We start from the raw sequence: 72,089 nt of genomic DNA on the forward strand, positions 1-72,089 counted from the left end.
AACTAGACAATGTCGCTTAGAGGAAGAGCCTTCTCTGTGGGGGCCCTGGCCCTCTGGAATCAGCTCCCCCCAGAGATTCGCACTGCCCTCACCCTCTTCGCTTTCTGCAAGAATCTGCAAACCTATTTATGCCACCAGACTTGGGGTAACTAGACCCTAGTCTCTGGCCAATGAGTATGTGGTATCAGTGTTCCCTCTAATTTTTTTTGGGGGGGGGGCAGAAAAGTATAGTGTCTGAGCGGCAGTCCCTTTGGGACTGGGCGGCACAGAATAAATAAATAAATAAATAAATAAATAAATAAATAAATAAATAAATAAATAAATAAATAAATAAATAAATAAATAAATAAATAAATAAATAAATAAATAAATAAATAAATAAATAAATAAATAAATAAATAAATAAATAAATAAATAAATAAATAAATAAATAAATAAATAAATAAATAAATAAACAAACAAACAAACAAACAAACAAACAAAAAACCCACCCTGTTTTGCCTCAGAGAATTTCAAAATAAAATACTGTACTGTGTGTCTATAACAGTGAGCTCATAATAGGGCAACTCTATCAATATCAAAATGCCACTTAAATAATTGAGCTAGTTTCAAACTAGATTTTGATTTTCTTTCTCTCTTCCTTACTCCCATTCTTTTTCTTTCTCTTTTCCTTCCTCTCTTTTTTCTATCTGTTTCTCTCTCTTCCTCTCTTCCTCTCTCTCTCCTTCCCTCTCACTCTTTCCCTCTCGGCTTCTGGGCAGGTTTGGAAAACTCTGAGTTGATGATGATTTTTAAGTGAGCGATTGCTCACTGCTTAGCTTAGAGGGAACTATGTGTGGTATGTCTGTGGTCTGAAACTGAATGAATGGTTTTTAATGTTTTAGCTTTTTTAGAATGGTTTTAGATTAGTTATTTATATTAATTGGATTTCAGATGTTTTATTGTATATTGTTCTTTGATATGTTGTGAGCCGCCCCGAGTCCACAGAGAGGGGCGGCATACAAGTCCAACAAACAAACAAACAAACAAACAAACAAATAATCAGTGGGACACCTTGCTTCCAGAAGTTGTAAATGCTCCAACACTGCAAGTTTTAAAGAAGATGTTGGATAACCATTTGTCTGAAGTGGTGCAGGATTTTCCACCTAAGCAGGGAATTTATTTATTTATTTATTTATTCATTCATTCATTCATTCATTCACTCATTCATTTATTTATTTATTTATTTATTTATTTATTTATTTATTTATTTATTTATTTATTTATATTGTTGAAAGGGACCATTGGACTAGACGATCTCCAAGGTCCCTTCCAACTTTGTTGTTGTTGCATTAAATCTTTCTTTTTCAAACCCTCAAGCAACAAGCTGTGCCACAGAAATGATTATTTGAAGCCAGGAGCCCAATCCACATTTTTTCCTCTTCTCTTACATTTGGCTAACTGAAATGAAACATGACTCACAAAATCATTTCATAGTCCTTGCATTATTTCTACTTCATTATTCTGATTCCCCCCCCCCAGTTCACATTTATAATGATTGTGTTTAACATTTTGTAGGTTTCCAAATGTTGGATCCTTCTGCCAGTTTGTTGACCACTGCAGTTCTTCATTGCCCAAGATCTCCAGCTTCCATCCAGTTTTTGTATCTGCTCAGCTATTACACTTTATTTGCTCTGTAGATGTGTTTCTGGGTCAGGTATACACTGTTGCTGCAGCAGCTAATCATGTGGGAACCCTGGTGCTTTCATTAGCTACATGCAGTAGGACTCTAAAAGATCTACACATTGATTTTATATTTTTCAAACTTTTTGCTGCCTCAAGGCTCAGATGATGATGGTAATAATAATCATCAGATGATAATAATAATCATCCTCATCATCCTCATCCGCATCAGCCAGCATATAAATCTCATATATATCGTGACATATATAAATAAATATATATAAATATGTCACAATACCAGGTTACAGCCGAATTGATGAAAAACAATAAAAAGTTAGCCAATATCAGGATCCTAAAATCGAACAACAATGAATGACTCTGGCATAAACCAGTACAGGTGGTCCCAGTGGTTATCGGCACACTGGGTGCTGTGCCAAAAGACATTTGAAAACAATAAACATTGACGAAAATCACGATCTTTCAGTTACAAAAGGCCACCGTACTTGGATCTGCACACATCATACATAAATACATCACACAGTCCTAGATGCTTGGGAAGTGTTCGACTTGTGATATTGTGATACAAAATTCAGCATATAAATCTTGTTTGCTGTGTATTAACTGGTTTTTGTGAATAAAATAATAATAATCTATCATATAAATCTTGTTTGCTGTGTATTACTATTTTTGTGAATAAAATAATGATAACAACAGCAGCAGCAGCAACAACAACGACAACAGAGTTGGAAGGGACCTTGGAGGTCTGCTAGTCCAACCCCCTGCTTAGGCAGGAAACCGTACACTATTTCAGACAACTGGTTATCCAACATCTTCTTTAAAACTTTCAGCGTTGGAGCATTCATAACTTCTGGAGGCAGTCCACTTGCACAAATCTTAAAGAATCAAGATCTATAGAAGGGGATTCTGTGGGACCTCCCTGACTAACCTCCACCTTTTTAAAAAATCAAAAGCTAGTGCAGAAGTAAATAAGTTAAAGTGGGGAAGAGAAGAGAAAAAGAGATGTAACTTTCAAGGTAACCTTTCAGACCAAAGGATAACTGGTTATTGAACAAATGATGTAATGTTCTTCTTGCTGTACAAACAAATCAATATTGGTGTTATGATGAGCTATAGTTTTTATTTCTGAAGAAAAGTGCCTCATTTTGTCTTCAGAACTGTTGTAAATCTACAGTGACACACCACTGCTTTCTTCAAAGTACACCTTCGGATTGAACAAATACTTTATGAGAAGTATTACATGGAATGCAATCAGAAAGAGTTAAGTGAAGCTTCTTCACGGACAAATGAAGACATTTTTGAAAGCCTAAAGATGTTTCTTGGATAGAAAGAAATGTGTGATTAGAAGATTTGCATAACAGTAGTATGATAAACTGCTGCCAAGTTTCTGCAGGCAAAAAAATACTTTTTGACATTTAATTACCATGGTTTGTCTCCTTTTAGACAGACTGTAGTTGTGAAGATGATGCAAAGGTGTACTTTGAAGAAAGCAATGGTGCGTGGGAAAACCCCTGCATAAATATGTCCACATGTACTCATGAGATAATCCAACTCCACTTAAGGATATATTTACAATTATTGTGCATCTTCACAACTACAGCATCTACAGAGATGCCTTTGCAGCATCTTCACAACTACAGTCTGTCTACTGTTATGCAGTTCACAGTCTGATCCACTGCCTAATCTTCTTCCATGCAAATATTAACTTGAAACCTAAATCCATATTTATATCTATACAGTGAAGGGCCACAAGAAATTTTAATAAACAATATTTAAAAACAATCAATACTACACAATCATACCATTCTCAAGTGCTACAGTCAGCAGAGGGAGGAGGAATCAGTCCCCCCATGCCTGGCGACATATGTGGGTCTTTAACATCTTGCGGAAGATGGGGAGGGTAGGGGTAAGTTGAATCTCTGGGGGGAGCTGATTCCAGAGGGCTGGGCCGCCACAGAGAAGGCTCTTCCCCTGGGTCCCGCCAGATGACATTGTTTAGTCGATGGGACCTGGAGAAGGCCAACTCTGTGGGATCTAATCAGCCACTGGGATTAGTGCGGCAGAAGGTGGTCCCGTATGAACACCACTTCCTAGAATCAGACACAACCAGACTGGGGAACCTTTACCTCTACCTTTATATTGCATTATACTAAAATGACCATATTATAACCTCAGTAAAGCAGGACACCATTGCAGGGGGGGGGGCAGACGGATTGAAGGCGGCATGAGCCCAAACTCACCCAGGTTTCAACCAGGCCCTGTTGTAAAGCCCCTCAGAGCCTGGTGACCAAGCATGTTGCCCCCCTCCCCAGGTAGTAGAGGGGTGGTGGGGTGCAGAATACCACAAGCAGGCGGCAAGCGCTGGGCAGCTCCATCCTGGAGAGCGAACTTTTTTTTACTCAGCCAAGTCACGTGAAGATGCCTCATGGCTGTGTCCAGGAGCACAGCACGTTGGAGCGGCAGCGAAATAGCAAATGCAGCGCTCGCCTGCCAACAGATTGCAGCCTACTAGCCAGGGGAAAAGGAGGAAAGTCATAATGTCAGGCTGAGGCTTCTCCTCCTCCTCTTCCTCAGCTGCTACTGTTGGGGCTGCGGCTCCCAGGGTGAAAGTTGCACCCAGTCGAGTCCCGTCCAACCCCGCCGAGCTTGGGAGCTGAGGGGCTGCATCCTCCCATTCGACCCCGCCGAGCTTTTTAAACCAGTTCTACGTACCTGACCATAGCCTAGTTCCCCCCCCACTAGCTTATTAAGGTTGTATTATTATAGCAAAACTTGACCATGGTTATTATTAATAATTATATAAGGTTTCATCAATATGGATCTTCTACAAATACTATTTAACTAGTGGAAACCTATACCCACATGAACCTAGATTCTCAACCATTCTAATACCATGATGCCTTAGTACAGTTCCTTGTGTTGTGGTGACCCCCAGCCATAAATCTAGTGTCAATTCTCCCAACAGAGCTTTAAGCTGATTGGCAGGAAGGTCAGAGGGACACCCCCCCTGTAAACGCCTGATTGGTCGAATTGTAAAAATATGTTCCAAGGCGCCAGAATAAAATCTTTAGTTCATAACACCATGGGAAATTTATTTTTTCCCATGGTCTTAGGGGACCCCTGTGAAACGGTCCCAAGCCAAAGGAGTCCCGACCCCCCAGGTTGAGAACCACTGCAAAACCACCTGGATTCATTGAGGATATGAAAAAGGAAGAATGAAAGAACTAACTTGGAGGGAATGCAGTTGTTTTGATTATTTTATATAAACAAATTTACGAAATTCTTTACTTATTTTTCATAATTTATTAGCCTTTTTTCTAATCTTGAACAGATACAGTCGTTGGGCAGAGCACTGAAAAGCTCAGACTCCTGGTAGCAGATTGTTTCCCCAGACAATATTAATGCAATATGAAGTTCATCTCCATGGATATAAAGCCTAGAAGCAGTTTTTAATGGCTCATTTGTATGCTGGCTGATGAAGTTCATATTTGTAAACCGTAACTATAAATACAGAAGATGGGAATAGCTTTGATTAAACAAGGCATAACATGGGATGTCCATGAAGAGACAGGCTGTCTTTTAAAGCCTTCTATCACACTGCTTTTGGAGAAACCATCCCTTTCAAACTTCTTTCTAATAAAGTATGAGGGTTGCCCAGAAAGTAATGCACCACATTTTTTTCCTTCAACAATTATTTATTGAACACAATGAAACTTACACACAAGAAAGAATGATGTTTCTTCTACACTCCCTATTTTGCACCTAGTCTCCATCCCATTCTATGGCCTTCCTCCAGAGAGACACAAGGGCGTGAATGCCCTGTCGGTACCACTCCTTGTTCTGGTCACGAAGCCATTTCTGCACTCTGCAAATCACCTCTAATGGCCTCACCCTCTGTGCGCAGTGACTAACTATACTTCAGTTGACTGCAAATTCTCCATAAACTGTACACAATCATTTGTGAATGTTCCAGGGTTGGGCAGCAGGCAGGATGGGGTGGAACACAGTTCCACCGGCAGAAATGAAGATGCGTGCGCCAAGTTTCTGCAGGTGCTGATCGGCGGCTGTCACTTCCTGGATTACTGGTCTTGGCTCAGCTCTCCTTTTTTCCCTGCTGCTGCTTTTACGCTCCTTGCTTTTTCCCTCTTTCTTTCCTACTGGCTTCAGATGAGCTTCCCTCTCTCCTGCCCAGCTCCCCTCCAGCCTCACGTGTCCACCTCCCATCTGAGGTGCAAGCAGAAGGCATGGGTGGAAGCGGCGCCGGAAGCATTTATGCTTCTGGCAGCACCCATTCGCCTAGCTACTCAGCCTGATACCAGGGGGAGCGACCCAGGAAGCAGAGCGCGGTAAACACAAAGCAAAATTTTACCCAAGCGAGCAACATTGGTAAGGTTGTAAAGCGAGGACTTAATAGTTCACTTGAACGATTATGATCGTTCAAGCCACTCCCACCTGGTCACATATCCAGCAAACCACTCCTACACAGTCATGTGACCATTAAGCCACACCCACAAAATAAGCCACACTCACAGTGTGGCAGTAAAAATTTGGCTGCCCATTACTGGAATGTTCCCAACAGCTTCTTTCTCCGCAGTGAGAAATTGAATGACAACCCGCTGCTTGTAACATACATCACTTTCAAAACACTGTTGCAGCTACACTATCTGTCTGAAGAAATGCAAATTTTACACACACACTCCTGACAATCCAAATAATATATATCTAAAGCTTTGCATTTCTACCATTACTGTAGGCTGAGAAAAAAATGTGGTGCATTACTTTCTGGGAGACCCTCATATAAAATACCAGGGACAGCTTCCTTGAAGGGTATCCCAGCCATAGAAACTGAAACCAGACTCAGAACACACATTGCAAAACAACCAAGTAGCCTGCAAGCTCCAACTACTCAGGATATCACGCCTAATCCACAATCATTAACTAATCAGCATACCTCAGTTACATCAACGACCCCAGGTGTTACCTCACTGACTCACCAGGAAGTTTCTACACAGCAGGCAATTGCTGAGCCATCAAACCACACCCAGCCACCAGTATTTATAGAAGGAAGGCAGCTCAGGTCTCGCTGTGTTCGCCCTAGAACAAGGACAGAAGCACCAGCCTGAAGATGATGAGTGGGACCTCGTCGAAACATCGCCAGAAATTTCTAAATCCTACATGGGAAGAAACCCGAATATGCCAAGACCGTCATATAATATATATATATATACTATTTTATACTATATATATATAGTATAAAATAGTTAGCTATATAATAACACAGAGAGAGAGAGAGAGAGAGAGACAGACAGACAGACAGACAGACAGACAGACAGACAGACAGAAGATAGACAGATAGATAGATAGATAGATAGATAGATAGATAGATGGATGGATGGATGGATGGATGGATGGATGGATGGATGGATGGATGGATGGATGGATGGATGGAAGGAAGGATGGATGGATGGATGGATAGATAGATAGATAGATAGATAGATAGATAGATAGATAGATAGATAGATAGATAGATAGATAGATAGATAGATAAGTAGGTAGAGGGAGAGAGAGAGAGAGAGTGAGAGGTAATTGTATAGGTTTTTATATAACTTCATAGTCTCCTTGGATTTGCAGAAATGTATCTATGGATGATTAACATAATTAAAACATCCAAAGTAAACAACTGAATTGTCTATGGGGGTTTTTTGGGGGGGGAGTTATTTTTCTCCTATGTTAAGAAAAATAAAAATAAAGAATTAGAAGGCAAGTCACTCAAAGCAGCAACAATATGCAGACCAACTGATCGAAGAGCACCTAATCTTAATCTCTCACACAGTGCACCGGTAGAAAAAGGTAAGAGGAACCCACCCCTACCTGTCGGTGTGTGTGTGTGATTATGTGTGTGTGTGTGTGTGTGTGTCCTCAGTCCCTCTGCTTTAAGCAGAGGGCAAGTTGTCAGAGGAGGTGCCTGCTAATGAAGATAATCACCTCAAAGGCTATTATTCCCTGTAGAATTTTTCTCCACATTGTTGGATAAGATAATTATTTGACACTATAGATACACAAATAATTCATTCCTTTCACTGTCTAATATAGGATTGGGAGATACCCAGGTTATCAGCTTGTTTACAATAAGTATTATGTATTACATCAGTAAGTCTGGGAAATATAGCTTTCCCGAAGGCTGCTGACGTGTGATTTTGGGATTATAATACTCATGCCTCTTAGACTTTTATTTCTGAGCCAAGAAATAAATATTGTGGTGGCATTTCTTTGTACAAACAAACAAGAAGAGTCTTCAGAGGAAGAATCACATGTGATCTGAAATATGGGAATAAACCCTCCTCTGTTAGGTTCCAGACTGTAAGAGTATACATAAGGCAGGGCAAAATCAGCTAATATTAGCAAGAAAACAGGTTCATTGAGTTTTATTCTTAGATGAAGTATGTCAGAAGATTCATGCCAAAATTGTGCAAATCTTGGAGTTGTGCCATAATAAAGCTCAGGAAAAATTAGCATTCGGACATCATCGGCATCCTTCATTCCTGCCGCTTCTAGGAAAATATCTAATTTAGCCATGTCATATGTTCTGGGTCAAACAAGGCAGGAGGTTTTGCCGCGGAGGTGGCAGTCGGATTCTCCATGGTAGATAGGTTGAAACGGAGGTTCAACCACCTTCGTCGCCAATGAAAAATACTCGGAGAGTTAACTAGTGAAATTAGCAGTTGTTTATTCGGCTAGAGCTGACAGGGTTAACGCAAACGGGTTACAGTCAAAATCGCTCTAAAGAAAGTGCCGCGGCTTTTGTACTTATATGGTTCACAATGTAACAAACTCTATCTGACATGGTAACAAGTCTCCCGCCAAACGAAGCAACCAATCAGGAGGCTCCATGCAGATTTTGAACTCTGGAACCTTCTTCATGAATATTTAACACTTCTAGCGTTTGTCAAGATAGTTTATTAGAATAGAACCTGGTTAGCATTCCACACATTAGATAATAGCTTCTGGGTGACAGTTAAATATTTTAAGCCATATTTCTTGTGTTCAGATCTAATAGTAGTAGTAGTAGTAGTAGTAGTAGTAGTAGTAGTAGTAGTAACAACAACAACAACAACAACAACAACAAAGTTGGAAAGGACCTTGGATGTCTTCTAGTCCAATCCCCTGTTATCCTACATCTTCTTAATAACTTCCAGGGTTGGAGCATTCACAACTTCTGGAGTCAAGGTGTTCCACTGATTAATTGTTCTAACTGTCAGGAATTTTCTCCTTAGTTATAAGTTGCTGCTCTCCTTGATTAGTTTCCACCCATTGCTTCTTGTTCTACCCTCAGGTGTTTTGGAGAATTGTTTGACTCCCTCTTCTTTGTGGCAACCCCTGAAATATTGAAACACTGCTATTGTGTCTCCCCTAGTCCTTCTTTTCATTAAACTAGATATACCCAGTTCCTACAACTGTTCTTTATATGTTTTAGCCTCCAGTCCCCTAATCATCTTTGTTGCTCTTCTCTGCACTCTTTCTAGAGTCTCGGCATCCTTTTTACATCATGGTGATCAAATAACTATGTTATAAGTTAACTTGTCAAAAATTGTTTTGCTTCTGAATATAGTTTATCAGATGTTCAAGGAATAAAGAAACCATAGTATCGGATATCACTAATAGCTGCACTGGGAGTAGTATTTATTTTGTCAATAATAAGCCTGCTAACCCATACAACTAATTATTGCCAGGTTCAGAGCTACTCACTCACTTACTGTGTAATATTCAAAGACAGGTGATGATGCTGTATAAGTGGTAAGGAAGCTATCTCTGTTAACATGCAAATATAAGCCTCAAATTTGCATGTTAACAGAGATCGCCTCCTTACCACTTATACAGCATCACCACCTGTCTTTGAATATTACACAGTGAGTGAGTGGCTCTGAAGTTGACAATAATTAGCTGTATGGGTTAGCACCCAAATTTTAAGCCTCTTTTAGGGAGGAAAAAGGTGCATCTGATACACCGAAAAATATGGTAATTTAATTTAAACTTAATTAATTTAATATTTATTAAATCTATGTAGATGCTTATAAATTTGTAAAGGATATTTCTGTAGATTTCCACATGTTTTTGAAATAAAGGATTATGGATGCAGAAGTGTATATTTAAGCAAGGATATTATAAGGACACCCAGTCTCGTGCAAAGATTATTAAAGAGAATTATGTAAAATGCATAGGTAATTATTGTAAACATCACCTCATTTAATACTAGTATTAACATCGGCTTCAGATATATATGGAAATGGCACCTGTAATCCATATGTTATTAAAAGCTAATTAGCACATTTATACAATATAAAATAGGCCACAAAATTTGCAGGCTAATTATTGCAACAAGCAAACATAAGTTTATGCAAAATTTATTTCTGCCTTACACTGTGCAGTGATTTCTCATGACCTATGAGCGTCATAGCTGAGACCAGCTAATTGCCCACACTTTTGATAGGTGACCCACTTTTAGAACATTTCCTTCTCCAAGGTCTTCCTTCCTTGCTATCACTCATACCAAGAAGACATCCATCCCAATTTCAGTTAACAAGCGGTCACATCTGTTGCAAAGATATCTCAGAAAAAATAAATATACATACTTACAATATGTGAGAGACAACTTTCACTTACACAAGTCCACTTTTCTTTCAGACTCCCTCATCCAGTGAACCATTTTGAAATTCTGCAGCAAATGTATAATAGGAATCCGTTATACAGCAATTGCTGCCAACCTGCCTTCCATTGAGGACCTGTATACTGCACGAGTCAAAAAGAGGGCGGGGAAAATATTTACTGACCCCTCACATCCTGGACACAAATTGTTTCAACTCCTACCCTCAAAACGTCGCTACAGAGCACTGCACACCAAGACAATTAGACACAAGAACAGTTTTTTTCCGAACGCCATCACTCTACTAAACAAATAATTCCCTCAACACTGTCAGACTTTCTACTAAATCTGCACTTCTATTCTACTAGTTTTTCTCATCATTCCTATCACCCATTTCCTCCCATGTTGACTGTATGACTGTAACTTGTTGCGTATATCCTAAGATTTTTATTAATATTGTTTCTTCATTGCTTATTTGACCCCTATGACAATCATTAAGTGTTGTACCACATGATTCTTGACAAATGTATATTTTATTTTATGTACGCTGAGAGCATATGCACCAAGACAAATTCCTTGTGTGTCCAATCACACTTGGCCAATAAAAAATTCTATTCTATTCTATTCATTCTATTCACAATAGATGGGTACCAATGATTACAAATAGATGACTTCATTCTGTTGTGAATGCAATAAGAATCATTTCTTTCATGTTGTGATCAGTCATAACCACTTATCAGTGGTGGGTTGCTATCGGTATGCACCGGTTTGCACTGGTTTGGTAAATTGGTGGTGGTGTTGGCGGCGGGAGGCTCCGCCCACTCACTGGACGGCATCAAAAATGCTCTTTGCATGTGTGCCCACACACACATAAATCCCCATTCCCGAACCGGTAGCAAAGGTACCACATTTTTCGGAGTATAAGACACACTTTTTTCCTCTCTAAAAGAGGCTGATAATTTGGGTGCATCTTATACTCTGTATGTAGCTTTTTTCCCCAGCCCTAGCCATAGTTCCCTCTAAGCTGAGCAGTGAGCAATCGCTCACTTAAAAATTATCATCAACTCAGAGTTTTCCAAACCTGCCCAGAAGCCGAGAGGGAAAGAGTGAGAGGGAAGGAGAGAGAGAGGAAGAGAGGAAGAGAGAGAAACAGATAGAAAAAAGAGAGGAAGGAAAAGAGAAAGAAAAAGAATGGGAGTAAGGAAGAGAGAAAGAAAATCAAAATCTAGTTTGAAACTAGCTCAACTATTTAAGTGGCATTTTGATATTGATATTGATAGAGTTGCCCTATTATGAGCTCACTGTATTATGAGCTCACACAGTACAGTATTTTATTTTGAAATTCTCTGAGGCAAAACAGGGTGGGTTTTTTATTTGTTTGTTTGTTTGTTTGTTTACTTACTTACTTACTTACTTATTTATTATTTTTGTGCCGCCCAGTCCCGAAGGGACTGCCGCTCAGACACTATACTTTTCCGCCCACCGCCCCCAAAAATTAGAGGGAACACTGGCCCTAACTAGCTCCTAACGATCTTCCCAGCTCTTACCTTGCAGGCTCTTTCATTGTTTCTCTCTGCAAAGAATGTTTCCCAAGCCCTGAGTCTTTGCAGAGGATTTTCCATTGCTCTAACTTGTTCTGAATAAGTTTCTTTCCAGCCCTAACCAAGTGCTAACGATGTTCCCAGCTCTTACCAGCTTGCAAGCTCTTTCATTGTTATTCTCTGTGAAGAATGTTTGTTTTCCAAGCCCTAAGTCTTTGCAGGGTTTTTTCCATTGGTCTAACTTGCTCCAAATATGTTTTTTTTCCAGCCCTAACCAGGTGCTAACGATGTTCCGGATTGCAAGCTCTTTCATTGTTACTCTCTCTGAATATAGTTGTTTTTAAGCCCTAATTAGGGGATAAAATAATGTACTGAAACTGACCAGATTAAGGACACTAGGCAGATGAATATCTGGTAGGCAGATTCTTTTCTGTATTTTCCTCCCCCAAAACTAAGGTGTGTATTATTATTATTATTATTATTATTATTATTATTATTATTATTATTAATTAGATTTGTATGCCGCTCCTCTCTGCAGACTCGGAGCGGCTCACAACAACAAAACAGTACAAATCCAATTATTAAAACAATGTAAAACCCTTAATATAAAAAACAACTATACATCTCATACAAACCATACATAAAATGGAAACGGCCCAGGAGAATCAATTTCCCCATGCCTTACAACAGAGGTGGGTTTTAAGGAGTTTGCGAAAGGCAAGGAGGGTGGGGGCAATCCTAATCTCCAGGGGGAGTTGATTCCAGAGGGTGGGGGCCACCACAATGAAGGCTCTTCTCCTGGGTCCCACCAGACAACATTGTTTCATCGACGGGACCCAGAGAAGGCCAACTCTGTGGGACCTTACCGGTCGCTGGGATTCATGCGGCAGAAGGCGGTCCCGGAGATATTCTAGTCCGATGCCATGAAGGGCTTTATAGGTCATATAGATTATACTCTGGTGCACCTTATACTCCAAAAAATATGGTAAGTGAAAATCACTACTCTGTCTTATGTAAAAGTGTTTTCTCAAACGTGGTGCTCAACATAAGTCTTAAACATCAGTTCCCATAATACCAATCCAGTCAACCATGGATCAGAAGGCAAGGAAGAGCTGAAGGATGAGGAGCAAAACATCTTCAAAGAAAAACGAGAAAGACCTTTTGTCTTTTGAAAACGCACCGTTGGGACAACAACATCTTGAATATCCTTAAGCTTCCTAAAGTCGGATTATACGATGTTTTATATTCATTCCCATAATATGATTTGCAGGTTGCAGGAACCTAAATATATCACTTATCTGTGATACCATCAGGGCTGCCTCTGTCCATTTCCTAGGAAAGAAAAATCCTCAGCTCCATAAATTTAGAGAAAAGTACTTTTACTAGGAATGAACCAAAAGCAAGAAATTCCAGGCAAAGTCTGAGGCAAAGCACTCCAGAAACTGAACTTAAACTTAACTTTAAAATAGCAATCCTGGGGGGAAATGTAGCTGCTTTAAGATGCCATAGACAGAGGCTACTTTTACATCCCTTGGTGCTTCTTTGGATACTCAAATGTGAAGCACTGCACAGACATACCACTTATTGCTTGCCTAGTACCCACCTCATTTCTCCAAACCACTTCTAATATATTGCCAAAATGATCCAGAAGCTGAATGCAATTAGAAACTTTTTGCCTGTGTCTATTTTGGGACAGACAGATCAAATCCCAGAGAAAAACCCTACATTTCTCAATTGCCCTCATGCAATAAGGCATTCCCAACCTATTTATCGTTCTCTGCCCTTAAAGAAAGCTACAGTATAATCAAATAAAATAAAATAAAAAAAGCCGGGCTGGTTCAATGGTTAGAGTACAGCATTCCAGGCTACTTCAGCTAACTACTAGCTGTAGTCCAGCAGTTCAAATCTCACCACTGGTTCAAGGCCGACTCAGTCTTCTACCCTTCTGAGGTGGGTAAAATGAGGACCCAGATTGAGGGGGCAATGTGCTGATTTAATATGTTGGGGGAAATATGCTGATTTATGTCCAGCTTAAGGTCCACACTTCCCCCAAAGGGAACACAATAGAGAGAACTAGCGTACATTTGGTTGCCAAGCTGATGTCCTTGCTTTTCTACATTTGTCTCATGTTCAGAATATCTCTGGGACCGCCTTCTGCCGCACAAATCCCAGCGACCAATTAGGTCCCACAGAGTTGGCCTTCTCTGGGTCCCATTAACTAAACAATGCCGTTTGGCAGGACCCAGGGGAAGAGCCTTCTCTGTGGCGGCCCTGATCCTCTGGAACCAACTCCCCCCAGAGATTAGAACTGCCCCCACCCTCCTCACCTTTTGTAAACTCCTTAAAACCCACCTTTGCCGTCAGGCATGGGGGAATTGAAACATCTCCCCTAGGCCTATACAGTTTATGTATGGCATGTTTGTGTGTATGTTTGCTTTTAATAATGGGGTTTTTAGTGTTTCTCTTAAATTATTAGATTTGTTATATATTGTTTATTATTGCTATGAGCCGCCCCAAGTCTACGGAGAGCAGTGGCATACAAATCTAATAAATAAAATAAATAAATAAATAAATAAATCATTGTTGTGTGACCCAGTGCTATCCGACATTTTATTTCTGTGCTGTATTTGCCGCTTTGAGCTATCTGTGATCCCATGAAAATCACTTTTTCCACACATTCAGATGTTCCAGGCCTTCTTTGCTGATTTCAGTCTTTTAGTAAATCTAAATCAAAATGTTCAATGATAGAGAAAGTTGGAAACTTTTGTGCAACAACTTGTAGATGGTGGTATGGTCCCCAGAACTAGTACAGTGGTACCTCTACCTAAGAACACCTCTACTTAAGAACACCTCTACTTAAGAACTTTTCTAGATAAGAACCGGGTGTTCAAGATTTTTTTGCCTTTTCTCAATAACCATTTTCTACTTAAAAACCCAAGCCCAGAAAAATTTCCCAGGAAATTGGAGAGCGGCACAAAGGCCCGGCCAGTTTCCTGCCATTCCCCCTTTACTCCTGGCCATCTCAGGCTTTTCTGGGCTGCCAGAGGAGCCTTTTGGTGGCACTTAAGGAGGCTTTGGCAGTCGAGAGCGAACAGAGTGTTTTCCTTTCTCTGGGCGTTTGGAGAAGGAATAAACCACTTCGCTGTGGTGACTCCCTTGTGCTGCCTCCCATACATCTGGCGTGAGGTTACCTCCTGGAGCATCTGGTGTGAAAAGGTAAAAGGGGTGCTTCGCCCCGGTCAGATCAACTCAGCTTCCGCCAAACCGAGGAGTCACCACAGTGAAGGAAAGGTGCTGGCTACAAAGTGAGCGACCAAGAAGAGAGGGGAGCCCTTCAGCATGGGAAGGAAGAGGAAGCAGGAGGCGGTAACAGCAGCCATTTTTTGGTCAAAGGAGCAGGAGGCTCCCCCCTCTCGCCCACCTGTGTTCCTCTCTCTGGCGCAGTGTATGGGAGACAGCCTTGTGCCGGGTGTATGGGAGTTTCGGATTTTTTTGATTCTCCTTGCCTCACCTTCTTCCTTCTACAGCGACTCCTCTTCTTCCTCCTCCTCCTCCCACCCAAATTCCGAATTTTTATTTCTTTCCTAATGGTTTTGCACACATTATTTGCTTTTATGAGATCTTATTCTTTTCTTTCTGTGACCCTGTAATCTCTTATTGGGTGGAGCTGGTGTGACTGATTGGAGCTGAGCATTTGCTGACCAGATGCCATTCCTGATGCCTACATGGAGTTCGCAACCAATATTTTCTCTTTCTGATACAGAAACCTTTATCAATGCCTAGGATTAAACTCTCAACTTCCCAAATGTTTTATTTTATTTTTTATTTCTTTTGTCAAGTACGTATTGGTGGTATGCAAAGATATAACTATATACATGATACTAGTAAAAGAGAAACATTAGGACAGGGACGGAAGGCACTCTGGTGCTCTTATGCATGGCCCTTACTGACCTCTTAGGAATCGCGAGAGGTCAACAGTGGATAGTCTAAGGGTAAAGTTTGGGGGGTTATGTGATGATACTACAGAGTCAGCTAGTGAGTTTCATGCATCAACTACTCGGTTACTAAAATTGTATTTCCTGCAGTCGAGTTAAGAGCAATTCACTTTAAGTTTGTATCTGTTGTGTGCTCATCTGTTGTTGTGGTTGAAGTAGTCATTTACTGGAAGGATGTAGCAGATGATTTTATGGACTATGCTTAGGTCGTGTTTAGGGTGACGTAGTTCTATGCTTTCTAAACCTAGGAATACTGGAGCAGAAGTTACATAGGATTAGGTTAAGAACTCTTGAAGCCTTTTTGGCGGTGTTGTTGCATTGCGCTCTGGCATTTAGGTCATTTGATATGAGTATTCCAAGGTCTTCCAAATATGTATTCTAAAGTATTCCAATGTGTTAGCAAATGTGTTTACTTTAAGCCACTGTGCCACTCACTATGCTTTACTTTGCTTATTTTGTAAAATATGTTTATTTACAACAGTTACCTAGTCTGAATATATACCCTCTGTCATCCAGTGCCTTCCAAACCTGTGCAACAATTTAACAAATGTATTTTTTCCATCAAGGAGTTATAGAAGGGAAATACACATTTCTGGTGTTTATTGGCCCTTCAGAACTTTGAACAGATATCAGATCAAAGGTTGCAAATCAAAGTACAGTGATACCTTGTCTTACAAACTTAATTGGTTCCGGGACGAGGTTCTTAAGGTGAAAAGTTTGTAAGGTGAAACAATGTTTCCCATAGGAATCAATGGAAAAGCGATTAATGCGTGCAAGCCCAAAATTCACCCCTTTTGGCAGCCGAAGCGCCCATTTTTCCACTGCTGGGATTCCCCTGAGGCTCCCCTCCATGGGAAACCCCACCTCCGGACTTCTGTGTTTTTACGATGCTGCAGGGGAATCCCAGCAGGGGAATCCCAGCATCGCAAAAATGAGCACTTTGCTGGCAACGGAAGTCCGGAGGTGGGATTTCCCAGCGCAGGGAGCATCAGTGAAATCGCAGCATCACAAAAACACCGAAGTTCTCAAAACCCAACCCCCGGACCTCTGTGTTTTTGCGATGCTGCGATTTCACTGAGGCTCCTCTCTCTGGGAAACCCCACCTCCGTACTTCAGTTGCCAGCGAAGCACCTGTTTTTGTGCTACTGGGATTCCCCTGCTGGGATTCCCTTGCAGCATCACAAAAACATGGAAGTCCGGAGGTGGGGTTTCCCATGGAGGGGAGCCTCAGGGGAGTTCCAGCAGTGCAGAAATGGGCGCTTTGCTGGCAACGGAAGTCCGGAGGCGGGGCATTCCAGTGGTGGCGGTGGGTTTGTAAGATGAAAATAGTTTGTAAGAAGAGGCAAAGAAATCTTAAACCCCGGGTTTGTATCTCAAAAAGTTTGTATGATGAGGCATTTGTAAGATGAGGTATCACTGTACAAGCCATCCTAGGACTACATTCATCTCAGTCCATATTGCAGCCAAATAAACCAGCAGAAACAATTTACCTATTCATCAATTAGTGAGTTTCTCCCAATGTAGTTCTACCTCGCTTAATCTGAGCATCAATTTAAATCCTGAAAACAACAAAGAGTTATCTAGAGGTATTCATTCACAATAATCTGCTATGGCATCAAAGGCTATCAGCTAAGAAACTGATTAAAACAGGAACACGGGTTTTCAATCCAATCGATCTCTAAGAGAGGCAGCATTACAAGTGATTCAGCAGTTCACCATGAATAAAATATGAGGCTTGGCCATCTGCAGCAGCTTTGCCCTGAGCTACCTTGAGTTTCATGTTTGAGGCCTGGGCACCTGGTCGCCTTGGAACTAGACTCCAACTGCTGTGCTTTACACAAGACAGGAGGAACAGCTTAATTTCTCTCTCGGCACCTGCTTCTTTTTTTGGCAGAATTGCAGACTGCAGTGTATTTGAAAGGAATCTTATGTTAGATTTGATTTTGGTGACTCCACATCTACTCTTTTTCTCCTATGGTTGGCTTAAAAGATGAACCAAGGCACATTTCCAGGGGAACAGGGCAGCCATACTTCTGATTCAATGTGTATTAGAGTATATATACATATCTATTTCCATAAATTTATTTATTTACTTATTTACTTATTTACTTATTTACTTATTTACTTATTTACTTATTTACTTATTTACTTATTTACTTATTTACTTATTTACTTATTTACTTATTTACTTATTTACTTATTTACTTATTTACTTACTTACTTACTTACTTACTTACTTACTTACTTACTTACTTACTTACTTACTTATTGGATTTGTATGCTGCCCCTCTCCGCAGACTCGGGGCGGCTAACAACAACAATAAAAACAGCATGTAACAATCCAATACTAAAACAACTAAAAAACCCTTATTATAAAACAAAACATACATACAAACAAACATACCATGCATAAAATTGTAAAGGCCTAGGAGGAAAGAATATCTCAGTTTCCCCATGCCTGGCGGCAGAGGTGGGTTTTAAGAAGCTTACGAAAGGCAAGGAGGGTGGGGGCAATTCTAATCTCTGGGGGGAGTTGGTTCCAGAGGGCTGGGGCTGCCACAGAGAAGGCTCTTCCCCTGGGTCCCACCAAACGACATTGTTTAATTGACAGGACCCGGAGAAGACCCACTCTGTGGGACCTAACTGGTCGCTGGGATTCGTGCAGCAGAAGGCTGCACGAATCCCAGTTCGTGCAGCCTTCTAGTTCTGATTAAAACAATAAGACAAAGTCAATCAATGGTTAGAATAAAATACGAAAGGAAAGAATACAGTTTTCAATATTGGGAATTGAAAATACTAACTGTATTACACCCAAAATAGACAAGCTTCTACTTCGCAGATGTTTTCTACTTCAGCTTCATCGATCACTGCCAACAAGAATTTATGGAAATTATAGCTGAAAAACATAGAAGGCACCAGAATGCTAGTGTCTGCATTAGAAAACCCCAATTTCTTTCAAAATAACATAAGCTGGTTCAATAGTTTCAAGAAATATTGAAGGCTGATTTTCTATCAGAACATCTATGACTATGTACAGAATGATTGTAAAATAAAGTGACTATCAAGGAAAAAAGAGAAGCAACGGACAATTTGAGTCAGTGAATTTTCTTTTTCTCCACCCATTACACTTTCCACAGGTTGTTTACAAGTCCTAGAACAAGAAAATACCAAGTTTAGATCTTTGGGTTGTACCTCTCAAGCATCCGAGTATGTTTTTGATCTCTACGGGACTGAACAAGACTTGTGTCTGCAACTATGGAAAGCCACAGATAGCCATTATCAGATCAAAGCTGATCAAGATGGATCATTGGTTTGACTTGGCACTAAGCATCTCATGAATGGCATTTGTGAAAGAGAGTTACTACCACTAGATTTAGATGTGCCATTTTGCAGATTCGGGGTCTTTAAGAACTCCATCCAAGATAGAAGTCAAGTAAAAGTAACAATTCCCAGCATGCTTTCTGAGTACCCGTTTGTTTTTAGAGGTCCTGGGACTAATTGTTCAGGACAGAAAGAATCCTGGATTTTGGTGTTGGAGAAATTCTCGATGTTGAATATTAAGTTAATGTAAATGTTCTGTCGGGCTCTCTGGTAGACTCCTCCCAAAAATTCACAGGTACAAATTTCAGACACACACACGTTTGAAAATTCAAAACAATGTTCTTTATAATGAAAATTCACTTAAACTAAGCCCTCTTTTGGTATAGCAAAGGGCACTTGTCTCCAAACAAACTGGTAATTTGTACAAGTCCCTTATCAGTTCTGTGATACTTAGCTTGCAGCTATGAGGCAATTCACAGTCCTTCTTCTTTCACAAAGGGAAACACACTTTGCTCTGGTTTAGTTTCAAAGCGGGGGGAAATCAGCACACAAAAGGTCAAAGTCAGTAAAGCAGTCACGAAACACAACGATCAGATAATCCTCCACAATGGCCAAACTCACAGGCTCTCCGCATGCGTGGCTGTATCATTAACTCTTGTTCTGAATCCAAGGAGGAGCTAGATAATTGATCTTCTTCTGAGCTGTCTGCCACACTCTCCTCCTCCCTGTCACTCATGTCTTCTTGTTCAGAGGAGCCTTCATCATCAGATTCCACCGGGGGCAAAATAGGCCTGCAGCATGTGGATATCTCCCCCACATCCACAGTCCTTGGGGCAGGAGCTGGCTCAGAGCTAACCACAACAATGAAGAGACCTATTTCTCTGGAGAAAGTTGTACTTCTTGGGAAGGTAGAAGGAAACAAAAGAAGAGGATGACCAGCAGCAAAGGGGATAGACTCAGATTAAACACTGAAAGATGCCCTTGAAAGACCAGGTTAGGGACAGATTTAGTGGACAAAATCTACCGATGTGATCACTAAAAGTTGTCACTGGCTTGATAGCAAATAATCAACTAACCAAATAATCGATCAATGAAAATCAAGGAAAGTAGCAACCAGGAAGAGATGGAAACTCAAATGGTTGCGTTTCTTCTCCTGACATCTCCCAGACCACAGGTCCACATGGCCACCACTTTCTTGTCCTCTAAGATATCTGGAGGCAACGGGTTAGATGAATATACTTTAGAGAAATTCAAATAGAGAAATCTATATATGCTCAAAAATCTTCCATCATATATCTTCAGGGTTTCTACTTGCAGTGTATTTTTGGAACCATAAAAGCATTTTGATCTTCCTATCCTGTTACATATTGTATCCTCCTTTGATGCTTTCATCAGGCCAATCCTGTTTTCAGAGCTTCTGGATGCCATAAATAAAAACTGGCCCTCTGTGCAGTTTTCATCAATGCTCCCAACATAGCTGATAGATATCATAATTATGCAACTAATATCTATTATTTAGTACAGTGATATCTCTACTTACGAACCTAATTCGTTCTGTGACCAGGTTCTTAAGTAGAAAAGTTTGTAAGAAAAAAGCAATGTTTCCCATAGGAATCAATGTAAAAGCAAATAATGTGTGCGATTGGGGAAACCACAGGGAAACAGGGAGGGTTGAGGCCCTGTTTCCTCCCAGGAGATTCCTAGAGAGGCCCTACGGAGGCTTCTCCCTGTCTTTTCCACCCTTGTTTCCTCCCTCGAGATTCCTAGAGAGGCCCCATGGAGGCTTCTCCCTGCCTTTTCCAGTTATAGCTTCGGAGGCGCAGGTTTGTAAGTGGGAAATGGTTCTTGAGAAGAGGCAAAAAAATCTTGAACACCTGGTTCTTATCTAGAAAAGTTTGTATGTTGAGGTGTTCTTAGGTAGAGGTACCACTATACTGTGTTTCTCAGTCTCGGAAATTTTAAAATGTGGGGTTCTCAATTCCCAGAATTCCCCAGTCAGTATTTGCTGAGGAATTTTGGTAGGTGAAGCATTCATATCTTCAAGTTTCCGAGGTTGAGAAAAACTGACCCAATATTTATGTTGTTATGGTTATCATGTCTATACTCCCCTTTTAAGACATTTTAAAGTGTAAGGGTTTTCTTTTTAAAAAAGAAACCTCTTAATGGATTGATGATGTGCTATACAATTTCTCATGTGATTTTCAGTGCACCAGAGTGCCTTCCCCAAATTAATGCTTTGTTATTTGAAGAAACTGTAACTCATTTCGAAGAAAAGTACTCAGCACTAGAGGTTGCCTCTCTCTTCATTTATTTATTAGGATTTTAAAAAAAATTGAGTCTGTCTCAGTTTTGTGCTTTCTATTTTGCTACTCTTAACTGATCACCCACAGAATCATTAAGCATTCCTCTATTGCCTTTATCTATTAGACGTCCTCTGGGAAGGTCACTAGTGGTCATCATGTAACCCTGAATGTGTCAACTATCATAAATATGTGATAATTTTCCAAATACCTGGATTTTGATCATGTGACTATGGGAATGTTGTTAGGGTCATAAGTGTGAGTGGCAGTCCTAAGTCACTTTTTTTAAAGCACCATTGTAATTTCACTTTGTCAAAGAATGCAATAAGATTAGTCTATTTCCCCCCAAAAATAATTTATTTATTAAATTAATTAAAAAGGGGGGGGTATAAACAGGAAAAGAAGAGGGGAGAGGGGAAAAGATACAAATCCAATAGTTTAGGAAAATAGTAGAATTATTACATAATAATACATTAAAAAAATTTGTGTCAATAATCTATTTTTCAAACTATGTAGGTAAATGGTATCCTTATCATTACCATATATATCTTATGTTGTATTTATAATTCATACATTTAATTTCCAATGCGTATATATATATATATATTGGTTAGTGAAAATTGTTTTGTCTTATTGCATATTAGCTTTTGGTTTGCTTCTAAGTGTTTGCTGATTCGTTGCTTGATTATATTTTTCAGAATCTTCCCTGGTATTGAGGTCAGGCTGATAGCTCTGTAGTTTCCTAGATCTACTTTTTCTCCTTTTTTGCAGTTGAGAACTACATCAGCTCTTTTCCAGTCCTCTAGCAGTTCCCCGTGCTCCAGGATCTTTGGTCTCCAGTGGTCCTGAGATCTCATCTGCCAGTTCCTTCAAAACCTTGGGGTATAATTCATCTGATCCTAGTGATTTGAACTCATCTACAGTAAACAGATGTTCACTTATAATTTTCTTCCCTATTTTAACTTGTGTCCCTAACATGTTTTTTGTGAAGCAGTTTTCGATAGGTTGGATTGGGTTTTTTTACCCTTTGTGTAAAGACAGATGCAAAAAATAATAGCTCTGCTTTCTACCTGTTGCTTGTCACCTTCTTGCCACTTTCTCCCAGTAATGAACCAATTGTTTCCTTGACTTTTTTCCTTATTTTTAATATGTTGGAAGAAGCTTTTTTTTGGTTATTTTTAACTTTTGTTGCAAGTCTTTGTTCATTCTGATCCTTAGTTTTCCTCACTTCATCTTTATAGGCTCAGGCTATTTGCTGATATTCTGTCTTAGTTATTTCTCTTCGGAGAGGGTCGGCATACAAATCTAATCAATTCAATTCAATTCCCCCCCCCCCTTCTACTTTTTGTTATTTTTGTCTTTCAATTTGTCAGATTTCTTTATGCAGCCATGCTGGTTTCTTTTGTGACCTATTATTTTTCTTCTTCATTGGTATTGTCCTAGCCTGGGCTTTTATGATCTCACTTTTCAAAACTTCCCAATTTTGAATTAATTTATTATATTGGTCTCTATACAGGGTTGGAGATTTTCTTCCTAAGACCCCTACAGTGAATCCAACTAATGGTAAGCACAGTATTTTGTGGAAATGACTCATAACTATGGCTGGATATGTTTTGTAGCCTATCATCTTTCTCATCTCCCCAGCCATTTAGTTTAGAGACCAGCAAAGGAGGTTTGCATAATCATAGTATTAAGTGTCTAGCAAGTATTAGGTGCCTACTAAGAAAAGAGGGAGAAAATAATTATCTAATGAGGTTAATATGGAAAACATGTTACCTTCTCACAAGAGTAAATAGCTTGTCTAATCAGCCTCTTTTTCCGGTGTTACATAAAAAATGCCGGTCAATTACAGGATAAGTAGAAAGTTGAGCAAGAGATTGAAAAAAAGACTGTGGCATGATATTTTCATACTGTCACCAAGTAATCCACATGTATAGGGCCATAGAATCACCAGGGGAGGTGTGTGTCACGTATGATTTGAGTGATTAACTTTTTTCACTTATATGATCACATTTGTTTGATTATATCTCAGGTTTGCTCTAGAACCATGATGGTGAATTTATGGCACTGTCCTTCTGGTTTCAGGTGCACACATGCACGCCAGCCAGCTGATCTTTGTGCATTCTGGAACCGTCCGCAGGAACCCATAGACCATCTGGCTGGTGGGCATCCACACACTGGCCACCAAGTCTTTGGGTTTACGGCACTCTGGCACATGCAAAGACTAGCTGGTCTTTGAGTTTCTGGGGCTCTGCTGTGTGTGCATTCCAATTGGGCAATCGGTGCCGAAAAGGTTCACCATCAACTTAAACTTGGTTATTTTGTGCCAGGTTATTGTATGACTATTGGAGATATGACAGAGTTGTAGAGGTGGGCTATCTGTGAGATGTTTTAAGTTAAGGGTTTTTTTATGGTGATGTTTAATAGTGTTGTTTTATTTAATTTTGATTTCTTCCATTGCTATGTATTAATATATTGTAAGCCGCCCAGAGTCTCAGGAGAAGGGCGGCCTAGAAATCAAATAAATAAATCACTGCTCCAGAAGCTCAAAGTGGCATAAATAGTTCTCTCTCCTTCCCTATACAGTGATACCTCTACTTACGAACTTAATTCATTCCGTGACCAGGTTCTTAAGTCGAAAAGTTTGTAAAAAGAAGCAATTTTTCCCATAGGAATCAATGTAAAAGCAAATAATGCGTGCGATTGGGGAAACCACAGGGAGGGGGGAGGCCCTGTTTCCTCCCATGGAGGCTTCTCCCCACCTTTCCCGGCCCTGTTTCCTCCCAGGAGATTCCTAGAGAGGCCCCATAGAGGCTTCTCCCAGACTTTTCTGCTTACAGTTTTGGAGGCTCGGTGTTTGTAAGTGGAAATTGGTTCTTGAGAAGAGGTGAAAAAATCTAGCACACCTGGTTCTTATCTAGAAAAGTTTGTAAGTAGAGGCATTTGTAGGTAGAGGTACCACCGTATTCTAATACGTCTGAAAGTAGTCTGGGAAGAGGGATAAAACAATTGTTTGTGTGTGTGTTTATGTGTGTGTGAGCGCACACCAACACAGAGAGGAAGAGTCTTAGGTGCATAGGCACAAGCAATTCAATTCAATTCAATTCAATTTATTAGATTTGTATGCCACCCCTCTCCGAAGACTCGGGGCGGCTCACAACAATAAAGCAATAGATACAGTTCTTTATCAGAAGTCAAAATACTTTTATGATTAATTTGATTATTAATTTAAGTGGGAGATGGAGGGAATTTCACAAGGCATTTCATACTTTTTGCCTTGGTCACCAGGGTAACAGATGTTTTTAAGGCAATGGATCTTACTGAAAATTTTCAGGCTGTGCTTGCCTTGCTAATGCAACTTTTCCTGAATGCCATGTGATATATTCTTCAGGACGTACAGTCCTGAAGAAATAGCATTCTACAATGCTATTTAAGCAAGGAGGCATGTTTTATTTCTCAAATGAGCATGCAGAGCACTTCCTATTCAGCGGTGATGTTGACTCTTTCAATGCTAACATTAAGCAATAGCTTCTTTTTAGAAAATAGAAGACCAGTTTCTCAGGAATCCAAATTCTTTAGAATTTCCAGGTTTTTGTTTTTAAAAAAGGCTGGAACTACCAGCAATATTTTATTTAGATGCTTAAGTACCTCTCCTCTGAGGAAGCTCCTTATTAAAGTTTCAAAAGATGATTACAGTTCAGAGTAGCCTGGATCAGATCCAATCCTTCAGCCCTGCCTATGAAAAAGAGCAACCAGCCTTCTTCCGATTCTCACAAACTCCATATTGCCCCATTCTTTATCTGCCCTATGTTTGTACATGAATCATGCTGAAACAAAGATGACACCTCAACCCTCTAAGGCAGTGTTTCCCAACCTTGGCAACTTGAAGATATTTGGACTTCAACTCCCAGAATTAATTCTGAGAGTTGAAGTCCAAATATCTTCAAGTTGCCAAGGTTGGGAAACACTGCTCTAAGGCAGAGGTGTAACAGGACTTGTGTGTGCTCCTGTTCTTTTCTGAAGGAGTTAATGCTGCTCTGTACTGCAGCTGCCACTGCAGTCAGCAATGTTCAGGAATGTTCTTCCTTTTTGCTCTCAGCCACCTGCTTGGAATAAAATGCAAAGTCATGGACTCAGCAAGAGTTGTCCCATGGAAAAAAAAAGAAGAAGAGGTGCAGAGATAAGATTGTAGGATAACACCAGGACTATGACAAGATGCTTTCCACCCTTTGTTTGCACCGTGGACGTTTTTAAGATAATCTATACCATCGTGTGAACGAACGCAGTGCATATTTTACACACTCCACATTTCAAAAAGCTTTGAACACGTTGTCACTCCTTGTTCTTTCCAAGGAGCCTTGCCAATTAGTTGTTATTTATTTTTCCTCCCTTTTCCATCTATGCATTACATAAGAACATAAGAAGAACCATGCTGAATCAGGCCAAAGCCCATCGAATCCAGCATTCTGTGTCACACAGTGGCCCACCAATTGTCTATGGGGATCTTGAGCAGAAAGAGAAGGCAAGACCCTCCTTTTCCCTTGACCCCCAACAAATGGTACTCAAGGGAATCCTGCCTGCCTCAAGAAACATAGAGGCGGCACATGGACATCCATTTCATTGATTTAGGAGGAAGAAAAAGCTACATTTAAAGGAGGGGATTCTAAATGTTCTTGCAAGAATATTGCATTAGTTATTTTAATAACTAATTGTTCTGTCGAGCTCTCTGGTAGAATCCTCCCAAAAAATGCACAGATACAATTTCAGACACACACACGTTTGAAAATTCAAAACAATGTTCTTTATACCGAAAATGCAAATAAACAGAGCACTCTTTTTGTATAGCAAAGAGCACTTGTCTCTAAACAAATCCTCCACAATGGCCAAACCCACAGGCTGCTATTTATAGCAGCCTCACTAATTACCACAGCCCCACCCAACCACAGGTGGCCTCATTTTCTTTGATAATAATCTCTCAGTTGTTGTTGCCTATGCATCGCTCTCTGCATGTGTGGCTGTATCATTAACTCTTGTTCTGAATCCAAGGAGGAGCTAGATACGTGATCTCCTTCTGAGCTGTCTGCCACACTCTCCTCCTACCTGTCACTCATGTCTTCTTGGTCAGAGGAGCCTTCATCAGCAGACTCCACCAGGGGCAAAACAGGCCTGCAGCATGTGGATGTCTCCCCCACATCCACAGTCCTTGGGGCAGGAGCGGGGCCAGAGCTAACCACAACACTAATATGGTAATTTCTCCATATTGGTTATCTCATGGATTGTTGGAAATATTAAGAACACCCTGGAATGAAAAAGTCAGCTAAACTCTTTAAGATGTTATGTATTATTTTGTCTTTTGAGTCAGCTAACCTGAATGGAGACCTTGCTGAAAGCTATAATATAAATACGTACTAGTCAAGAAAGATTTACTGTTATGTAGGTTTATGTACCAAACAAGCAGGTTTTGCACGTCCAACAAAATTAGGAACAAAACCTCTTCTACGCTAGAGGTCATTCATGTGATTGCAAAGAATTTACCTTACATATACCTTACAATTCACCTTACCATGGCTTATAATTCATAATCTGTAGCTCCTTGTGACTAGCCTCTAGCAGAGATGTGACCGTTGCATTCACATCACCTGTTTAACAGATGTGATATGTGTTTGACTACAGATTTACAGATTATGTTGTGTGTTCTTGGAATTCATATACTTAGCACAACATTGTTGATATTTGGTGGTTTTCCATAGTTCTTATTCCTTATTAAAGTAGTAATATTGTATGCCCGGCCACTCTTCAGAAATTGCAAAAGAAATCACGGAGAATCATTATTGTGGTGATAAATTTGCCACTATTTGCCACTATTGCATAGGCAGTCATTCAACTAGGCAAGATACTTTCACAGCGGTCACCAAAGACCATTGGAAAACACCCTATTTCCGATGCTCTTAGAAACCGAGACATCACTCTTCTATTTGCCTCCAGGCAGGCCTACCCACATGTAAATAGACTACTGCAAAAAAAAAAAAAATCTGTACCATTGGAACTTCTAAACATGTGCAGCAGCCGAATTTCTGGTACTGTGCATGCATCACCATCTTGTTTTGGGCTCTTTTTTTTTGCAATAAAAACAATTGGCACTGCACAAGTGTCTGTGCACAAAGCCCACACCCACCCACGAGGTGTGGGTGCACGCAGCACAGGAGGAAGCAGACCGGCAGCGAGGTAAGTAAGAACCCACCCCTGAGTTTCTTAATTATTTTATTATTTTATGATTGGGAGTCACCGCAACATGAGGAACTGTATTAAAGGGTTGTGGCCAGTAATGGGCAGCAGCCAGTATGACTGGGATTGCCGATTAATTAGTAAAAATAGCAATGCATGATGCTCCTATTACCATCTTTGGTGGGAATGCAAAAAAGCAAAACTCTTCTGGGGTATAATAGCAAGTTGGCTGGAAGGAATCTTGGGTACTAAAATAGAAAAAAACCCAGAAAGCTTTTTGCTGGGAATATTCCACCAAAAGCTAGAAAAACATCAGGTATATTTGGTTATCCACATAACTATGGCGGCTAGGTTAATATATTCCCAACACTGGAAAAAAGAAATGATACCTCAGGAGGAAGAGATTATAGAAAAGATTACAACTTAACTGGATAAATTAACATTGGAAATTTAAAATAAAGAAGAATCTGATTTTTACAAATGTTGGGTTATTATTATATTATTTATTAGATTTGTATGCCGCCCCTGTCCATAGACTCGGGGTAGCTCACAACAGTAACAGTACAATATGTAACAAATCTAATAATTAAAAGTCACTAAAAACCCCTTATTAAAAAGAAACATACACACAAACATACCATGCATAAACTGTATAGGCCCGGGGGAGATGTCTCAGTTCCCCCATGCCTGGTGGCAGAGGTGGGTTTTAAGAAGTTTATGAAAGGCAAGGAGGGTGGGGGCAGTTCTAATCTCTGGGGGGACCTGATTCCAGAGGGTCGGGGCCGCCACAGAGAAGGCTCTTCCCCTGGGTCCCACCAGGCGACATTGTTTAGTCGACGGAACCTGGAGAAAGCCAACTTTGTGGGACCTAACCGGTCGCTGGGATTCATGCGGCAGAAGGCGGTCTCGGAGATATGTTTCCTACCGGTGGTTAGGAAAAGGGATAAAGAAATTAATGTACATTTGATTAATACATAATTGATAAAGTTATTGCTTGGTAATAGAATTTATAGTTAAACCTAAAGATATAAGATTACTTACATGATTTAAGATTTGTATTTTTTCAAAACTGGTGTACTGTATATGACTAATTGAACAAAGCTCTAATAGAATGTCAATATCGTTAGCAGCGTTTTCAGGGTATGCTACACTGTCGTTCAATGTTTTGTTTTGTTTTAAATGTCTTTGTGCTGTTTTGTGTATTGTATTTTCTTATGTATTTAAATAAAAGTTAATTTTTAATTTTAAAAAAGAAAAAGCAATGCATGATGCGTGTGCAGCTGCGTGTCCTCAAGGCACCCCACACCCCCCGTGTGAGATTTGGCTGCGGCGCATGCACAGCAAGTGAAATCTCACGCGAGGACACTCGCGTGCTTACATTTCAGCATTTTGGGGCCTTTTTTTGCTTCTGCGCATGCCCGGAAGAAAAGAAATCGGCAAGATTGCTGAAACCTCGTACATGCGATCGTCCTTGCATGAGATTATGCTTCGCCTCGCATGCGCCAAGGCTGAATCTCCCCCAACTTCTGGTGGGCCCAGTAGGCTTGTATTTCACCCTCCCCAGGCTCCAAAGGCTTCCCTGGAACCGGGGGGAGGGTAAAAACGCCCTCCCCCATTCCCCAAGAGGCTCTCTGCAAGTCAAAATTTTTATTTATTTTATTTTATTTATTTATTTATTGGATTTGTATGCCGCCCCTCTCCGCAGCTAACAACAATGATAAAAAACAACATGTAACAATCCAATTTAACAAAACAACTAAAACCCCTTATTATAAAAACCAAACATACACACAGACATACCATATATAACTTGTAATGGCCTAGGGGAAGGAATATCCTAACTCCCCTATGCCTGGCGACAAAGGTGGGTCTTGAGTAATTTGCGAAAGACAAGGAGGGTGGGGGCCGTTCTAATCTCTGGGGGGAGTTGATTCCAGAATACAGGAAATGCCCTCCCAGAGCCTCTGTGGGAGCCAAAAATCAGCTGGTCGGCATACACATGCATGTTGGAACTGAGCTAGGGCAACAGCTCGTGTGCCAGCAGATATGGTTCTGCGTGCCACCTGTGGCACCTGGGCCATAGGTTCGCCATCACTGCCCTAACCACTTTCTGCTTGGACTACTGTAATATATTCTTTATCGGGTTACCCTTGTGAATGTTTGCTAGCTATAGCTAATGCAGAAAATGGCAGCAAGGGCCGTGAAAGTTGGGTGCCCGTATACCCAGGTAATCTCATTGCTTAAAGAGGCCACATTGCTTGTTCATCAGCTCCCAGGTAGGATTCAAGGTGCTGGTTGTTATCTACAAAGGACTACATGCAGGGGTGGACTATTGCCCTGATGGGGGGGGGGCTGCCGCCGCAGTGGGGTAGCAAAAATGGAGCTCCACCCCAGAGCACCCAATTTGTATTGAAAGATGTTGAAAGAAAATGCAGGGCGTCCTGCATAAGCCATGCTCACAGTGTGGTAGTAAAAATTTTGGTAGACCTTCATTGTTGGTATCTAACAGTTTTCCATAAGAAAAATGTACATACAAATATGGCTCTGGAATTGGTTTCAAGGGCTGTTTTTCCTGTATTCATTTACCCTACAATCAGATTGAATAGGATCAGCTCTTTCCAGATCCAGTCCTTTCATAATGTTATCTAATGGGCTCAGCAATAGGCTTTTGGAATAGCTCTACTGCCCCACTGTCTCCCTTCCAATAGAGATTTGGTTGGTCTTTTCTATCCTGGATTTCAGGAAAGCTGTTCAGACCCACATATTCCATTCAGAATAAGAGGAGGGAATGCTTTGATTGATAATGGGGTCACAAGCATATATCTGATTGGTATTTTTTAATTGATGTCTTATTACATGATGAGATTGTTAGCTGCCTAGAGGCTTCTAGAACTGAGAATTTAGGGGTAGTGATTTCTGACAGTCTCAAAATGGGTGAGCAGTGCAGTCAGGCGGTAGGGAAAGCAAGTAGGATGCTTGGCTGCATAGCTAGAGGTATAACAAGCAGGAAGAGGGAGATTGTGATCCCCTTATATAGAGCGCTGGTGAGAGCACATTTGGAGTACTGTGTTCAGTTCTGGAGACCTCACCTACAAAAAGATATTGACAAAATTGAACGGGTCCAAACAAGGGCTACAAAAATGGTGGAAGGTCTTAAGCATAAAACGTATCAGGAAAGACTTAATGAACTCAATCTGTATAGTCTGGAGGACAGAAGGAAAAGCGGGGACATGATTGAAACATTTAAATATGTTAAAGGGTTAAATAAGGTCCAGAAGGGAAATGTTTTTAATAGGAAAGTGAACACAACAAGGGGACACAATCTGAGGATAGTTGGGGGAAAGATCAAAAGCAACATGAGAAAATATTATTTTACTGAAAGAGTAGTAGATCCTTGGAACAAACTTCCAGCAGACCTGGTTGGTAAATCCACAGTAACTGAATTTAAACATCCCTGGGATAAACATATACGTATCCATCCTAAGATAAAATACAGAAAATAGTATAAGGGCAGACTAGATGGATCATGAGGTCTTTTTCTGCTGTCAGTCTTCTATGTTTCTATGTTTCTAGAAATTAAGTAAGTAAATTATTGTAGAATGAGGGCAGATTTAAAAAGTCAAACATAGAAGTTTGATTTGCAGTTCAAATGACGGACATGTAGGAGCATATCAAATACTGCTTCAAACTTCAATGGCACTTTCTCCATATTTTTGATAGATCGTTATCTTGTTATTGATTGCTTTTATTTATTATTTATTTTTTATTGGTTTTTTAAAAGACAAAGACAAAACACAGTAACTACAGGAAACGAAAAAAGGTTTGCTTTTATTTTTATGGATTTATCACAATAATAGATTTTATATTCCCCAGGCGTTACCATTGGAACTCTCTCACCAGAAAAAAAACACATTAGAATTAGAACTTTCTCACCAGACCTTCTGATGGCTGCTATTTCAAAACTGCACAAAGCCTGGGAGGAAGAAGTGCTGGCCTCTGCTACATAAATTATTTCCTGGCAAGTATTGTAACTTTAAAATCAAGTCTCTGGAAGTTGATACTAAATCATTACCAAGAAAACAAAAACAAATGTGCAAATGTGCTCATTAAGAGCTGAGCTCAGTTCAAAAAAGACCTTATGTATAGACATTGAGGCAAATGGTTTTCTCTAAGGTGTAGAGTTATAATAGCAAGAGCACTGCTTCATGGTGCATTACAGCCAACTCTAAGGAGTTTATGTACACTTTTATGTACACTGAGAGCATGTGCACCAAGTCAATTGTGTGTCCAATCACATTTGGCCAATAAAATTCTATTCTATTCTATTCCATTCCATTCCATTCCACTCCACTCCACTCCACTCCACTCTACTCTATGCTATTCACAGAGTCAGCATATTGCCCCCAACAATCTTGGTCCTCATTAGTGTTGGGCAAACCCAACAAAGTTCGGGTTTGGGTTTAGCACCCGAATTTTTTTAAAAGTTCGGGTTTGGCACCCGAACGCGAAGCCGAACTTTTGCAAAATTCGGGTTCGGGTACAGTATACCGAACCGCGCAAAGTTCTGTATGAGCCCGAACTTTGCAGGTTCGGGTCGCCCAACAGTAGTCCTCATTCTACTGACTTCGGAAGGATGGATGGCTGAGTCAACCTTGAGCTGGTGAGACTTGAACTGCCAACCCAATTCAACCAAACCAAACCAAACTATAATGTATCTGTAGAGAAAAAGTATTATGTACAGGTAATCCTTGACTTATGATCACAGCTGAGCCCAAAATATCTATTGTGAAGTGAGACAGTTGTTAGGTTGATTTTACCCCATTTTACCACCTTTCTTGCCATAGTAGTTAAGTGAATCACTGCAATTGTTAAGTTAGTATCGCAGTTGTTAAATGACTGTGGCTTCCTCATAGACTTTGTTTGGCAAAAAGTTGGGGGAGAAAAGGATCACATTGCAATTGCCATGAACATGAGTCAGTTGCCACATGTCTGAATTTTGATCACATGGCCATGGGGGTGTTAAAAATGGTCATCAGTCTCTTTTTCACGCCATTGTAACTTCAAATGGTCATTAAACAAACTGTTATAAGTTGAGGAGTATCTATATAGAGGAATCATTGAGTCTGTCATCTGCTCCTCTATAACTGTCTGGTTTGGTGCTGCAACCCAACAGGACCGACACAGACTTCAGAGGATAATCAGAACTGCAGAAAAAGCAATTGCTGCCAACCTGCCTTCCGTTGAGGACCTGTATACTGCACGAGTCAAAAAGAGGGTGGGGAAAATATTTAATGACCCCTCACATCCTGGACACAAATTGTTTCAACTCCTACCCTCAAAACGTCGCTACAGAGCACTGCACACCAAGACAACTAGACACAAGAACAGTTTTTTTCTGAACGCCATCACTCTACTAAACAAATAATTCCCTCAACACTGTCAGACTTTCTACTAAATCTGCACTTCTATTCTACTAGTTTTTCTCATCATTCCTATCACCCATTTCCTCCCATGTTGACTGTATGACTGTAACTTGTTGCTTATATCCTATGATTTTTATTAATATTGCTTCTCCATTGCTTATTTTACACCTATGACAATCATTAAGTGTTGTACCACATGATTCTTGACAAAAGTATATTTTATTTTATGTACTCTGAGAGCATCTGCACCAAGACAAATTCCTTGTGTGTCCAATCACACTTGGCCAATAAAATTCTATTCTATTGTATTCTATTCTATATGTACAGTATCACAATATATGGTAATCATCACTATATAATTAGGTAATATTCAGAGGGAAGTCGTGGAACACTTTTCCAGCAATGCAAAAATGTGACTACTTTTTTTCCCCTGTCTCTCCCAGATCATAATCAGAAATACTTTGAAGCTAATAGAAACTGTAGACATTTGGCAGAAGAGCATAATTATCTAGCATAGGATTTTACTGCAATAGAGGTCATCTGAATCATTCATTATATTTCTACAGCTTATGTTAAATGCAGCAATAACTCACTCAATGTTCTTGGTGTTTGAAGGAGTCAGTGTTAGAGTACAGTTATGCAGAACATTTGCTTGTCATCTCTTGGATTTGGACTTGGGTAGTGTTGTGGTTAGCTCTGGCCCAGCTCCTGCCCCAAGGACTGTGGATGTGGGGGAGACATCCACATGCTGCAGGTATGTTTTGCCCCAGGTGGAATCTGATGATGAAGGCTCCTCTGACCAAGAAGACATGAGTGATAGGGAGGAGGAGAGTATGGCAGACAGCTCAGAAGGAGATCAATTATCTAGCTCCTCCTTGGATTCAGAACAAGAGTTAATGATACAGCCATGCATGCGGAGAGAGATGCATAGGCAACAACAGCTGAGAGATTATTATCAAAGAAAATGAGGCCACCTGTGGTTGGGTGAGGCTGTGGTAATTAGAGAGGCTGCTATAAATAGCAGCCTGTGGGTTTGGCCATTGTGGAGGATTATCTGATCGTTGTGTTTCATGCCTACTTTGCTGACTTTGACCTTTTGTGTGCTGATTTCCCCCCGCTTTGAAACTAAACCAGAGCAAAGTGTGTTTCACTTTGTGAAAGAAGGACTGTGAATTGCCTCACAGCTGCAAGCTAAGTATCACAGAACTGACAAGGGACTTGTACAAAGTACCAGTTTGTTTGGAGACGAGTGCTCTTTGCTATAACAAAAGAGGGCTTAGTTTAAGTGCATTTTCATTATAAAGAACATTGTTTTGAATTTTCAAACATGTGTGTGTCTGAAATTTGTACCTGTGAATTTTCGGGAGGAGTCTACCAGAGAGCTCGACAGAACAGGTAGTAGAGAGCAAGTAATATTTTAGAACATACCACTATGCTATTTGTGGAAATTGCATTGTGGGAGTAAGGAAATCTCTTTTATTATAGGGAACAAACCAATTCACAGTTTGATCAGCAAGATTCTTATTGTCCAATGACAGCTTCCAGACAGATAATTTCAGATCTCTGATATTTTCCCGAGGACTCCTTTATTACACCGTTCTGGCCACCAGTAAATAACATCTTTGACATTATGATATTTTTGGTTTGAAAAATTACATTTTAAAAACATTTCATTCAATAATGAAATGAAATCTAGTACATAATTAAACAATCAAACAAAATAAAATTTACATATTATATTTAAATGATTCAAGCAGAGCTCAAAAACCAGATCAGAAATAAGTGCAGTTTTTAATTTTAAGAGCAAAGTGCTTTTCTGATGCCAGTCATTCGGTTGTCCCATCCCAGTCCAATTCAGTGATGGTTATGAGCAAACCATTTTGTCTATGCCAAATTTATCCTTTGTAAGCTTTCTGCATTAATGCATAAACATAGGAAAATACTGATACACTGTAGGAGCCATTATAGTGCTCTAGAGTCCATTTCTCATTGATCCAAGAAACTGCAAATGATTTGTGATGTGTATTATTGTCCCAAAAATATTGCTCTTTTTCTTCCTCTCTCCTTCCCCCAACTGTTCAATTTAGGGCTAAAATAGATGTTCCACAAGCAAATAAAAATACCATAATAAATTCAGGCATCAGCAAGATATGTCTTTGTTTATGTCATTTCTTGTTTACAGGCAATAAGGTAACCAATCTGGAGGTCATTTATTGGAAAAGAAAGATGTGATTGCCTTTAATCAATTCTAATATAAGCCATAAGAGCATTGACTGATATATGACCCAGACTGCGAATGGCAACTTGTAATATACAGTATATTATGTAAGAAAATATGGTGCAAAATAGAACAGAACGGAACGGAACAGAACAGAACAGAACAGAAAGCCTGGCTCAATTAATAGAGCTTCTGCAATCCTCCATCTTGTATAAAATTGCATAGCAGATTAATAAAAATAGCTGAGGCCCAAGGGTTCAATTCAGCCCACCAAACCTGCCTATAAAATCTGAAAGTTTGCATCAAAGTATGATTTTTAAAAATATAACGAAAGAAAAAAATGATTAGCCAAGTAGATTTATAATGTATGCAACCAGAGGCCATTATGCAATGTATACACAGTGCAAGGTATAAAACTGCCAAATTAATCTTCATTGAATTGATATACTATATTCTTCATAGTAAGTCAGAAACTTTCCTCTACAATTAATTGCCATTCATTGAGAGTTCTGGCCAACATAGTGAAATCCATGAGAAGTTACCAGCCTATAAAATAAGGCTCATTAGTTTAAGGACAATATAAATTTAATCAAATGTAGATATTGCCCTGGCCCCTATGACTTTGGGAAAGAATAGTTGGAGCAAATAACTTTTAATCATTTCCATCTTCTCCTTGTGACTGGAAGATTCTTATTTCCCTATTTCCATATGGAGGAAGCTAGCACCTACCCCTCTCCTAGAAAAATGAAATATCCTAGGAAATATTAAAAAGGCAGAATATTACCATATATAGAATATCCCTAGCTGATATATGGAGAAACATGCTTTTAGGCAGGAAACAGACTCACATAGCCCCCACCTTTGTCAATGTGCCATCAAGGAATGGCCCAGCTCACTCATCCCACCCACCCCCTTTGTTAATAGACTAGACCAGTCTATTCTATATAACAAAGATCTGCCTCCTTCAGACAGAGCCATATTAGGAATTGCTCGAAACCCTTTCATTGCACCACATGGGACCTGGGAAAATTGCATCAGCCAGCAGAGTTCAAGCAAGCTTGAACTCAAGACAGTCTACAGAGTTTATTTATTTATTTTTATTTATTTATTTTGTCCAATACATAATACACATTGAAGAGAAAGATATGTAATAATATAAGTAAAGAAAAGAATAGAAGATAAGATATAAAAGTAGAGGTGAACATATTTGAAAGGAAAAAAAGATAAATGAGATAAGGAGAGACAATTGGACAGGGGACGGAAGGCACACTGGTGCACTTATGCACGCCCCTTACTGACCTCTAAGGAACCTGGAGAGGTCAATCGTGGATAGTCTAAGGGGAAAATGTTGGGGGTTAGGGGTTGACACTACTGAGTCAGGTAATGAGTTCCACGCTTCGACAACTCGGTTGCTGAAGTCATATTTTTTACAGTCAAGTTTGGAGCGGTTAATATTAAGTTTGAATCTGTTGCGTGCTCTTGTGTTGTTGCGATTGAAGCTGAAATAGTCATTGACAGGTACAACGTTGCAGCATATGATCTTGTGGGCAATACTTAGATCGTGTTTTAGGCGACGTAGTTCTAAGCTTTCTAGACCTAGGATTGATAGTCTGCTTTCGTAGGGTATTCTGTTTCGAGTGGAGGAGTGAAGTTGCCCCTGCATAACCCCATGGGAGTCTGACAACCAATTGGAATGCATTACATACAGAGGAACAGGAAACTAAAAGGTAGAGTCTAACAGAGGTCATAAAACCAAGGGACTCAGCATCTTTTATTTGCTTGTCTCTTCACCCAACATATGGATGCACGTGATCCACCTTTTCTGTTCAGAAATTCATACCATGTGCTCCTGTCCAACATTAAACCTTCTTTCCAAGCAACTTCCATGAATCCAGTGCATTTTTCCCCACTTGGAACTGAACTCAGAAGGATATTTCTTACAACAACCCCAAGAGAGGGGATTTAAAGAATTCACAAAACTGAACCATAACTTTCCTTCTTTCTTGATTTATTTTCTTTCTGTAATCTATCAGAGGCTTTTCTAATTTAGGCAAAGAACCACTAATGTAACCAATAAATGAAACAGAACATCTTTAAGTGCTCAGAGGAATTGCTCAAGGTAACAGTCCAAATTTCCATCCTTCATTTTATTTTCTGTGTCTGTTCATGTGCTTAAAACTAATCCAGTGGATCATCTAAAATATATCCTATATATAAGAGAGTGAACAGAAAATAGATCAAGGTCCATTTGTTTATCAATAGCAACAATAAAGTTAAAGGTAACTAGGTGAGTAATTTTGCTCAGATGTATGAAGATACCTGGGCTTTTTAATTCTAAGCATATGCTTTTCCAGTTAATATTTGCATCAACTGATACCTTACTATTAAAATATGATGTTTTCTTTTGCACTAATATTATTATTATTTATTATTATTTATTAGATTTGCATGCCGCCCCTCTCCGCAGACTCGATAAATAATTATCTGCAATATTAATATACGGTAGATATTAATATTAATATCTATCTACAATATTACTAACACTGTCGTTGTTATGATGCAGCTAAATGATGCATCTTAGGAGAACAGTTTTTGTAGTAAGACCTCTCAGCTGATGTTCAGAATGAGTCCAAAATCCATGTCTCTCAAGAGAATGAAATCTGGGGAAAAGTCAAGGTGTCACGATGTATATATGGAAGCAGTGAGAAAGGGAGGGAGGAAGGGAAGGGGTAAAAGAGAAGACAGGGAGGTAGGGATCAAGGCAGGCAGGCGGGCAGAAAAAAAGAGGGAGGGAGGGAGGGAGGGAGGATTTCCAATGTGTTCTGCCGGGCTCTCTGGTATGAGCCTTCCGAAAATTCAAGGGTACAAATTTCAGACACACACACGTTTGAAAATTCAAAACAACGTTCTTTATCACAAAATTCAAAAGAAACAAAGCACCCTTTTTGTATTGCAAAGAGCACTCATCCCAAAACAACTTTGTAGGCTGTACAATTCCCTTAATCAGTCTTTAAGTACTTAGCTAGCAGCTGTGAAGAAACGTCACAGCCCTCCTTTTTCCAACGAAGTGAGACACACACACACTTTGCTCTGCTTTGGTTTCAAATCAACAAAGTCTGGAAAACAGCAAAGTTTGAAGAACTGCAATCAGATAATCTTCCACAATAGCCAAACCAACGCGCTGCTATTTGTATCAGCAGCTCTAGTTACTAGAGCCCCACCCAAACACAGGTGGCCTCTCTTATCTCCTGTAATATGTCCTCAATTGGTCTCTTCTACGCATAAGTCTGCGCCTGTGTGGGTCCAAGACTTCCGCATCCGAATTGACCGAAGATAATGGAGATTGGCTTCCTGGGCTGTGTGCCAAGCCCCCCTCTTCCAAGTCACTCCCACCTTCTTCTTCATCCGAGGAAACTGCACTACCTGACTCTGTCGGCAATAAAACAGGACTATGACATGTTGATGTTTCCCCTGTATCCACCTCCACATTCCTTGGGGCAGGAGCTGGGCCAGAGCCAACCACAACACAATGTTGTTTGAAATTGTTATTTGAAAATTCAGTGGGGAAGCCTGCAGGAAGTCAAAAATCACATCTGTTTTCATTGCTTTTTTAAAATTAATGTAATAATTCTGTTTCTCTGTTTAGGTAAGGAAATATCTCTGAAACAATGGGCCAACAGAGTTCAGGTTGTCCACTAAATATTTGCATCTGCTACACGCAAAGCAAAAGGCTTACCTGGCAGTTTGTATATTTTTTTTAAAAACAACAGCCTTGAAATAATTAGATTTTAGGAGGGAGAAAAAAGCTAAAGCTATGGTATGTAGGTTATTACTGTATATTAATGAGTTTGTCATCTGCACTTCTATAACTGTCTGGTTTGGTCCTGCAACCCAACAAGACCAGCACAGACGTCAGAGGATAATCAGAATTGTAGAAAAAACAATTGCTGCCAACCTGCCTTCCATTGAGGACCTGTATACTGCACAGGTCAAAAAGAGGGCTGTGAAAATATTTACTGACCCCTCACATCCTGAACATAAACTGTTTCAACTCCTACCCTCAAAGCATTGCTACAGAGCACTGCACACCAAGACAACTAGACACAAGAACAGTTTTTTTCCCAAATGCCATCATTCTGCTAAACAAATAATTCCCTCAATACTGTCAAACTATTTGCTAAGTCTGCACTACTATTTCTACTAGTTTTTTTCTCATCATTCCTATCACCCATTTCCTCCCACTTATGACTGTATGACTGTAACTTGTTGCTTGTATTCTTAGTTTTTTATTAATATTGATTGTTTCCTGATTGCTTATTTGACCCCTACAGCAATCATTAAGTGTGGTACCACATGATTCTTGACAAATATATCTTTTTCTTTTATGTACACTGAGAGCATATGCACCAAGACAAATTCCTTGTGTGTCCAATCACACTTGGCCAATAAAAGAATTCTATTCATCTATTATAGAGCTGAAAAAAATGGACCAAATTGTTGTTTAAATTCTTGACAGAGGCAGATTGTTGGATAATCTTATGCAGTGGTGTGGTTGTTAAATATCTCAATGAAATAACATTAAAAAGTGATTTGAACCTTTTACAAATTAATTTATTCGGTTTGGGCTTCTGAGATGCTACCATGGGCATCACAGATATTCATGAATCCATTCTGACCCTAGGGATGTAATTTTCCAAATAACGTTTACATTAAAATCAGGAGACCACTACATTCAAGCAACAGCCTGGGTTCTTTTAAAATTATTTAAACATCGCTGCCACTTTGAATTCTTTCCATATGACCTGCCCCAGAGGCTAGCATGGAAAGGCATCTGCTGTGGCTTACATCACTGCAAGGGGCTCTTGGTGAACCCCCTGGACCATATTGCTCCTCTCGCAGCTGCTGCCACGGAGCCTCCAAATAGAGTCAAATGTTGGGAAAGAGAAGTCACATCCGTCACTTGCCTTGTTTTCTCCCACTGGGTAATTGCATAGTTTGCAGGAATAGATTTCATATTTTTAATGTAAGCATTATTACATTTTTCAAATTCTTTTTATCTCCGGTGATTAATACTTCAGCACATCATATTGAAGAGTCCAATGATAATATATGTTTATTTTTACAAGAGCAGTTTTGCCAAGGCATTGATGCTCTTTTTATCATCACACAGTTGATACCAGCGCCACTTACCAAGAAGGCTTCAAAAATACTGGTGCTTTAAGTATATCAGTTTTTGATGACCTAGATTTTGTTTGAGATATTTCCTCCTCGTCTTTGGTGAATGATGAAAGTCATCCTCCTGCTAAAGTTTCTCACTAGAAGAGACCTTTCAATACTTTCAATACTTCCAGTACTCTGTAGTATCATCACCTACCCCCACTGTTGACCTCTCCCGATTCCTAAGAGGTCAGTAAGGGCCGTGCATAAGTGCACCAGTGTGCCTTCCATCCCCTGTCCTAATGTTTCTCTTTTACTAGTATCATGTATAAAAATGTTGTGGTTAGCTCTGACCCAGCTCCTGCCCCAAGGACTGTGGATGTGGGGGAGACATCCACATGCTGCAGGCCTGTTTTGCCCCCGGTGGAATCTGCTGATGAAGGCTCCTCTGACCAAGAAGACATGAGTGACAGGGAGGAGGAGAGTGTGGCAGACAGCTCAGAAGGAGATCAATTATCTACCTCCTCCTTGGATTCAGAACAAGAGTTAATGATACAGCCACGCATGTGGAGAGCGATGCATAGGCAACAACAACAACTGAGAGATTATTATCAAAGAAAATGAGGCCACCTGTGGGGCTGTGGTAATTAGTGAGGCTGCTATAAATAGCAGCCTGTGGGTTTGGCCATTGTGGAAGATTATCTGATCGTTGTATTTTGTGCCTACTTTGCTGACCTTTTGTGTGCTGATTTTTCCCCGCTTTGAAACTAAACCAGAGCAAAGTGTGTTTCACTTTGTGAAAGAAGAAGGACTGTGAATTGCCTCACAGCTGCAAGCTAAGTATCACAGAACTGATGAGGGACTTGTACAAATTACCAGTTTGTTTGGAGACGAGTGCTCTTTGCTATACCAAAAGAGGGCTTAGTTTAAGTGAATTTTCATTATAAAGAACATTGTTTTGAATTTTCAAACGTGTGTCTGAAATTTGTACCTGTGAATTTTGGGGAGGAGTCTACCAGAGAGCCTGACAGAACAATAAACATTGTTATATCTTTGTATACTACCAATATGTGCTTAAATAAATAAATAAATAATAAATAAATAAATAAATAAATAAATAGTCAAATTTCATGGAATTTATCTGCTTTCCCAGCTGTAATCCTGACCACTTCTCTTTTTCCATGATTCAATTGCTCAACAAGCCTAATGGTGCTTCTGTTTTCTCATGGTACATGTGTCAATGTAGTCTCTTATGGGCACATCTAATCAAAGAAAGGGTCAAAGAATGTCACTCAAAGTGCCCATCTGCTGTGAATGTAAAAGTGTCCTTGTGCCTGTAAAAGTTCATGGGAAGCCATAGCAGTAGGAAAACTTGCTAAAAACTTAAGGGAAGATGATGAGGAAGATGGTGAAATAAAAAGCAACACTCTAATGCAAAAAACAAGTCACTGAAATAAATTGTAACCATTTTGCACAAGCCAACCATTCCTTAATCTTCTTTGAAATTATTATTATGTGCCATCCAGGAATGGGTTCCACTTACCTTTGCCATTGATTTGCATGATGTCGCCTTACGCAATTTCACTTCCACGCATGCTCAGTGTCAGGATTTAGCCCGAAACACAGCTGAGGAGGTGATCAGCTGTGCTTCGGGTGAAGAAATAAGTATTAATAATTAGTATTAACCCGGGGGAAAGCAGGAGGGCTCTTTTTCAAGCAGCAGAAGAGGAAAATCCATCCAAACAAAGAGAAATTCAGCAAAAATTCACCCAAAACAGATGGCGGCACCCACAGACCAGCACCGCCTGAACTGGATCTATGACGCCATCATCGCATCACCGGTGGATCACTAACAGTTTGGGTGATCTGATCGAACTGGGAGGAACCCATCCCTGGTGCCATCCCATCCAGTGGTGTGTTGCTGCCAGTTCAGACCAGTTTACCCATACCAGTGGTAGAAATATGCACCCATTCACCAAATTGGTAGCAATGGCCAGTTGTCCACACCCCCAACCGGTTCTCTGGTCACTGCAGCTGGCAAAGAACTCACTGCGCATGCGCAGAGGGTCATTTGCATGACGTGATGAGAACATGTAGGGAATGTAAGTGGAACCCACCCTTGATCCCATTTGTATGACACATGTACCATTTTTGTGATGCTCATATCATCTTATATGGCATTGCATTCATTCTTGCAGATGGTCTAAACTTCATCTAAACTTCATCATTCCTACCTATAAAGGCAGCACAACCTAGTTATTCTAAACCAGTGAATTCAGTTAGTAATTCTGCTGAGCAAGATTAGCCAGGATTCTAGTGTAGGAATCCACCCTGCTAAAATAAAATTGCCAATGTCGAGATAAAAGGAAAGGTATGAATAATTCAACTCCCAGTCTTTTTTACTCAGCCCTGCTCTAAATATTTTAATAGTTCTGTGCTAGGGGATATCTAGTTATTTGCTCAGGCACAGATACACAATCTATAAGTAAATGATGAGAAAGGAGTCTTCTAATGCGAATTGATGGAAACAACAATCTTTTCCATTAAATTATGCCACAGATCTAATTTGGGAGACTTTTGAAAATAATGGATTCTAGATTTTAAAAAATCACCAACTCTAACGCGTTGCTTTCATAATGATCTATTGCTTGGTCTCCCCATTTATTTTATGTTTAAGAAGGCTTAAAAAAAGGCACACTCAAAAACATTAATTGGATGATATCATGATCAATGCTCATGTAGCAGTTTTCCTCTTCATGGTACCTCCTTGTTAAGCTGCACTTTAATTCTTATAATTTCTCCCCAGAAGTTCAAAGGGCCAGAGTAATGGGATGAAATCCCATGTTGTGACCTCATAGTATTGTTTTTATCCTTATTCCCCTGGTTTCCGTAGGAGAGTTAATCATGGCAGCTTCAGACTAGAATAATTGAAGAGTTTCATACTTAATTCTTTAAGATCTTTCCTTGTGTGTCCTGAATTTCCTGGTTGTACCTATTGCTACCCAAGCAGAGGATCCGTTCACCAGAGAATGGAGCACTGTCATCTTTTCCAGCTTTATTCTAAGAATTGTGACTCTAGATTGCTCTATTTTTTCACCATAATGATAATGTAGTGAGAGAGGTAAAGTGTGTATACATACGTATACCAGTGTAGAAACTATATATTTTTTCTCTCTCATGTGCATCAATTGGAACTATTTTGATTGCACTGTCACAAAAGTGCAATAAGAATTGAATTGCAAATTCAATAAGAAATTTCTTCCCGTGTAGGATTCAGAAATTTCTGGCAACGTTTCGACGAGGTCCCACTCGTCATCTTCAGGCTGGTGCTTCTGTCCTTGTTCTAGGGCAAACAGTTTTTCATACAAAGTCCAAAAGTAGTTTTTATGTAGAAATAAAATTGTTTAAAGTATTTTTTTAAATCAATGCTGTCAATTTTGTCATCTCCACTAGAGCCATTAACTTTACCATCCATTCTTCCATTGTACTTATTAGTAAATCCTTACACCTTTGTGCAAATAGAAATTTCCATGCTGGTATCATGTATAAAAACAATTTGTCCATTAACCTCAAAAGAAGCGAGTTGTACACAGTACTGTTTCTGTACTTTTAAAATCCCTTGAGTCAAAATATATATTTGATACCAATATTTTCTAGCTTTTAGATACAGTTGGATCAATGGGAGAATAGGTAGAAGACATGGTTGAGATTTACAATGAATTGTAACCTTAAAAAGAACTTTTATGAAATGATGTGTCTTTGCTATTTGCTGGAAATGTAATCAGATTGAAGGTACTTTTTTCATCCTTGTGGCCATGTAAGAAAGCTGAAATCACATATTTTTGTAAGCTCCTATTTTGTCTATTCTGCCTGGGAATATTGGGTGCTGAAATCCAAGCCATGGAACATTTCCAAACTAGCCTTGATTTTTGTCTCTGACATTGAAATACCTTTCAATAGGCTCCTATCTATTGAAAACAAAGGAAGATCAAATTTTGATCAACTTATTTTACACTGCAACTTGTCAATGAGATCACAGGATGAAAGAGTGAAACCAAATGAATCAAATACCACAAAGGCAATTTGGGTTGGGGTCTCTTGTCATCATTAGTCATGCTGCCAGGTAACAAACCAGAAGATCACCATCTGATCAGAATGCAAAGGGCCATAGTAGTGATTAAACACAGTAAGCAGAAATGGAAAAGAACAGAAATTATCTTGGACACTAACAGAGAGGAAGAAATATTATTTAACACAAGTCTTTAAAATTGAGATTCTCAGTCATCCAGGTGATGGTTGCCTTTAAAATGTTTCCACATGAGAACTGACTGAGATGATTGTCAAAGATAATATGTTATCTATTTAATATGGTGTTGTGGTTAGCTCTGGTCCAGCTCCTGCCCCAAGGACTGTGGATGTGGGGGAGACATCCACATGCTGCAGGCCTGTTTTGCCCCTGGTGGAATCTGCTGATGAAGGCTCCTCTGACCAAGAAGACATGAGTGACAGGGAGGAGGAGAGTGTGGCAGACAGCTCAGAAGGAGATCAAATATCTAGCTCCTCCTTGGATTCAGAACAAGAGTTAATGATACAGCCACGCATGCGGAGAGCGATGCATAGGCAGCAACAACTGAGAGATTATTATCAAAGAAAATGAGGCCACCTGTGGTTGGGTGGGGCTTTGGTAATTAGTGAGGCTGCTATAAATAGCAGCCTGTGGGTTTTGCCATTGTGGAGGATTATCTGATCGTTGTGTTTCGTGACTACTTTGCTGACTTTGACTTTTTGTGTGCTGATTTTTCCCCGCTTTGAAACTAAACCAGAGCAAAGTGTGTTTCCCTTTGTGAAAGAAGAAGGACTGTGAATTGCCTCACAGCTGCAAGCTAAGTATCACAGAACTGATAAGGGACTTGTACAAATTACCAGTTTGTTTGGAGACCAGTGCTCTTTGCTATACCAAAAGAGGGCTTAGTTTAAGTGAATTTTCATTATAAAGAACATTGTTTTGAATTTTCAAACGTGTGTGTGTCTGAAATTTGTACCTGTGAATTTTTGGGAGGAGTCTACCAGAGAGCCCAACAGAACATATGGTGACAGGTTTCATTGGCAAATGAAGTTAAATTTACATGCCATGATGCTCATTGGACTGTGACAATGACTGTTCTTCAGGTTTAGATTATGAATCACTTAATGGCATCGTTTTCTTTCTTGTGTGTCAACATTGGTTGGGAGTTTGGCTTTAAGAGGCATAAGAGGGAGGGAAGGAGGGAGGAAGGAAAGAATTGGAAATTATAGATTCTAATTATCTGCTTCCCAACACACCTGTCTTTGAGGGGTCCTTGGCACTCTGCTGAGTTAGCAAGTTGTTTTCCTGCAAATGTTTCATTACCCAAACTAGGTAGCATCATCTGCGCTACTGATAACCCTGTCATTGGTGATGTTATCTAGCTTCGATAATGAAATGTCTGCAAGCAGACAGCCAAGCTCAGAACACCAAGGACCCTTCATTTCAACCCAGAGCTACAAATATCCTCCTTTATTGGTTCAATTGCCTTTGTTTTTCAAATGTTTTGGGGTTTTAACGTCATAGTTGAATTCATAGTTCATATCACTTAGTCCCAGCCAAAGGACAGGGTTTCCTTTTGACTGCAATGCACTGGCCCTTATTTTGTGCTCTTGCCATTAATATTCTCAGTTCAGCTTTTGACTGATTATATATCATCACTTGTGTCGACACACATAGAGAGATACTTTCTTGTTACAGTGTGACTGGTGGTACTTTTGGGGTTGAGGGTGAGTGGATGACTTTAGTAGAACAATTCCTTCAAAGAGACCTGGCGAAAGCTTTTTTGCTTCTTTAATACGTACAGGTATTAGGAGGGGGAGAAAAACAGAACAATATCCACCAGTGTGTCCAAACTCCCTAGTACAGTGATGGTGAACCTTTTTTTCCTCAGGTGCCGAAAGAGTGTGGGCGCATGCTATTGTGGATGCACAAATGCCCTTACCCATAATTCAATGCCTAGGGAAGGCGTAAACAGCTTCCCCCGGCCCCTGGAGGCTCTCTGCTGGCTGAAAATGGCCTGTTTCCCAACTTCTGGTGGGACCAGTAGGCTCATATTTTGCTCTCCCTAGGCTCCAGCAAGGGTTCCCAGGAGCTGGAGGAGGGTAAAAACGCATTTCCCCATCTCCACGGGGGATCTCTGGAAGCAAAAATGCCCTCCCAGAGCCAAAAATCAGCTGGCCGGCACACACAAGCACATTGGAGCTGAGCTATGGCAATGGCTTGAGTGCCAGCAGATATGGCTCCGTGTGCCACCTGTGCCATAGGTTTCCCATCACTGCCCTAGTAGAAAGTTTCATCTTCCATCCTGCTATGCCCAAGATACTAACTCTTTTTTTGTCAAAATGTGTACTAGATAACAGGTATGGTATAAACATAAACAAAAGCAAATTAGGCATGGTATAAACATACAGGTATGATATAAACATAAACAAAAGCAAATTTTCTCAATCTCTCTCCCAGAACTACTAACTACTAGATAGCAACCATCAACTCTTTTTAAACTACCATTTCTGCCCACCCTATACTTTCTCCTTCCTCCCTGCTGTTTTTGATTAATGGCATTTAGACTTAGACTTATGTACCACTTCACAGTGCTTTGCAGCTGTCTCTAAGCAGTTTACAGAGAGTGAGCACATTGCCCCCAACAATCTGGGTCCCCATTTTACTGATCTTGGAAGGGCGGAAGGCTGAGTCAACCTTGAGCCTGCTGAGATTTGATCTGTCAAACTGCTGGCAGCCGGTGATCAGCAGAAGTAGCTGGTAGTACTGCACTTTAACCACTGCACCACTGAATTAGTTTGGAGAATGTGCATCCTTTTTTTGACCTTGTCACTCTTCTCTCTGCACAGACATTGTGAGACATTGCACCTCCCTCTGGGGTTTCAGTCCAGCCCATCCAGGTCAGTGGCTTCCTCAAGGTTTCGAGGTGTCCCTCTGCAGGTACGCAGCTCTCCATCTGCTATGGGTTTGCTATGGGTTTGGGGTGAACCAGGTCCCACAGAGTGGGTCTTCTCCGGGTCCCGTCAACTAAACAATGCCGCTTGGCAGGACCCAGGAGAAGAGCCTTCTCTGTGGCGGCCCCGGCCCTCTGGAACCAACTCCCCCCAGAGATTAGAATTGCCCCCACCCTCCTTGCCTTTCGTAAGCTACTTAAAACCCACCTCTGCTGCCAGGCATGGGGGAATTAAGACTTTTTTCTCCCCCTAGGCCATTACAACTGTATACATGGTATGTTTGTATGTATGTTTGGTTTTTATATATTAAGGGGTTTTAATTTGCTTTTAGTATTGGATTTTATTGTATATTTTCATGATTGTTGTTAGCCGCCCCGAGTTTTCGGAGAGGGGCAGCATATAAATCCAATAAAACTAAACTAAACTAAAACTCCGCTTGGTGTTTGCTTCTATTCACTTGGGAAGCCTCCAGGCAAAGCCTTCAGACCTCTTCTCCCTCTAGAGCCAGGAAACAGCAATTGTATCTCCAGTGACCCAGTAATTCACAGCAAGTCTCTCTCCAGCCACCAATTTCCTGTGCAGTCATTCCAAAACACTTTCTGCCTTGATGCCTCAGAGCATCTTTTTTCTTTCTTCTCCTTCCATCTGGTTCAAATCCCCAGAATTTTCCCACGGGAACTGAAGAGGTGGGTTTCCCCTCTCCCAGGGCTGTAAAACCCCAAGGGTTATATATTACATTTGGCCAATGAGAATCTTGCTTCCATCTGCCCTACAACAGTCCTGGCAAAAAGACAGGGCAGCTCATCTGTTCTCCTGACAGCACAGCTGCTCTCCAAGGTCACACCTGAGCGGCTTCTCCTTCTTTCATTTCACGTCCCCCCCCCCCAATCTCCTGGCTCCCACCAGCAAAGCAACAGCCAGTCTAGTCACAAAGCTTCTCCGGGATATCTGTCTCTACTGTGGCCTGTCAGGTCTCCCAAATTGTACCCCTCGCCATTGCAATCAAGTCCAGTCACTTTGTTGCTGATTAATTTCATCTTTTCCATCCTTCCCAGCCTTATGAACTTCTCCAAAGTTACCCAAAGGGCAGACTTTGCATAACAAACCCAAAATAAGCCTGTTTGTTTGTATCTTGGTGAGGAATCTAGATTTTATTTTATTTTATTTTTTTATTTTGATTGATTGATTGATTGGATTTCTAGGCCACTCTTCTGCAGACTCAGGGCGGCCAACATGATAACGTCAATACAATACAAAATCCGAGAAACCCAATATAAAACCTAAAAAAACCTGTCGAAAACCTAATCTAAAACCCCACATAATTAATAAAAACATTTAACTAACATTCATTCATGATCATTCATTCATACCATCGGCCAGAGCATGAAGACAATGCTCAACGGCCCCAAGCTTGCCAGCAAAGATATGTTTTTAGAGCCTCATGAAAGGCCAGGAGGGTGGAGGCAGCACAAATCTCATTCCAAATGGACAAAGCTGCCATAGACAATGCCCTTCCCCTGGGCCCTGCCATTGCTTGGCTGACAGGCTCCAGAGAAGGCCAACTCTGTGGTCTCTAACCAGTTGCTGGGATATGTGAGGCAGTATCTATCTATCTATCTATCTATCTATCTATCTATCTATCTATCTATCTATCTATCTATCTACCCCCAGATATCAGAGTTGCCCCCACCCTCCTTGCCTTTCGCAAGCTCCTTAAAACCCACCTCTGTCGTCAGGCATGGGGGAATTGAGATATCCCCTTCCCCCTAGGTTTATAAAATTTATGCATGGTATGTCTGTATGTATGATTGGTTCTTTAAATTGGGGTTTTTAAGATTATTTTTAATATTAGATTTGTTTACATTGTCTTTTTTATTGTTGTTAGCCGCCCCAAGTCTTCGGAGAGGGGCGGCATACAAATCTAATAAATAAATGAATAAATAAATGAATAAATGAATGAATGAATAAATAAATAAATACCTATCTATCTATTAGATTTGTATGCCACCCTTGTATACTCACAGCATATAATATATCAATACAGTACAACGGCAATTCTAACTAAATTTAAAATTACAATCTAAAAAATCCAATATTTAAAAACAATCATACCAGCTCAATCATACAACGTATATGTCATTTTGTTGGCCAGGGGGCTGAGACCTAACTGCCCCAAGCCTGGCAACATAGGTGACTCTTAAGACTCTTACGGAAGGGAAAGAAGGTGGGGGCACTGCGAATCTCCAGGGGGAGCTGATTCCAGAGGGCTGGGGAGAGAAGGCTCTTCCCCTAGGCCCTGCCAAGCGACATTGTCTGGTTGATGGGACCTGGAGAAGGCCGACTCTGTGGGACCTAATTGGTCGCTGGGACTCATACAGCAGAAGGCGGTCCCACAAGTAATCTGGCCCGATGCCATGTTGGGCTTTCTAGGTCATTACCAACACTTTGAATTATGTCCGGATATAAATCGGCAACCAATGCAGTCTGCGGAGTGTTGGAAAAATATGGGCATTATTATTATTATTATTATTATTATTATTATTATTATTATTATTATTATTATTATTATTATTATTATTAATTTATTAGAATTGTATGCCGCAGCTTTCCGCAGACTCGGGAATGCCTAGGGGGGCCTATGACCACTCTCGTGGCTGCATTTTGCATGATTACGAGTATGCGGGCCTGTAAGTAATTTCGTTCTATATCTTGGCAATCTATGTATTTTCTCAAGGGTATTCTCCAACACCCTAACATTCAAAAGTGTGAATGCGCTTTCTATCCTGCTTCTTCAAAGACGTACGTTTTGCTTCCATATAGCGTCATGGGGAAAAACCACTACTTACGTGATTCTGATCTTGTAGTTTTCAATATTTCACTGCATCTCAATATCTTTTTCAAGGCCTTCATGGTTACTCTGTCAAGTTCCAGTATGCAGCATATTGATTGATTGTTGCTTCCTTTATTGTTAACTTTGATCTTGAAAGGCAAAAGGTCTTCACCACTTCAGAGTCTTTATTATTAGTCCATAGAGAGGGGCGGCATACAAATCCAATAAATAAATAAATAAACAAACAAACAAACAAATAAATAATCACTTCTAAGGCTTTTTGTTCAATCTGTGGTCATCAATTTGGCTCTCTTTATATTTAACCATAGGGGACATGATCGAAACATTTAAATATGTTAAAGGGTTAAATAAGGTCCAGGAGGGAAGTGTTTTTAATAGGAAAGTGAACACAAGAACTAGGGGACACAATCTGAAGTTAGTTGGGGGAAAGATCAAAAGCAACATGAGAAAATATTATTTTACTGAAAGAGTAGTAGATGTTTGGAACAAACTTCCAGCAGACGTGGTAGATAAATCCACAGTAACTGAATTTAAACATGCCTGGGATAAACATATATCCATCCTAAGATAAAATACAGAAAATAGTATAAGGGCAGACTAGATGGACCATGAGGTCTTTTTCTGCCATCAGACTTCTATGTCTCTATGTCCCTTTATTTTACTGTGCCTTTCAAGCAAGTGATCCATGTTTTTTTCCATATTCATTTTCCTTCAACCCAGACTCTGTCAATATATATTTATCTTGCACGTAAAAAGTGAGAAAGTATGCAGCCTTATTTCTGCTCTTTATTGGAGGATATATAATAACACAGATTCACAACAAGCAGGTCCCAAATTTTTATTTTATTTTATTTTACAATGACTTAAAAGAAACAGCTCTTGACAGAAAAGAAACAGCTCTTGTATGCGTAAAGGGCATCTTGTCTTCTGTTCAACAGATCTGCCACTAGAGGTCACCATACATTCATCTAACTCAGATTTCTCTATCTCAGGAATTTTAAGATGTATGGACTTCAAGTCCCAGAATTCCTCAGCCAGCATAAAATCTTCGCATTTTAAAGTTCCTGAGGCTGAGAAACATTGACTTAAGCATTAGCATAAAATAATTTGAGAGGATTCAAAGCCCATAGGAACTTCCTATACTTCTGAAACTGATTGACTTTTTAAATATAAATATGTACCTTTAAAAAGCGTCCGAATTATTCTGAATGATGCTTTTGCTAGAAGTCTTCAGATATCAATTCCTGAAGTAATGTCCTAAAGGGGTTTTTTTTTCAAGAGGCAACTGGACTTTCTTGCTTTTCTTTGAAGATGTTTCACTTCTCATCCAAGAAGCTTCTTCAGCTCTTGGATGAGCTTCTTGGATGAGATAACTATGAGCTGGATGACTGAAAATCTCCATAGATATCCTGAGGTATTTATTTGTTGGTTGGTTGGTTGGTTGGTTCATTCGTTCATTTAATCAAATAAATCCATTCATTCATTCATTCATTTGATTTTTTTCAAATAAATTCATTCATTCATTTGATTTTTTATGCCGCCCTTCTCCTTAGACTCAGGGCAGCTTACAGCATGTTAGCCGGGGATGAGATTTGAACCGCTGACCTACAGATCTACAGTCAGTTTTAGTGGCCTACAGTACTGCACTCTACCTGCTGCGCCACCTCGGCTCAACATGCTTGTGAAAAGGGCATAAAAGAGGCTGTACTTCCTGAGAATGCTCAGGAAGATACATCTATCTCAGTACCTACTGCTGTCCTACAAATTAAGTTATTCAGCGACAACATAACATCCATTTCTTTTATCTCCTTAATAAAGGTGCTTCCTTAGTCTAGTTCCTTAAAAGCTCTAAATTGTAGCTTTAAAATGTGATGTATTTGTTTTCCAATCAAATATATTACTAAAGAGGTTCGTACTCTCTGTGAACTTTAAGCAGAGCAGGGCTGGCCTAAATAAACCATGATCGTTTAACAAAGTACTTAAACAACTGGTCTTAGACATCCCTTCAACTGAATTGATTGTATTAGAATGGCAGTTACTTTTCTAAATTGCTACACTGTAGCTTGGTTGACTTCATTTATGACACCAACTAAACAAACACAAAATGTTAACGTTATATGCTCACTCTTTATGAATTAGGGTGAAGTTCAGATAAAGTTCATTGCCAGAGAACTGCAAAAGTTAGGAGGTTGGACACATCTATTTTCGCAGAATCACTTCTGCAAATCTATATAAAGAGAATCTGAATTGAAGTTGGAGTGCATTTTACAACATAGAGGATTGCCTTAGGTTAAGCTAAGTTAAGTTAGGGTAGCTATACTGCAGTGCAGTAGTGGGCAAGGGTGGGTTCCTCCCGGTTCCTCCTGGTTCGGCTGAACTGGTAGCAACCCGCTGGCGACATCACAATGATGTCACCAAACTGTATTGATCAGTAAGAACATAAGAAAAGCTTTGCAGAATTGGGCCAAAGCCCATTGAGTCCAGCATTCTGTGTCACACAGTGGTCCACCAATTGTCCATGGGGATCTTGAGCAGAAAGAGAAGGCAAAACCCTCCCTTTCCCTTGACCTCCAACAAATGGTACCCAAGAGAATCTTGCTTGCCTCAACCAACATACGTGCCTTTCTGTGGGAACCACCATCTTTAAAAAAATAAATAAATAAAATTTCCCTACTGAGCATGCACAGAAGCCAAGTCTTTTGCCGAGTTTTTGGAGAAGGGGCGGCATATAAATCCAATTAATAAAATAATAAAATACATAAATAAGTTCTGGCAATGTGCATGCGGTCGCCATCTTTTTTTCAGCTTTGTTTTTTAAAAAATCCCTGGATTTTTCATGAAGGCGCATGCACACGTGAATGCAAAGTGTGAGTGTGCCTACAAGGCACACCCACATGGCACAGGAGGGGAGCGAACTGGCAGCGAGGTAAGTTAGAACCAACTCTTGGTAGTGAGTTTCAATTATCTTTGATACCAGTTCACTATTGGGAGCTCGCACATGCAGGGCGGTTCTTCACTTGCGCATAAGCATCTGCACATGTGCAGAGATGTCAGGGTGGGTGGGTGGGCGGAGCCTCCTGATGCTGCCGATCTGAAGCAAACTGGTGTCAACCCACCACTGCTGCAGCGGGTATTACTGCTATGCCAACCAGGGGACCGGTCTCCTCTGCCTGCTATTGCCTGGCTCCAGTAGTGGGTTGCAGGCGATACAGCTGGGATCGGGGTTACGGTAGCAGAAATTGAGGTGTGCACACATCTCCGTGCTCCCAATGTGGGCACACATGTGCACATGCAAGATTTTGTTTTACATTGATTCCTGTGGGGAAAATTTCTTCATCTTACTAACTTTTCTACTTACGAACCTGGTCATGGAACGAATTAACTTCGTAAGAAGAAGTATCACTGTATTTTCCTTTATAGGAAAAAAATATTTTGAAATGCAGCATGAATCTAGATATTTGAGAAAATAATATTACTCGTCCTCCAATTTGGAAAAGATTATGGCTGACAGTAACATTTAAACATCTGGATGACCGTACCAACAGCCATAACAATAAAAACCCTTAAAATAAAATAAGACTTTCTCATTACTAAGAAACTCTATTACTAATTACTAAGAAACTCTAAACTTGACTTCAGGAAATACAACTTTAGTAACCAAGATCTAAGTATTGTCCACAAGATCATAGGCTGCAACGTCCTGCCTGTCGGTGACTACTTCAGCTTCAACCACAACAACACAAGAGCACACAACAGATTTAAACTGAATATTAACCGCTCCAAACGTGACTGTAAAAAATATGACTTCTGTAACCGAGTTGTCGAAGCGTGGAACTCATTACCAGACTCCATAGTGTCATCCCCAAACCCCCAACACTTTACCCTTAGATTATCTACGGTTGACCTATCCAGATTCCTAAGAGGTCAGTAAGGGGTGAGTACAAGTGCACTAGAGTGCCTTCCGTCCCCTGTCCTATTGCTCTCCTATATCTCCTATACCTTTCTTCTATTCCTATATCTCTTCTTCTATTCTTTCATTGATATGTTCTATTACTATATCTTCTTTTCTATTATTTCTTAGATATATTTTACTATGAGTATCTCCTCTATAACCTTCATTGGGTATTTTACTATGTGTATATAGATATATACCCACTAAAACCCTCATTGTGTATTGGACAAAATAAATAAACAAATAAAACAAAATAAATAAAACCGAGTAGTTGATGCATGGAACTCACTACCAGACTCTGTAGTATCATCACCTAACCCCAAAAACTTTACCCTTAGACTATCCACTGTTGACCTCACCTGATTCCTAAGAGGTCACTAAGGGTCGTACATAAGTGCACCAGAGTGCCTTCCGTCGCCTGTTCTAATGTTTCTCTCTTACTAGTATCGTGTATATCCACATCGTTATATCTTTGTATACCACCAATACGTACTTGACAAAACAAATAAATAAAAATAAATAAATAATACCCCAAATCTTAACATCATCCAGGCAACTCTATACCACAATCTTACTGTGTTGGAAACTGGAATGATATAATAAGGTTATTATGGCCCTTCAGGAAGAGCAGTGTAATTATTAATGGCACCGTATCAATTTGAGGAGAGATGGTGTCCCTTCAGGGTCACCACTGAGTTCGGTATTAATTACTATATTTTGAAATGAAGAGGAGAAGGAGAAGAGGAGAGAAGGTTTTGTTTCCCTGGTGATATTAAGCTGGGAGGATAGCATGGCAGATCTTGTTGACTGAGAATGAAGAATGAAATGAAGCTTCTAAGAGATTGTCTCTCCTATCAAGATGAGGCTTACTAAGCAGGGCTGGCTCTAGACTCTCTAGGCATGTTCTCTTCTTTTCTCACACAAAAATGTGATTTAGAACAGTGTTTCCCAACCTTGGCAACTTGAAGATATCTGGACTTCAACTCCCAGAATTCCCCAGCCAGCGAATGCTGGCTGGGGAATTCTGGGAGTTGAAGTCCAAATATTTTCAAGTTGCCACAGTTGGGAAACACTGGTTTAGAACATAGAATCATAGAACATACAGGGTGTGTTCCAAAAGTAATGCAATTTTTAAAAAAGTAATTTATTGAACAGATTTGCACAAACACTTAAAATTCTTCAAAGTACTGTCCTTGGGCCTCTACAGAATTTTTCCAGTGACTCTGCTGGAGTCTCTGCGGTATGCGCCCTGGAAGGCATCTTCGGGGACCTCTCACAAGGTCTTCGTCACGGCTGATTGGATCTCTTCTATGGACGAAAAATGGGTTCCTTTCAGGGCTGCCTTAATCCAAGGGAACAAAAAGAAGTCTGCTGGGCCGACGTCAGGACTATAGGGGGGAGGCAGCGTTGGCACCTGGTGTTTGGCCAGGAACTTGTGGACTCGTAGCGCGTTGTGGCAAGGCGTGTTGTCATGATGGAGTTGCCAGGTAACAGAGATGTCTTTTCTCATCCTGATGACCCTTTTTTGGAGTCTTTCCAGCACATCCACGTAGTAGGCAGCCTTAACTATCTGTCCTTGAGGAACAAACTCCTTATGGACCACTCCTTTACTGTCAAAAAAGACAATGAGCATTGTTTTCATTTTTGATTTGCTCATTCTTGCCTTTTTGGGCTTGGGGGACTGGTCGGTGTGCCACTCAGAGCTTTGGCGTTTTGTTTCTGGGTCGTATTCAAAAACCCAGGTTTCATCACCAGTGATGACATTGTCCAAATAATGAGGTTCAATTTCTATATGTTGCAAAAGTTCACTTGGAATTTACATTCCATTTTTTTTGTGACACGGTTGGCGCACAGAGGTTTACAATAACTGACGTCTTGCAGCTTCCACAGCTTGGAGAGCACTGAGACCGGTTTCGCTTCAGTCCCACTCTGACCAATAGGAGTGGTGCCAGAAATTCAACTGCATTACTTTTGGAACGCACCCTGGTCTTCTAATCCAACCCCCTGCTTAAGGCCAATTTCCCCCAAAGAGTCACAGTTCTCTAATTTTCTGTTATTTTTAATTCTGATTTTTCTGCAGCTGACTATCTTTCTAAAAATTGGATTAACTCTAACCATCCAGTTAATTGACCTAAAACCAATGAAGCTTTTAAATTTAAAATATTAATGTCTTCCTTAATAGTGGGGAGCCTGCTAGCCAATCTGCTGGTACTTCTGAAGCTTAAAGGGGAAGGAAGCAAGAATAACAAAACAACCGGAAATTAGAAGCCTTTTCTTCATAAATTCTATCAAAATGTGAAAAAACAGAGAGAAAAGGAGTAAGAGGTTAATGCTGTTGTTATGTTGAAAAAGGGAAAAAAGTTATCAGCCTATGCAAGTCAGGCAAGTCATATTCTGGTTCCCACTATGTATATGGCAACAATACAGTTCGTGGATAGTATGTTTGTGTGTATGTCTGCTTTAATAACAGAGGTTTTTTTAATGTTTTTAAATTATTAGATTTGTCTTGAATTGTTTTATTGTTGTGGTGAGCTGCCCCGAGTCTACGGAGAGGGGTGGCATACAAATCTAATAAATAAAAAATAAATAAATAAAATAAGCAATTATATTTATTTATTAATTTAGTTATAATTTATAAATATAACTATAGTTATAATTATAGTTACAATATTTATAGTTATGTTTATTCTCAAGCCAGTGAGCTGGCCCCCACAGGGTTTTCTTGATCAGGCTGTTTAGCTTCGAGCCGGAACACTAAATTGAGCTCACCACCGCGGCTCGTACATTCTTGCAGGGCCAGCGCGATTTTGCTGCTGCACCTATGGAGGTAGCAAAATCGTGCATGGAGCCGCATGTGCGCCCATGTTTCGGCATGCACGGAAGCAAAAAAACCTTCACTGAAACATGGGCGCACCTGCAGCTTCATGCACGATTTTGCTACCTCCATAGGTGCCGCACCAAAATCGCGCTGGCCCTGCAAAAACTTACGAGCCGCGGTGGTGAGCGCAATTTAGCGTTCCGGCTCGTAGCCCACCGCTAAATGTGTCTTTCTTTTCCAGTAATTCTTTGGCTTTCTGTATATATTGTAATCTGTCCATGATAATGATAGTTTGGCCTTGGTCTGCTGGGAAGATGGTGATGATTTGTCTGCAATATATACTTTTATATCATTATAAATAAATATAATTGCTGCTGTATGCATAGTAAGAACCAGAATATAACTTACCCCCGTTGCCAAAATGTTTAGAATTATTTTTTCCTGTCTGACCAATTCTTTCTTCCTCCATCTGACAAGGCAGAGAGATTGAAGAGAAAGGAATTTCAAGGGAGTAAGCAGACACATAATGCAAAATACACATTGAGAGAAGCATATTTGGGGCTGCTGATAGCTACCACGTTTATTTTAATATGTATTCCGCCTGTGTGTCTGTTTCCTCTGGTATAATGTCTTCTTCTTCAATGAATATAGATATAAATTCCCTTTTTGCTAATCTGGAGTGAACACTTCAAAATGTGGGGTAGTTAAAGTATGAAAGCAGCCACAGGTATGTGATTTCCTATTTAGCAACTGCTTCATCTAACAACCAATCCCTATTGTGATTGATAAATGAGGGGTACTTATATACTCGGTGGAAAAGAATTTAATCACCATCTCATGTATTCAGAACCATGTTTATACATTTTATGTATTCACAATCATGTTTATACTTTTTCTATAACCTTATATATGTTTGACTAAACAAACAAACAAGCAAGCAAGCAAATAAATAAATATTAAAATTCTTCCCTTTCTTTGGCATCAGCTGCAGACATAAACTGGAAGACACATATTGATTTTATGATAAAACAGTCTTGAATGTCAGGGCATTTCAGCTATAATCTTATTGTGCCATGCTTCATTTTAGAAAATAAATTTAACCCTTGCTCTTTTTTATTTTCAAAGCAGCTGAACCAATGTAATGCAAAACAATAGTCAAACCTGATCAAGTTATGTGTGCAGAGTGTTTTCTGATCTTTCTGACTTTCTTGATTTTTTTGCATTTTTCAGAAGTTCAAGGATTTCGAAATTGGTTCTGAGACAAGTCCAGGTTCCAATTAACTCTTCTTCCTGGAGAGAAGGAAACACTTAGCTAAATGAAGACTGAAAACCTATCCGCTTGCCAATGAAGGGGGTTGACCTCTCCTGACCATCCTTCAGCCATGATCAGTTTGCATTGTTGACCTCAACCTACAGTCAAACAGATACTTGTTTCTGGTGCTGATAGGATGATGAGCAGTGATACCAGTGAGAGGAAAATGCAGTTTGATGGATGTGACCTGCACTTTTTGCATGCAAAAGGCAACGCCAAGTTTCTTTTTCAAGTAATATTTACCTCAGACCATCTCTCTCTCTCCTTTCCCCCATTTCTCTCCCCCCTCTATCCATGAATTTAGAATGAATGTATTTAATTTGCATTAAGATTAAAATAACTGTTTTATGATCTGAAGAGATTTCTATGATACCCCATTTATTTGGTAGCCCCATTTATTTGGTAGCCTGAGAAGTTAAATCTTTAGCATTTTGGGGAAGGGAAAAAAAGATGTCTCCTTAAGAAAAATAAATAAAATGCAGGTTTAAGATATCAGGCAAGGACCAGGGAGAGCATTTCCCTCAGCCATAGAAGTTCATTAAAATAATTTAGGGCCAAAATATTTTTATCTCTTTCCCTCACAAGGTAGAGAGGGGGTGGGAGATTATTATTAATGTCATAAACCAAACCAACAGCGCATTTGGTTAGCCTGGTTTTTCTGTACCACTATCCTTCCACTGTACAGATAAAACTTTGAAGAATGCCATATTAATTTATAAACTCACTTCATCATTTGTGGTTACTCCAGTAAAAAAAATCTCTCCTGATTTCTCCATTTTAATTTTTGAAAGCAAGAAGCTAGGCAAGTACATTCCCTCTCTTCTTTTATGAGATTATTCAAATGAGACTGTTTTTGGGAGTCAGGAACATCAGAGTACGGTGTTTAGCAAACCTTTTTGGCACTGAGTGTCAAAATGGGAGTGTGCGTGCAAGCGTCTGAAACCAGAGGAGCAGTTCCCTGGTGCACACATGTGGGAGTGCCAGAAACCAAGAGAGCAGTTCACCGGTGTGCCTGCATGTGCCAGAAAGCTGAGCTTCCAGGTTCTGGTGCTCCCTAACCCTAACTCTTACACTGTAAAAACATATGGACTACCCAACTTGATCAGGGTAGATCAATAGATGCAATCTATATAGACTTTTGCAAAGCCTTTGACTCAGTAGTTCATGACAAACTTCTTCTGAAACTAAAATCCTATGGCACCTCTGGACCTCTGCATGATTGAATTTCAGCGTTCCTATCCAACAGACAACAAGTGGTCAAAATAGGTAATGCCATATCTAATCCTGCTCCAGTTAACAGTGGTGTCCCACAAGGCAGTGTTTTAGGACCTACTCTCTTTATACTCTACATAAACGATCTCTGTGACAATATCACAAGCAATTGTGTTCTCTTTTCTGATGATGTTAAACTATTTAATACCATTGACAATACTTCTACCCTTCAAAAGGACCTTGACCATGTAGCTGAATGGTCTAACAACTGGCAACTTCAAATCTCGACCAACAAATGCTCCGTCCTACACATTGGTAAAAAGAATCTGAATACTAAATACATACTTGGTAAAACTGAACTAACAGAGGACCCTCACTCAGTCAAAGACCTTGGAGTACTCATTTCCAATGATCTACCGTATTTTTCGCTCTATAAGACGCACCTGCTGATAAGACGCACCTAGATTTTAGAGGAGGAAAATAGAAAAAAAATATTTTGAGCCAAAAAGGGGAGAGGAAGAGAGGAAGGAGTGAAAGAAGGGAGTGAGGGAGGAAAGAAGGGAGGAAGGAAAAGGAAAGCAAGAAATGGAGGGAGGAAAGGAAGGAAGGAAGGAAAGAAAGAAAGAAAGAAAGAAAGAAAGAAAGAAAGAGGGAAGGAACAGGAACAGAGGAAGGAAGCAAGGAAACTTATGAAAGGGGAGAGTAAGAGAGGAAGGACTGAAGGGAGGGAGGGAGGGAAGAAGGTAGGAAGGAGAAAGAAAAGAAGAAATAGAGGAAGGGAAGGTAAAAGAGAGAAAGAAAAAGAGCAAGAAAGAAAGCAAGAAAGAGAGAAAGAAAATGAAAGAGAAATAAAAATAGAGAGGGGGAATGAAAGAAATGGAAGGAGGGAAGGAAGGAGAGAAAGAAAGAGAAAGAAAGAAAGCAAGAGAAAGAAAAAAGAATGAAAGAGCAAGAGAGCAAGAGAGAAAAAGAAAGAAAGAAAGAAAGAAAGAAAGGCAACTTCAAAGAAAGGCTCACTGAGCATCTCTCACTCTCTCTCTTTCTATCCCTCTTTCTTTCTTTCTCTTCCTTTCTCTCTCTCCTCTTCCTTTATCTCCTCTCTCTCCCTCCCTCTCTTTCTCTCCCCCCTCTCTCCCCCTTTCCCTCTCTCTTTCTCTCTCTCCCTCTCTTGCTATCTCTCCCCCTCTCCCTCTCTCTTTCTCTCCCCCCTTTCCCTCTCTCTTTCTCACTCTCCCTCTCTTGCTAGCTCTCCCCCCCTCTCCCACTCTCTTTCTCCCTCTCCCTCTCTCTCCCCCTCTCTCTTTCTCTCTCTCCCCCCCTTTCTCTCCCTCTCTCTTTCTCACTATCTTGCTGTCTGTTGCTCTCACTCACTCTCGTTCTCCGTTCTTCTTAGCGGTGACGCGCGCACGCCCTGCCCGCCTCACCTTTGCCGAGAGCTCTCAGCAAGGGGTTGTAGGAGAGGCGGGGCCGGCGGCAAAGGCGATATTCAATGTCGGGGGAGAACGGGTGGTTGCACGCGTTCCCTATCTCCCTGCTAGCCCACTCGGAATATTCAAAATAAGAAAAACCTTCGCCGGCAAAGGCTTTTCTTATTTTGAATATTCCGAGTGGGCTAGCAGGGAGATAGGGAACGCGCCAGCCGCCCGTGCGCCCCCGACATTGAATATCGCCTTCGCCGGCCTCCGCTGACAAAAGCCTTTGCCGGCATTTCCTCTCGGCACAGCGGCGGGCGGAGAGAAGGAAGGGGGGGCAGCGGCGTCCCTCCTGGCCTTGGCGGGCCGCCCGACCCTCCCCACCTCCTGCAAACGCGGCGGGCGGCGGGGGGAGAGCGAGGAGCTGGTTCCGGCGGGCGCGGGGCTTGGCTGGCTGGCTGGCGTGGGGAGCGCCGCTGGTGGTGAGGAGGGAGACCCTCCTCCGGGAGGGAGGGGGCCAGGCAGCAGCTAGCCAGCCAGCCGGCGGGATGGCGCTTCGGAGTTCGCAGCCTCCCCCCCCCCACCCTGCCTGCATCTTCGCTCCATAAGACGAGGCTGATTTTTCTTCCTACTTTGGGAGGAAAAAAACTGCGTCTTATGGAGCGAAAAATACGGTAAGTGCTAGAGCCCACTGTAACAGCATTGCCAAAAAAGCATTAAGAATTGTAAACCTAATCTTACATAGCTTCTTCTCTAGAAACACTGATTTATTAACCAGAGCATACAAAACATTCGTCACACCTATTCTAGAATATAGCTCACCTGTGTGGAATTCACCCTGCATATCAGATATTAATACAATCGAAGGAGTCAAAAAATACTTCACAAGAAGAGTCCTTCACTCCTCACGTAACAAATTACCCTATTCCTCCAGACTTCAAATACTAAATCTAGAAAATTTACAACTGCATCGTCTCCGAACTGATTTAACTGTTGTTCATAAAATCATACACCATAATGTACTCCCTGTCAGTGACTATTTCACCTTTAACAACAACACAAGAGCATGTAGTAGATACAAACTGAATGTAAATCGCTCCAAATGTGACTGCAGAAAATACGATTTCAGCAATAGAGTGGTCACTGCCTGGAACACATTACCTGACTCTGTTGTTGCTTCCCCCAACCCCAAAATCTTCAACCTTACATTATCAACAATGGACCTCTCCCCTTTTCTAAGAGGTCTGTAAGGGGCGTGCATAAGTGCACTTTTGTGCCTAATGTCCCTGTCCTATTGTCTTATTATCCTTTCTATTACTACATTCTATTATGTTATGTTACGTTATGTTATGTTAATATGTACTATAATACTATACTTGTTTGACAAATAAATAAAATAAATAAATAAAATAAAGACCAACTGACCGGCGTGCACGTGTGCATCGGAATCCAGAAGAGCAACAGGTGATGGCCGATGTGCCTGGAGAAATGGCTTTGTGTGCCTGCCACATCTGGCACATGTGTTATAGGTATGTCATCACGATCATAGTATTATCACATAAATGGATAGGTCTAATTTTTCAAGTTTTAAATAGAATAGAATATTCTAATGATTGGACACACAAGGAATTTGTCTTTGGTGCAGATCTCTCAGTGTACATTAAAGAAAATATACATTTGCCAAGAATCATGAGGTACAACACTTAATGATTGTTATAGGGGTCATCTTGCACCCAAGATGGCACCGACAAAGGCTGCCTCAGTGAAATGCTCTCAAACGGTTTCTTCATTTTTCAAATTTTAAATGGCTTCTTCTTTCTATTGTTTGGTTTTGTTTTCACATTCTGTGACTTAATTCACTTTACATATTTCTGTTTCCATTGGGAAATGATGGGAAATATGTGGTTTATTTTCTATGACTTTTCTGCCAAATTTCAGCACTACAATTCCATTGGTGAGGACTGTAAAAGGCCTAGGGCAGTGGTTCTCAACCTGGGGGTTGGAACCCCTTTGGGGGTCGAATGACCATTTCACAGGGGTCACCTAAGACCACGGGAAAAGACAAAATTCCCACAATGTTAAAAACTAAACGCTTCTATTCTGGCACCTCGGAACCCATTTTTACAATCCAACCAATCAGGCATTTACAGTGGGGGGGGGGGGGGGGCTCCGACCTTCCTGCCAATCAGCTTCAAGCTCCGTTGGGAGAATTGGCGCTAGACTTATGGTTGGGGGTCCACCACCACACAAGGAACTGTATTAAGGGGTCACAGCATTAGAAAGGTTGAGAACCCCTGGCCTAGGGCTCTTGTGTTATGTTACCCTGGAAATTAATTGTGAATGGCATCCATCTGGGTTTTACGGAACTAAAATGTGGAATCTGTCATAGGTTTTGCCCATCTTTTTTTGATGTTGCTTCTGTAGAAACTAAAGATGCAAAACCACCCTCCTACCCAGTTAAGGGCTATCAAAAATTTTACTACCACACTGTGGACGTGGCTTATGCAGGACGCCCTGCATTTTCTTTCAACATGTTTTAGTGAAAATTGGATGCTTTAGGGTGGAGCTCCATTTTTGCTACCCCACTAAGTGCCCCCTCCCCTGGTCTGGGCAGTAGCCCACCCCTGCTCCTACCCTATTGGGATGCATTAAAGCTATGAAGGAAATGTCACTGAGTTCATTTTTTATATACAGTCTAGTGAAAAAAGCAAAACAGCTGAGCCAAAATATGTTCATGACCCAGGCACAAAGTCCTAAATTCTTTTCTACTGGAGACTTGACTCCTGAGGTTACACTCTAGTTGAGAAGCACAATGCCAGGTTACTGGCACCCACTTCTTACCAGAATCTACAGCTGTTCTTGTCAGCAGATGGTAGGCAGGATATGGATACAGATAGTAAGTAGGGAAAACTACATCAGACAAAGCTTTTATTTTTGTATAAAGGCTCTGTTTTAACTTCTTGCTTTCATGGAGATTTCCTACTCCTCCTCTTTTCTGAAGCTGAATAGTAGTATGATAATTTAGGAGGCAAACATTGCTACAGACAACTCCAGGTCTTATATAGCAGATATATCAAAGGTATTGATTATTCCTATCAGTAGTTTATATTCTGCTTGTTCAGTCGGGCTCTCTGGTAGACTCCTCCCAAAAATTCACAGGTACAAATTTCACACACACACACGTTTGAAAATTCAAAACAATGTTCTATATAATGAAAATTCACTTAAACTAAGTCCTCTTTTGGTGTAGCAAAGAGCACTGGTCTCCAAACAAACTGGTAATTTCTACAAGTCCCTTATCAGTTCTGTGATAATTAGCTTGCAGCTGTGAGGCAATTTTCAGTCCTTCTTCTTTCACAAAGTGAAACACACTTTGCTCTGGTTTAGTTTCAAAGTGGGGAAAAATCAGCACACAAAAGGTCAAAGTCAGTAAAGCAGTCACGAAGCACAAAGATCAGATAATCCTCCACAATGGCCAAACCCACAGGCTGCTATTTATAGCAGCCTCACTAATTACCACAGCCCCACCCAACCACAGGTGGCCTCATTTTCCTTGATAATAATCTCTCAGTTGTTGCCTATGCATCGCTCTCAGCATGCATGGCCGTATCATTAACTCTTGTTCTGAATCCAAGGAAGAGCTAGATAATTGATCTCCTTCTGAGCTGTCTGCCACACTCTCCTCCTCCCTGTCACTCATGTCTTCTTGGTCAGAGGAGCCTTCATCAGCAGATTCCACCGGGGGCAAAACAGGCCTGCAGCATGTGGATGTCTCCCCCACATCCACAGTCCTTGGGGCAGGAGCTGGGCCAGAGCTAACCACAACACTGCTAATATTCCTTAAAATATTTCTTTAATTCATAATAGACAATAGTAAATTAAGATAAGGAATCCATTTCCTGATGATGACCTTATAATGATTTTTTTCCCTTTTACTAGTGTTACATTATATGGTCATAAACATATAATAAAACACGATTACATTTGGCAAGTTAAACAAAACATGATTCCTTCAAGGTTTCACTGTAGTGATGTGAACACAAACTTGAAGTGGCAGCAATATAGGTCTCTAAACAGTATCACGATAACAATCATGTAAGTGATGCTTGTGATGCCACTTTGTCCCACTTGGTAGTGATCAAACTTTCTTAAAGCCAAAACAATTTGGAGTAATTTGCTATTGGCTCTCTTTCAATTTGACATCCTTTGAAGAGAACAGAACTGGGTGATCTACCTCTGGGAAAATATGTTTGATTGATAACTTGGGTAATTTTAGGGGATGAATGGACAATGAGCAGGTGATATAATGTGTGTCAATACACCATCATGCAAATTTGTCAAATTATAGTAACGGTCTAATAATATGATCCACATGACATACCTGAAGTTTCTTATGATGCCTGTGATGGGATGCAAAGTGATAAGTGACCATTTAAGTACCAGCATCCAGGTATTTTTAAAAAGGGTAGGCAGGTCAACCTGGGTTACTAAAAACAGTAGATGCTCTTATGGCTCAGAGGCATCAAGCAAACCTAAGGCATAATAGAACTATTAGTATTTGATTATTATTATTATTTATTATTATTATTTATTGGATTTGTATGCTGCCCCTCTCCGCAGACTCGGGGCGGCTAACAACAGTAATAAAACAGTATATAACAATAATCCAATACTAAAAACAGTTAAAAAACCATTATATAAAAACCAATCATACATACAGACATACCATGCATAAAATTTTAAAGGCCTAGGGGGAAAGTGTATCTCAGTTCCCCCATGCCTGGCAGCAGAGGTGGGTTTTAAGCAGCTTACGAAAGGCAAGGAGGGTGGGGGCAATTCTAATCTCTGGGGGGAGTTGGTTCCAGAGGGCCGGGGCCACCACAGAGAAGGCTCTTCCTCTTGGTCCCGCCAAGCAACATTGTTTGGTTGACGGGACCCAGAGAAGACCCACTCTGTGGGACCTAACTGGTCGCTAGGATTCGTGCAGCAGAAGGCGGTCCCTGAGATAATCTGGTCGGGTGTTTATTGCTTTACATCTGCTGTAATTGGGTGTGGGATTGCAGCTTACTAGATACATGGGTTTCTCTAGCATGGAACCTCGAGGAATCTCGTGTTCTTAAGCATGTTTTTTTAAAGTTGTACTATTGAGGGGGGTTTTTAAGTGGAAAATTAATAAAAATATTTAAAAGAAAAGAAAGTTGTATTTGTATTGTAAGCTGCAGGAGGAGCTCCAAGTAACCAGACTACCTGTGTTTTAGGACCTAGGCCATTTGGTCCCTATGTACTGTTCAGATTGTGCAAAAGCAGTATTGCCTTCTATGTTCTCTCTTATATCACCCAGTTAATGTTCTCTATGATTTTTCTTTGATTATGTTTCCTCTGCATGGGCAAAGGGTGCAGGTGACATTATGTAGTCACAATGACTTCATATACTGTATATGTATTGGCCACGTGATGTGAACTCAGGAAATGGCATAATCCTCATCATATGCAAAAATCATCATCATACATGGAATGTCATTCATGGCCTGTACTGAATAATTGAGTCTGTCATCAGCACCTCTATAACTGCCTGGTTTGGTTCTGCAACTCAAAAAGACCGGCACAGACTTCAGAGGATAATCAGAACTGCAGAAAAAGCAATTGCTGCCTTCCATTGAGGACCTGTATACTGCACAAGTGAAAAAGAGGGTGGGGAAAATATTTACTAATCCCTCGCATCCTGGACATAAACTGTTTCAACTCCTACCCTCAAAACGTCGCTACAGAGCACTGCTCACAGGGGTGGGCTACTGCCCAGACATGGGTAATGCAGTGGGGTAGCGAAAGTGGAGCTCCACCCCAGGGCACCCAATTTGCATTGAAAGATGTTGAAAGAAGGGGCTTCCGGTTTGGCGGTGATCGCGGCGGGACATCCTTGGCAGGGCTCTGCCAAGTGATCCCTTCTACCCCCTTCGAAGGTCGCATTTGCGATCGGATCGGGCTCGGATGGCCCGATCCCAGAACAGGGGGCTCCCCTCTGCCCGAGGAGCCATCGCTGAGACTCCAGAGGCAGCGGTTCGCCCCGCAGCTTCGAAGACGGGAGAACCGATCCTCTTCGCCTGAGAGGACCGGCCAGCGCTTTCTCCCCTCACCCAGCGGGAAGCTGAGAAAAAGCTCTAAATTGAAAGTTCTACATTTAACTAACTGAAAAAGAATACATCCGATAAAGGACTCAAGGTAAAAAATTTCCTCTTTGTTTCAAGACCAAAATCTGAAGATTTGATCGTTCGCAAGCCTCAAGGGAAAGCTTTCTTTAACGAGGCGAAAGTGAAAGTTTTTTTTTTTGAGTCTCATCCGCAAATAACAGCCGAGACTAAATTCTCTCATTTTCATTGTTTCCATTTTGTATTTGAATTTTGGAATCTATAAAACATTTTTTTTACCCTATGCTTTAATAAAAGATCTTGAATTGGAAATGACTATTTAGAAGATTTCAATGCTTAAAAGAAATTAGTAAAGATGACTAAAATTTCTTTTTTATAGTCTGTCAAAACACTGTGTTCCGGGCTGACATCTTAACAGCGGAGGAATATAACTTTGTTGCCTTATTTTTTTTTCTCATCCTGTTGTCTTTGCAACATAATAACATTAATATAACAACTTGAAAATAAATGGGAAATAGAAGGAACTGATACCTTTCCTTTGGAATATTTACCTTTGGATTAACCTACTTGGATTACTTGCTGATTGCCTTTGAACTACTTTGGATTACTTGCTGATTGCTTTTTTTTCCTTGGGATTATTTTTTCTTCTGAGAACCTTTTCACATCTGCCTGATCATATGAACTTCTGACTTCTAACCTGACTCCATCTTGGGATCTATTTTTTTTTGCCTTCGTCTTGAATTTGGAAAAGAACATAGACTCCATTTTAACTACAAGAAAATTATTAATTTGATTTTTTTTTTTTTCGTGAGACCTGCAATTGGGATTAAGTACAATTGTATTTTCTGACATTGGGATTCACACTCTTTATTCATCTAATATAATTTCCTGATTTATAAGAAGAACATAACTATACATATTGTGTTTTCTTTTTGATTAATTAACTCTTTTTTTGTTCTCCTTCTGATTTTCCTTCTTTTTATTCCTATTTCTAAAATAAGTTTGAATTGAAGACTATGCATTGTTAGCAAACCTTGGTTTCCTGCTCTATTCTAATTATTTGAATTGAAATACTCCCCATTTCTTTTTTCTCTCTCCCTTTTTCTCCCTCTTCTTGCTGCCTTATTAAGTCTTTTTTCTCTTCCTTTCTTTTCTTTCTACTTTTTCAAAGTCTCCCTTTTTAAAATAGTTATTACTCTTTTTTTGCTGTCATCTATTTTGTCTTTTTATTAGATCATTTATTTTTAACTTTTACTGGTTTTCTATTCCTAAAAGTTTTATATTTGTTTCCTGAGTTATTATATCTTTAAATTTTTAAATTTTTAAAATAATTAATAACAATATATATTGGATTTTGAATTTTGAATTTTCTTGATAATTGAATAGTTATAATTTAAGCGTAACCGCTAATAAAACAGATTGAATAGATTTGGAATTTATAGAAATTTTCTCCTTTTCACTATATATAAATTTAGATTGATTTAAATTAATTCAAATTTTAAACAGCGGATTCAAAATTGATAATGTCAACTTCTTCAACCGTTGTTAAAACAGTCAAAAAACAACCTACTGCAACAATCTCTTCTCCACAAGTGTCCCCACGTCCTTCCCCGACCCACCAGGCCTCAGCTATGTCTTCCAAGGATAAAGAAAAAGACAAAACAACGCAGCCCAACTTTGCAACATTACAAGAAACTTTAAATAATATGCAGGACTTTATCTTTAAATCCCTAGAGAATGCCACCCAACAAAGAGAGGCTATAAAAGAGGATGCAACACAACAAAGGGAAGCTATAAAAGCAGACCTGGCAGAATTTAAAAAGGAGATGGCCCAACTGAAAGTTGATATGGGCGAGGTGAAAGACCAGATAAAGGTGATCCAACAAACACTACAAGAAAGTGATGATCGAGTGAAAAAGGTTGAAGAGAAATCCGACAAAAACGCAAAAAGAATTGATTATCTCGAAGGGAGAGCTGATGCAAGACACAGAAGACATGATGAATCAATTATTCAGCTGGAGATGCAACGTGCTTCGTATGGACTACGATTTCAGAACATGAAAGAGGAAAAAGATGAAGATTTAAAAATGACTATGGCGGAAACGATTGGAGGAATACTCCAGGAGGATCCTGCTGCGCTAGTGAAAGAAATCGATGAAGTTTACAGGACTTCGAATAGTTACATCCGTCGCCACAATCTTCCAAGAGAGATTCATATCAAATTCACCAGGAAAACCTTGCGAGATGACATACTCCATTGGGCAAGAAACTCTAAACTCCAACATCAAGGAGTGGAAATAAAAATATTAAAACAAGTTCCAAGAAGTGTCAGAGAGAGCAGAAGAGATTACCAGTTTCTTACCAGAATTTTGATCAAAGAAAATATAACCTATCGTTGGTTAATCCCACAAGGTCTTTCTCTGACATGGCGTTCTACAAGATACAAGCTGGAAAATGTAGAACAAGCTAGGTATTTCTTTGAAAATAGTGGCATCTGCCACATGGACTTTTCAGATAAACAACAAGAGGCTCAACAACAACCAGCACAACAGCAACCAGGGGAGATACTAGCAATCCAACAAGAAGAACTATTGGGGGCCACAGCTCAAGTAATAGAGCAGGACCAAGGTGCTATAAGAAGAGTTCAGCCTCAGCGAGAAACCAAAAAACCCACTAAATGACAACAACTAAAGATCTAAAGATCTTTTCGGTAAACGTTAACGGACTTAATGAACCAAGGAAAAGGAAACAAATCTTTTCTAAAATCAGAAATCAAAATGCTCAAATTGCAATATTACAAGAAGTACATATCAAAAAAGATAACCAAAAATTATTGTTGAATCCCAAAATTGGAAAAATGTATGCTGCATTAGCAGATCAAAAAAAAAGAGGTGTGGTGATGTATGTAGAGAATTCTATAAATTCCAAACAGATATATAAGGATAATGATGGTAGAATATTGATTGTACAAGTTGATATTGAACCTAGACCTATAGTGGTTGTTTCTATTTATGCTCCCAATGAAGACCAAATGACATTTTATAAAAATTTACATCAAATAATAATAGATTTAGCTATTGAGAATGTATTGATAATAGGTGATTTCAATGCTATTGTGAATAGGCAATTAGACCATTCAGGGGGAGGGAGTCATAATAAAAGGAAAAAAACAAAAAGAAATCTACTACCTAGTACTTTCCAAAAAATGAAAACAGAATTATTGCTAAATGATATATGGAGGGAAAGACACCCCCATAAAAGGCAATTTACGTTTTATTCTAATCCCCACAAAATCTGGACAAGAATAGACATGGTATGGACATCAAAAATGGTTGCAGAAGAAATAAGGGAAGTAGAGATAGATGTTAATACATGGGCTGACCACAACCCAATAGTGGTTTATATAAGAAGGAACAACAAACAGAATATTTGGCGGATGAATAGAAATATACTAAATGATAAGAAATATAAAGATTGGATCGAAAAGGAATTAAAAATATTTCTTGAGATTAATAAAACCCCAGACACCACTCCACAGAATATATGGGATACACTCAAAGCTTATATAAGAGGGTTAACAATATCTTATACAGCAAAATACAATAAGGAAAATAAATTAAAGTATGTACAACTAATAAATGAATTAAAACAATTGGAATTTGCATCGCAGCAACACACCAAGAACAGAGACTTTAAAACAGAAATAAATGTAATTAAACACAAAATTAGAATTATAGAACAAAATCAAATAACTGAAAAAATTAAAAGAGCAAAACAACATTATTTTGAACATGCAAATAAACCAGGCAGATGGTTAGCATATAAACTTAGAAAGCAGAGTCAATCCAAATTGATAAAAAAATTAGAAGACAAAGATGGTACAATAAAATATGATACAGAAGGAAAGGCGGACATTGTTTATAATTTTTATAAAGATCTTTATGCCAAAGACAATGTTAGTGAAGATGAGGTTTTTAATTACTTACAGGCTTCAAAATTACCACAAATAACAGAAGATCAACAGACTATGTTGGATGGTCCAATAACAATGGAAGAACTCCTAACTATAATTAAAAAACAGAAAAACAATAAGGCCACGGGTCCGGATGCTATACCGGCAGAATGGTATAAGATAGACAATGAAATAGTAAGAAACTACATGTTAGAAATTTTTAATTTATGTAGACTTGAGGGTAAAATTCCGAAATCTTGGTCAGAATCGCTGACAACTTTAATACACAAATCCGGCACTGACCCACTAAAAATCAAAAATTATAGACCCATATCTTTATTAAATGTAGATTATAAAATATTTATTGCCATTTATGCAGATAGACTTAAAAGAATTATAAATGGAATAATACATCAAGACCAAAATGGATTTCTACCAGGGCGACAAATTAAAAACAACCTTAGAACAGTAATAAACACATTAGAATACTATGAACAACACCCAGATAAGACAGCATCCTTAATGTTCTTAGATGCTCAAAAGGCCTTTGACAACGTTAACTGGACATTTATAAAAATACAATTAAACAAAATGAGATTTGGCTCAAAATTTGTTAATTTAATAGATACTATATACTCAAAACAAACGACTAAAATAATATTAAATAATAACCAATTACAAGCACTTGATATAAACAAGGGAGTTCGTCAAGGATGTCCTATATCACCATTGTTATTTATTATGACACTTGAAACTTTATTAATTAAAATAAGAGCGGATTCCGAAATAAAAGGTTTAACTATAGGAGACGAAACTTACAAACTCCAAGCTTTTGCAGATGACTTAACGTTTATAGTTGAGGAACCGATAACAACTGTTCCTTCTTTATTGCAAACTATTGAACAATACGGAA

General features: G+C 39.9%; 1 long non-coding RNA gene across 1 annotated transcript; it reads left to right on the forward strand.

The window, feature by feature from the left end:
- The first annotated feature begins 22,281 nt into the window (after positions 1–22,281).
- LOC139165641 (uncharacterized) lies at positions 22,282–47,484 on the forward strand. Its single transcript, XR_011558781.1, has 3 exons — positions 22,282–22,360; positions 22,995–23,041; positions 47,417–47,484. It is a non-coding gene; the product is annotated as an uncharacterized lncRNA (long non-coding RNA).
- Positions 47,485–72,089: the final 24,605 nt, after the last annotated feature.

The sequence above is a fragment of the Erythrolamprus reginae genome, chromosome 3 (assembly GCF_031021105.1).
Source record: "Erythrolamprus reginae isolate rEryReg1 chromosome 3, rEryReg1.hap1, whole genome shotgun sequence".
In the NCBI taxonomy this organism is placed as follows: Eukaryota; Metazoa; Chordata; class Lepidosauria; order Squamata; family Dipsadidae; genus Erythrolamprus; species Erythrolamprus reginae.